This window comes from Pleurodeles waltl, chromosome 2_1, assembly GCF_031143425.1.
Source record: "Pleurodeles waltl isolate 20211129_DDA chromosome 2_1, aPleWal1.hap1.20221129, whole genome shotgun sequence".
Lineage (NCBI taxonomy): Eukaryota > Metazoa > Chordata > Amphibia > Caudata > Salamandridae > Pleurodeles > Pleurodeles waltl.
This window is the reverse complement of record NC_090438.1, coordinates 783,961,740-784,033,828: the sequence shown is the minus strand read 5'-3', so window position 1 is coordinate 784,033,828 and position 72,089 is coordinate 783,961,740.

The window sequence follows — 72,089 nt, the reverse complement described above, 5'->3', positions numbered from 1 at the left end:
TGGAAATCTTTACCCTGGAAACTCTTTTGGGTTCCTTTTAAGAACTCAGAAGTTTTATCTTTGTCTCCCCTAGTTTCTTCCGGTGGAAGCCCTCTCCACCCTTGCGGTGATCCCCCCCCCCATGTGCCTTTTTGGACACTTTAGTGCTGACCCAGAGGTCGCCTCTTTTACAAATTGTCGTGGTGAAGTAAGGTTGCTATCAATCAGCTGCTGGCACAGCTCTGTGAAGCAAGTATTAAACCTGTGCTCTATCAAATTCAGATCATACAGCCATTAATAATCACTCAATTTACTGCCCTTCACCCAACAATTCAGTGTGTTTTGGAGTAGTCAATGAAATGTACCCAAGACTCTTTGAACAGCTTGTGGCTGTCCCTAAACCTCATGCAGTATTTTTCTGGGGTGATGTCAAACTTGGTGACAAGAATAGCTTTAATGGAGTTATACTTCATCTGGCCATCTTCTGCTAGTGTCAGCAGGGTATGTCTCCCCACTGTGGGCATGTGTTTCCAGAGACTCACCTCCCCCCAGTCCTCTTTGGAGACCCTATGCATCCATATGGCTACCTCATAAGGTGAAACCCATTTGTCAATGTCAACCCCATTACATAACTAGGCACTGGGTCTTTAAGAATGTGGACTAACTTGTCCCCATTAGACACTGCAGTTTCATTGCCACCATGATTGCTGGATCTTATGCTTTGCTTAGCTTTGAAATGCCACTCCCAAAGACTCACTTCATGAGCCAACAACATATCTCCTTCTTGTGAGGCTCTCTCAGTTTTCATTTCCTCTGCAGCCCTTTGGACAACTTCCTGCCCATTGGTAGTCTCCTTATTTTCCTCCTCCAGCTTGAGTTTGGCCATCTGCAGCCTAAACTATTTCTGCTTCCCTGTCTGCCATTTGTTTATGGGGACAGGTTGGGAGTAAAGATGCTGCAGCCAATTTGGATCTGGCAGGGACCCTCTCTCCTCTGGGGTTTGTCATCCCCTGTTCCATCTCCTCCTCCTCCTCCAGCTAATCCTCACTATCTACCTACACCTTTCACAACAGGCCCTGAGGGCTTTCTGGATCTCCTGCTTCTTGGAACGTCTGATTGCTAAAGAACCCTCTGAGCTTAGCCACAGTGTAGCTCTCCATGCTGTTGAGCTCAAACGCCATGCTAGTAGTTATGGCCATGAGTGCACAAAGTCAGGTAGAATGGAAGTGAACTTGAAAAATGTAAACCAGACCAAGGAGAATTAAAAAAGGTTGAATCTGGTATCAAATATTTATATTGTGATTTTTGTGTTACACAAATCACCGTATTGCACTGCATGAATACAAGTACTAAATCCCATCAAAGGAGATGACTTGAGGGGTTCAATCTTCCTCTCTCCACCCTCAACTATAATCAATTTGTCCATGTTTACTAAAGTCACAATAGATGATCTGTGCTCAACAGAACAGTCTGCATTCCATACCGCTAGATGGTCATATAGGTTATATATAAAGGTGTTAAACAATAAGAGGATTGGGATGGATCCCGGTCTGACCCACTACCCACAGGAAAACTTTCTGTTCATTCTATCTGGGGCCCATAACACATCAACACCTTCTCATTTGTGTGTAACAAAAAAATGATATTGGTGCATGAAGCACCAGGATTGGTAGCAACACATTTGTCCCACCCATTCTATCTATGATATCAAACACTGCCCTGAGGCTGAGTAAGGTCAAAAGGAATCTCTTTCTCCTCATGTTGACATAAATAATAATGAACTATACCCAGCAAAACCCCATGCTCTATTTTTCCCCAGGAGTACCTAAAGGTGATCTATCAATGCCTAATGATATTATTGGTTGTCTTTTAAGATGGAAACCTTACTACCAACACTATGCCAATTTACCCAGACCTTCCAGGCATATAGCCACGCTGTTGACCAGCCTCAGTGCCTTGAAACAGCTGTCTATTGTCATAAGGCGACAAATGTGTAAACAACAGATGATAGAAAGAATGCAGAACAAATCAAACATTAACCCCTAGTCACAGATCTGGGTTTAATCCATCAGTTTTTTTCCTCACCATGCCATTACAGTTTGGACCCAGTCATGGGAACTGTCCAGCCCAAACTGCAAGACCACGTCCTCCCAGGGCCAGAAACAAGCAACCTGAGACTAGTTTTGGGGTATCACCGCTCATCAGCAAGGCTAGTTTGAATCTGGTGGCATAGCGAACATGCAAAAACAACAGATAATGGGTGGAAAGCGGAACAAACCAAACATTCACCCCCAGTCACAGATCGGGGTTTAATTCATCAGTTTTTTTCCTTACCATGCCATTCCAGTTTGGACCCAGTCACATGCAAATCAGTCTTGACCCTATTCCCCATGGGAACAGTCCAGCCCAAACTGCCAGACTACCTCCTTCCTGGACCAGAAACAAGCATCCTGGGACCATTTTGGGGGTATCACCCCCTCATCAGCCAGGCTAGTTTGAATCTGGTGGCAGAGTGAACACGGGACCCACGTCTGGGCATACGCTTCCCACTTAGGTCGACAAATGTTTACAATGCAATGGGTCTCATGTTTGCTTGAGTTAGAGCTGTTAATGTTGTAAATTCCTAACTTGACTTTTCTTGTCAATTAAATTGAAAATGAAAAGTAAAAGAGTTGACATAAGCAAGCCGATTCAAAGTGACATGGCTGTCATGAGCATGAGCGTGAAGGAGAGACACAAAAGGAAAAAGACGTTCACTCGCAGTCAAACGTATTGGTAAACATGCATCCATGTAACAGAGTTGATGTCCAAGGCAATAACTAAACTGCCCTAAGGAGGGACAAACGTGAAGCATTTACAATGATAATAAAGGATTTTTGAAAGGCAAGCCCATGAACAAGTGATACTGACGAGTATGCGGAGAACGTGGTTGAAAGCCCACAGAGAGATTACAATAAGTCAGAGCGTTTGCACGCTCAACCTAACAACAGATGATGAACAGAATGCAGAACAAATCAAATATTCACCACTGTCACATATCTGGGTTTATATCATCAGTTTTTTTCCTTACCAGGCCATTACAGTTTGGACCCAGTCATATACAAATCAGTCTTGACCCTGCTGCCCATGGGAACAGTGCAGCCCAAACTGCCAGGCCACATTCTCCCTGGACCAGAAACAAGCATTCTGGGAACAGTTTCGGGGTATCGCCCCTCATCAGCCAAGCTAATTTGAATCTGGTGGCATAGTGAACACAGGACCCATGCCTGGGCATACCCTTCCCACTTAGAGCGACAAATACAAAAACAACATATGATGGCAGAATGCAGAACAAATCAAATATTCACCCCCAGTCACAGACCTGGATTTAATTAATCAGTTTTTTTCCTCACCATGCCATTCTAGTTTGGATCCAGTCATATACAAATCAGGCTTGACCCTGCTCCCCATGGGAACAGTCATTCCTGAACAGCTAGACCGCATTCTTCCTGTACCAGAAACAAGCATCCTGGGGTCAGTTTTGGGGTATCACCGCCACATCAGCCAGGCTAGTTTGAATCTGGTGGCGCAGCAAGCAAGGGACTTATGCAAATCAGTCTTGACCCTGTTCCCCATGGGAACAGTCCAGCCCGAACTGCCAGGCCAGGTCCTCCATGGACAGGAAACAAGCATCCTAGGACCGGTTTCAGGGTATCACCCTTCATCAGCTTGGCTAGCTTGAATCCAGTGGCGCAGCAAGCAAGGGACACATGTCTGGATGTACCCAAGCCACTTCTGGCACACAAGGCAACATCACAAAACAAGATTGAATGATGGACGTAGTGTTGAAACTTTTCAAACACTCATCCCAGTCACAGATTTGGGTTTAATTGATCATTATTTTGCTTGAAATGTCACCTCAGTTTGGACCCAGCCATATGCAAATCAGTCTTGACCCTGTTCCCTATGGGAACAGTCCAGCCCGAACTGCCAGTCCAGGTCCTCCCTGGACAGGAAACAAGCATCCTAGGACCAGTTAGAAGGTATCACTCTTCATCATCTAGGTTAGCTTAAATCCAGTGGTACAGCGAACAAGGGACTCACATCTGGGCATACCCTAGCCACTTAGGAAGCACAAGGCAACATCACAAATCAGAATAAATGATGGACAGAGTGTTGAAACTTTTCAAACATTCACCCCTGTCACAGATCTGGATTTAATTGATCATTATTTTGCTCGCTATATCACTCCAGTTTGGACCCAGCCATATGCAAATCAGTCTTGACCCTGTTCCCCATGGGAACAGTGCAGCCCGAACTGCCAGGCCAGGGCCTCCCTGGACAGGAAACAAGCAGCCTAGCACCGGTTTCACGGTATCACCCTTTATCAGCCAGGCTAACTTGAATCCAGTGGCACAGCGAGCAATGTACCCTCGTCTGGGCATACCCAAACCACTTCAGGCGCACAAGGCAACATCACAACACAAAATAAAATGATGGAATGTGTTGAAACTTTTCAAACACTCACCCCCTGTCACAGATCTGGGTTTAATCCATCATTTATTTGCTTGCCACGTAAACGCCAGTTTAGACCCAGCCATATGCAAATCAGTCTTGACCCTGTTCCCCTTGGGAACAGTCCAGCCCGAACTGCCAGGCCATGTCCTCCCTGGACAGGAAACAAGCATCCTAGGGCTGGTTTCAGGGTATCACCATCATCTGCCAGGCTAGCTTGAATCCAGTGGCTCAGCAAGCAAGGGACCCAAGTATGGGCTCTTAGTAGACTTTGGTATCACCACAGCACATGTTCACAACTGCTATCATACACCCACACACGAAGCATCACATCTTTGACATTCCTAGTTGCATTATCAAGTTTTTTTACTGCTATAACCTTTTCATGTTCTACAAAATAGAGAATAACGGATTTACAGATATGCTCCCACATGTGGACCTCAGTTTGATTCCATAAATCCTGCAAGAAAATCTGGGGTGTTTTTGTGTTTTCTATAGGGACGAAAGTGACACTTTGGGATCCTCTTCCCTGGTCTTGTCTGCCATTAAATGATACTCACCCAGCCCCATAAGACCCTCTCTGTCACTTCTTTTAGGATGCAGTATTGAGTTTCTATTTCTAATTTATTTTCCTTAGATGTTTCGACGATTCAGATTCACATACCAAAAGAATTACAAACTCCTTGGGTGATTAACTCTTCGAAGCTCACTGCCATTTTTAACAGAGATATCAGAAACATTGCCGAAGAGATGTACAGCACACTAAGCAAATACCCTCTTAGATTCAAGTTCTAGTTTCATTCCAAAGTAGGTGTAATTATATGCAGTGATTTTTGCTGCAGTAAAGAACAAGATTGCCTATGATAGTTAAAATGGAACACACACTTTTTTACCACTTAATTTCTCCTTCCTGGATGGATGTGACTGAAAAGTGAGATATTCAAATATGGTCACTTTCACTACTTGAGTGGAAAATTTACGTAGGACGATGAAATGGTGCCACATTTACTAATAAAAAATGCCTTTTCAATGGAAATTGATCATAATCTATAAGTACAAGCTACAGTTTTTGACTCTGCAACATATAGAAAAATATAGAGGTATATAAGGGGTGACCCTGTTATGTGGCCCTATAACGTATCAAGTAGTTCAGGTGACATCATGCACAGTCATATATTGTGACAACAGCATCATTATTTTTTTACCAGTTACGGTATTTCACACCGTTAACATTGTAAGTTAACTTTTGCCAAGTGAAAAAATGCGTTTCTCTGTACCTGCTTTGCTTTTAGGCTTTCTTTATTTTTAATTTGTCATTTATTGCCAATTAAAAAATAGATGACCATCTGGTAGATATCAAATAAGGGAAACTAGTCACCTGTAATTCTGGTCACTTTATGAAAACCTCAAAATGTGTTCAGATTCCAATTTCCATTAGTTAAAGATGATATTTTAAAATATAAATGTTTCATTTGATTTTTTGTGCAAAGTCTTTTGATATTATGAAGTTCATTTTCATATAAATTAGGCACCTGATATTACAAAGCTTAGCTTCAAGGCTTCAGTTTGATATGAACGTGCTTAGTCCAATCTAAGCAATTTTTCGAGCCTTCGGTTTCTCGCTAGAAGGTCAACGCACTTGTATACATTTTTAAAGCACTGAAAGAGAAGCCCTCCTTCAAGGCACTGTCTTAACCTTTGTTCTCTCTTTAACCTCTTCATATCCTTTAGTTGCAGCTATCAGGAAACATTTCTCTTGAACCGATCAATCTTGATCTCATAGCATAACATTTTTTTGTTTTTAGGTGATGCGGTGTTTAGGTATTTTATATGCTTCTGTTCTGATTTTCCTTTAGCAGTCTCTTCTTCCCATGTTAAGTGTATATGGAACCATTGTCAATAGGTTTAGCAGACATAAAATCGAAATGTTTTTTTTTTGTGGAGTTCCTATAGGAAATGCAATTGTAATTGAAATTATTTTTATTAACAGCTATTCCTTCTACTTTCTATTTATTTTTCATATTATGTGTGTAATTGTATTCTACCTTACAAAAATATATCAATTTTTTTTATACTGCTATAGTTTTGTTCAGCTGTAAGCAAATGTAAAAATGATGACATTATAAGTGTGCGAACACAACACTATCTGCCTGTATGTTCAGTGGCGGCAGGTGGATTTTAAGTATGGCGGGATGGAAAGTGTGGACCTGATGAAAAAGTCTGAGCGCTGCAAACGAGCCACACACTCAAAATGAGATGTGTAAGTGTATTCGACCCCCACAGGAAAGTTTTGAAACAAAACAGATTGAAATGGTGGATTTTACAGCACAGTGCCCCTCATGGAAAACTTTGCCTTTCATTGTAATGCGTAGAGCAGTAGCACAGTGCACAATATTTTCACCTAGACATAACTGCACACAAATAGAAGTACGCACTGCCTTAAGAACAATTAAGACCTCATTAGAAAACTATTTGTGTACAAGGCTTTCGGCCAGCAGTCGCTTTCTTCACTCCTCTTGTCTATTTCACCCTTTTGGCAAATCAAAAGAGATCAAGGCTAAGGCAAGACAAGCAAGCTTCCCTCATACTAAGCTCACACTCCTGTAATAGAGATCCCTTACTGCTGGCAGTAGTATAAAGGGATACCTCCCAACAAGCTTTTGACAGGTACCACTCCCTGTAGGCAATGATGTAGGCAATGACTTGTGTGCCCCACCCGTGCTGACGTAGGCACTGACGTAGGTGTAGGTGTGTCACGTGGGTTGTGACATCATGGGGTCACGTGTTAGTCTGGGTCTTAGCCCCTGTGTCTAGGTCTATGGGCTGTGTAAAATGAGGGCCCTGCTCTGGTGTGCAACCTGTTTCAGAGCCTAAGAGGGCAGGTCTGGACATGTCAGACATTAAGGACCAAGTGGCTGCTTGTGGGCCTCCTCCCAGGGTGGGGCATTGGGAGTGTAGGGCCAAATCTCCACACTATTGGCTAATCCAAAAAGAGGGGCTGGGCAAATGCAGCAGAGGTCGTGACATATCGTCAGCCTTACGTGTAACCCCTCAACATATCAGAGCCATCAAGACGAGTATGTGACCGCCATGTGTTGCAGAGGGGTACGCTCTTTCCATTGAATACATATAAGGAGCCGGCTAGAGCAGCATGCCAAATCGTGAACCATTGCTGAAATAGGTTGTCAAGGCAATATGAAGAGATACAATCCACTCACCAGAAAAGCCGCCTCCTTAGGGGCCCAGAACACTATCAATAGATATTATCGGACCCTAACACCGCTGGTGTTGGATGAGCATGCACAGCAGGCTGCCCCTAAAGTAGGGGGTTTCGATGTTACCGGTTTTCAAGAGGAACTTTGTCAGCCTCAAGGATTTGCTGCAACTGATATCCCCAATTAAGGTTGACAGCAGCGGCAGCAAAGCCTCAAAAGACAAATTAAATGATGCAATCAACTCCAGCGACACTGAAGATGATATAGAAGGCATAGCACCACCGAATTTGCCAGTCTATGAAGACATGGGCTTTCAGGAGGACCCTGATCCAGAGGCAGTGGTTGTACAACTGCCAAGTGTAAACTCCGTAGCCGCTCATACACCAATGGACCTATGCGACTCACAAGTTTTCAGAGCAGCTGCTGAGTGTAGCAAAAATGCTTAGGTTAGTAAAAAACTCTATAGACAATTATTGTGTATATGCTGATATCATACTATTAATTAATAGTGTGTCTTTTGCTTTCTGCTTGAACCATAGAAAACAACTGCAAAACAAAATGCTCTAGAGGGGTCTACGCCAAAGGTTAACAATGTCAATTTTTTCTGCTTCTGCTGTTCCAGACAGCCTGAAAGTATTACAAGCCAGAACAAAGAGCTGCGTAAGAAATGTGTTTGCACCTACAATAGCATTGATTTTTAAAAGGAAACTCCAGGCGTACTCTATGACACCATATGGCCTTTTTAAAGGTTTTGCGGCGACCGTTGTGAACACATGTGTTAAACGTGACTATTATAACCTGTGTTACGGGCATAAAATTAATGAGCCACAGCAGGTGGCTCACGACTGTCTATACGAGTCGTACACTGTAAGAACAATTCAACGCATTTGTAGCCGGTTAGGCCCACACAGGGTATATAAGTTGTTATGGGTGGTGTACAGATTGTCAGCTGTGAAGAAAGGTGTCCACGCTGATATGATTAAGGTCTTGGCCGCCGCGGTCAATGAGATCCGATACACTGTTGAGCCCTGCTCAAAACTGGAACGTATGCAGGGGCTGTGTACCTATTATGAAAAAAAATGATAGAAAGGGTCATAGAAAGATGAATGTGTGATATTTATTATAAAAATAGAAGAATGAAGTCTTTAGCACCACGAAAGTTGTTTAAAAAAAAAATACAGAGGGCGTTGATAGCAGACCATAACAGTGTTATTTAATGCTACATACTTACTCACTTTTAGGACGAGAATCAGAGTGTCACGGTGCAAGATGTCTATCAGTTACACCCAGGATACATCTGTATCGGAAGGTTGATATATGTGCTGGTTAAAGAAAGAATAGCTGAAATACACCTTGTGACTCTGCGTTATCTGAACATTTCGGAACCTCCGGCTACGTTGCAGTGTGACAGCTCTGTGTGTATCACCAACTGGTGTATCAATGCCTGGTTACCAGCGGAGGATAAATACTGGAGCGCGTACAAAGACTGTGCGTGTGAGTTAAGACTTTCACCACTGACCGGGCTACACCGTGCGTTGGAACTTATGACTGAAGATTATTTCACAAATAAAGGGTCTGTATTGTCCAAGCTAGAACTGTATGAACTGTTGAATGCTGTCAGTATCTTGAGCATCCAGAGTTATAGGCGGGGGGAGTGGGAAGTCATGTCTAGAGCTATTGAGTGTAGAGCTATAAAAATATCAAAGCTTGTGACGCTGAGACCTAGTAAAAGGAACAGCTCTGCGTAATATGTGTAGGAGGTGTTGTACTATGTATACGTAGTCATAAGGCGTCACAGTGTCCAGCAGCGATGCCAGCTATAAGCTATGTATCTCAAAGTGTCAAGTACAAAGTGTTTATGTTATGCTGACACACTTTTATTTTTTTTATGTTTACAAAAAAAAAAAAAAAACGTCTTTCATTTTATGGTTGCGGTGTGTAACAGCATGCTGAGGGCTGGTTTAAGGAAGCTTTATTACAATACACTAGGGGTTGGAAGCTTCAGAGGCGCCAAAGCTCAGTTTAGAAGGGCTCGAGTTGAAAATGAATCTGTAAACCAATTAGGGGTGAAGACTTGGTTAGTGGGGGATGAGGCGTTTTCACTCCACAAACCAGCCAGGAGATGTTTTAAGAGGAGGGCCATGGTTGTTAGCGGGCAGCTAGATTATCAGTGGCAGGCTGACATAGTCAGTCTTCAAGATCTAGCAAAGCATAATAATGGCACAATGTATATATTTACAGTCATAGACGAATTGTCCAACTAAGCCTATACAGAAGCGTTAAATGAGAAAAGTGGTACCAGCGTCAGTGCCACCTTGAAAGTCATCTTCGCAAGAGGTCGTGTACCACAAAACTAAAAACAGGCGCTGGAAACAAATTTTTAAACAAACCTTTTCAGAAATTATTAAAGCAGCACGGTTTTCAGCATCTTGTAATGCACACCGAGGTAAAAGCGGCGGTTATAGAGCGTTTTAACAGAACTTTAAAATCAAAGATGTGACAATATTTCACAGCCAACAATACCTACAAATATGTGGATGTTCTACAAGCTTTTATAGATGTTTATAACATCAGTTACCATAGGCACATCAAAATGTCTCCCGTGGAGGTAATTGCAGATAATTTGTTAATGGTGTGGAGAACTGTGTACGGGAGTCGTCTCTCGGCGAAGGTCAAGAAACCTATTTTAAAAGAAAGGGATCATGTCAGGGTTTCAAAGTTGAAGGGTGTCTTCATCAAAGGCTACCAACAGACATTTAGTGATGAGATATTTATAGTGGAAAGTGCAGATGTTAAAGAAGGGGTATATATTTACAAGTAGAAGGACTACGAAGGGGAAAAGGTAATGGGTGTCTTTTACACCGAAGAGTTACAAAAGGTGCCCTACAATCCAAACGGGGTGTATAGGGTTGGAAAGGTTCGGAAAAGGAAAGGCAGCGGAGCTATGAGACAGGCACTGGTCAAATGGTGGGGCTGGCACAAGAAATATGTCAGTTGGGTTTTGTACAGCTCGCTGCATGGAGCGTGAAGTCGTGCTGTAAGCACCGAGATGGAGACCTCACCTTTTTATATTACACTATTGTCCAACGCTTTGAAGGACATGTTCCCCGACAATCAGATTTCTAATTATATAGTGAAACTGGCTAAGCCGGTGGACCTGACGGTGTCCTGGGAGGTGGCCCAAATGGAGACACAGTGCACTAGAACGTGGAATGCATTTACAAAGCACAAGGCTAAATTTATCATAAAGTGCTCTTGGGACTTCTTGAGCTTCCCCATGACTATCCCATACGAGTATTACACCACCGTCGGGGCGGTGGTCAAAGCCATCAACAGAGCCATAGCCGGCGTTGAAGAGTATGCAAATATACATCTGGTATCGCCCCAAAGCTCAATACCAGGTTTACCTGTACCAGTAAATTACAAAGGGTTTTAGGCACCATACAACATGTGAAAAGACAGGTGGATCCAGACCCTACATCTCCCAATATTAACAGGGGATTTTGTACACTCTACTTGTATAGCGACATTGTAGAACCTCAGAAGATAAGGGATAGTTATTTGCCGTTGTTGAGATGGGTCCTGGTGAAGGGAAAAAATAACACGATGGTTAATATACAACATCACAAACCCGACTACGTGCCAATTTCCCAAAAACATTTTAACACTATAACAATCTTGGTCTACAACGATCAGCCAGAGCCGGTGGTTTGTTTAGAAGAGCCATGCCTTTTTTGAGAAGAGAGTACGAAATTGCAAAACCTCACAGTAAAGCGGCTGCTACGAACATAGCCCATGACATCGTGGGCTCTTTAACATCGGCTGTCACCAAGCGCATGAACAAATAGCCCCAAGAAGGAGGTGGGTTGTTGTACAAGGCGGGTGCAGGTTTTAAAAGGAAGCAGAGGCCTTTGAGGCGTATAGGCCCGCCAATGTCTTATAAAAAACTGAGGACTTCTTCAAAAGGCCCACACAAAAGAAGAGTGTGAATATTTTTTAAATCTGTTATCATGGCCTTCGTACACTGTGCCTCGGGTGAATACGCCAAATCTGGCCTAGATTAGTTTTTTCTTAAACCCACACAGACCAGCATCGAGAATAGTTTTTTCATAGAAGTATCGGCTCTTGTCGCCCTGACACCTCTGGCGCCAATAGAGTTTTATGTGTTGTGGTTCACGGATATGTATTTAGATCTCAACAACACTCTGCTACACCTCGTTTGAAAAATAACCAGAGAACGGCACCAACATTGAGGCTGATGCTAAAGTGCTACCAATCGCCTACCCTGTAGCAACCATGTTTAATCAAGTGGACATTAGCCTGGAGGATTAACTCGTCACTCAAAGAGATAACATGTACGCCTACAGGGCCTACATAGAGAGTATTCTAAATTACAGTCGCGAAGCCCTGAACACACAGCTTTCAGCAGGGTTCTTCTTCAAAGATACTCAAGTGCATTTTAAGGACAAAGCATTGGATGGGGGCAACAATGGTTTTAAAAAGAGAGCCAGCTTCACCACCGGCAGTAGACAGTTTGACCTCCTGGGGCACATACATTCAGACTTCTTCTTCCAAGATAAGCTTCTTGTCAACGGGATAGATCTTAAGATCAAACTGAACCACAACAAGGATGCATTCTGTCTCATCAGTAGGAGGAGGAGGTGTCGCCATCATCTTCAAAGACTCCATCAGCGTCACCACCTCCACCGAAGACCCCCCCCTCGCCGCTGAACACCTGCATTTTCAGATTCGCACCGACCCAAGGACCACCCTCAGAGGATCCCTCGTCTACCGTCCTCCCGGACCTCGCGCCTCTTTCAGCGACGCCATCGCCGACTTCATCTCCCCGCACGCCCTCGCCTCACCGGACTACATCCTCCTAGGCGACCTCAACTTCCATCTGGAACAAAACAACGACCCCAACACCACCACCCTGCTCGACAACCTCGCCAACCTCGGCCTCAAACAACTGGTGAACACCGCCACCCACATCGCCGGACACACGCTCGACCCTATCTTCTCCGCCAGCAAACACGTCTTCTTCAGCCACACCTCTGCCCTACACTGGACCGACCACAGCTGCGTCCACTTCACATTCCGACGCGAGACCTCCCACCTCCGCACTCAACCCACCCCTCGTCGACAGTGGAACAAGATCCCTGAAGAGCAACTCTTCTCCGCTCTCGCCGCCAACCAACCCACCCTCACCACCGACCCCAACGACGCAGCTCTCAACCTCACAAACTGGATCTCCAACTGCGCTGACAACCTTGCTCCCCTCAAACGCACGCATCGACAGACCAACACCAAAAAACCTCTCTGGTTCTCTGACACCCTCAAAGAATCAAAGAAAACTTGTCGTGCCCTTGAGAAGGCCTGGCGCAAGGACCACACCGCGGACAACATGACTGCCCTCAAGAACGCTACACGCGAACACCACCACCTGATCCGCACTGCCAAAAGGAACTTTTTCACCGACAGACTAGACAAAAACAGCCACAACAGCAGAGAACTCTTCAGCATCGTCAAAGAGTTCTCCAACCCCAGCGCCAGCGCCAACGCCGTCACGCCCTCACAGGATTTGTGCGAATCCCTCGCCACTTTCTTCCATCGCAAGATCAGCGACCTCCACGACAGCTTCGGACACCAGACCCAACCATACACCACTGAACCCGCTTCCCCGGACATCACCCTCAACAACTGGACCCACATCAACACGGAAGAAACCAAATCCATCATGAACTCTATCCACTCCGGCGCCCCCTTCGGACCCCTGCCCGCACTTCATCTTTAACAAAGCCGACGACATCATCGCCCCGCACCTCCAGACCGTCATCAACTCTTCTTTTTCTTCTGCTACCTTCCCCGAATGCTGGAAGCACGCTGAAGTCAACGCCCTACTAAAGAAACCTACGGCTGACCCAAGCGACCTGAAAAACTTCCGCCCCATCTCTCTTCTACCTTTCCCAGCCAAGGTAATAGAAAAGACCGTCAACAAACAGCTGACCACCTTCCTGGAAGACAACAACCTGCTCGACCCTTCACAAACCGGATTCCGAACCAACCACAGCACGGAAACCGCCCTCATCTCAGTCACAGACGACATCAGAACCCTGATGGACAACGGTGAAACAGTCGCCCTCATTCTCCTCGACCTCTCGGCTGCCTTTGACACCGTCTGTCACCGCACCCTAATCACCCGCCTACGCTACACCGGGATCCAAGGCCAGGCCCTGGACTGGATCGCCTCCTTCCTCGCTAACCGCTCCCAAAGAGTTTACCTCCCTCCGTTTCGCTCAGAACCCACCAAGATCATCTGCGGCGTACCTCAAGGCTCATCGCTCAGCCCGACACTCTTCAATGTCTACATGAGCCCCCTCGCCGACATCGTACGCAAGCACGACATCATCATCACCTCCTACGCCGACGACACCCAACTTGTACTCTCCCTCACCAAGGACCCCGCCAGCGCCAAGACCAACCTACAAGAGGGTATGAAGGACGTCGCAGATTGGATGAGGCTCAGCCGCCTAAAGCTGAACTCTGAAAAAACGGAAGTCCTCATCCTCGGCAACACCCCGTCCGCCTGGGACGACTCCTGGTGGCCCACGGCCCTCGGCACCGCACCGACCCCCGCAGACCACGCCCGCAACCTCGGCTTCATCTTGGACCCTCTTCTCACCATGACCAAGCAAGTCAACGCCGTGTCCTCCGCCTGCTTCCTCACTCTCCGCATGCTCCGCAAGATCTTCCGCTGGATCCCCGCCGACACCAGAAAAACCGTGACCCACGCCCTTGTCACGAGTCGCCTGGACTACGGCAACACCCTCTACGCCGGGACCACCGCCAAACTCCAAAACCGCCTGCAAAGCATCCAAAACGCCACGGCCCGCCTCATCCTCGACGTACCCCGCAACAGCCACATCTCCGCACACCTGAGACACCTGCATTGGCTCCCAGTCAGCAAAAGGATCACCTTCCGTCTTCTCACCCACGCACACAAAGCCCTCCACAACAAGGGACCGGAATACCTCAACAGACGCCTCAGCTTCTACGTCCCCACCCGCCCCCTCCGCTCCGCTGGCCTCGCACTTGCTGCCGTCCCTCGCACCCGCCGCTCCACGGCGGGTGGGAGATCTTTCTCCTTCCTGGCGGCCAAGACCTGGAACTCCCTCCCCACCAGTCTCAGGACCACCCAGGACCACTCCGCTTTCCGGAGACTCCTAAAGACTTGGCTGTTCGAGCAGCGATAACCCCCCCTTTCCCCCCTAGCGCCTTGAGACCCGCACGGGTGAGTAGCGCGCTTTATAAATGTTAATGATTTGATTTGATTTGATCAGTGGCGATTCAGAGCAGTATAAACTGGTTATATTGTCTACGAGCCTGTTTGTAAAGAAAGTGAAAGTGTCACAGAGCGTCAGACTGTCCCACGCTGAAGCTTTACAACTATTGAACGCCAAGTACGCCATTAAAAGAATGGCTCTGAAGATATTCAGGATTTAGCCGGTACTAAATCAACGCAGCAGCAAAATCGATTTCTTGGGCAACTCCCGAAACTCATCATCATAGGGTTGGTGGACAATATAGCTTTTAGCGGGCTCTATACCTCTAACCCTTTCAACTTCAAACACTATGACATCAAGTACGCCGCTTTGGTCCACGAGGGAGCTGTTATCTCCAAAAACTGTTCACTCTGAGTTTTGAAACACCCAATTTTGTCAGGGAATATCTCAGTCTGGTCTCAATAACACGGAAACATCTGAGGGACTCAGGAGTTGTTGATTCAAGATAGGGATATGGGGCCAGCTACACGCTGTTTGCGTTCGACCTGACTCATGACATGGAAGATGGTGACCACTACAACTTGATCAAAAAAGAAAATCTAAAAGCTGAAATTCACTTTACACAGGCGCTGGCTACCGACATGAACATGGTTGTATTCTCTGTGTTTGACAGCGTCATTCAAGTCAATCACGTCCAACAGATTAGTTTGACTATCATTAAAAGATTGTAAAATGAACGCTGTGCAGATATGTGACTTCTTAAGCAGGCATAAATACGCAAAAAAAACCTTTTTAAGTGTATTTCCTAGCGACGGGCTACCGGGGGAGGTAGGCCCAGAAAGGCCCTGTACCCTAGTCTTTAACACCGACCTGCCGTACAAGGGTGGTACACGCTGGGCGGCCCTGTTTTTGGATGTAGACAAGGTCATAGTGTTTGACAGTTTAGTGGAGTTCCCCGATCATAACAGTTAAACAAAGCCGATATTCAAATATGTAAAAAAAAGCATCCCCCACTGTTGAGTATGACTAGCTGCATGGATAGGATTCCCTAGCCTTCCCATGCAGGGAACATTGTATATATTTTATTAGTAAACTATCAGAGGGTATGATGTGAAGAAATGTTTTTAATCTGTATTCCGCTGATCTAGTGAACAACAATGATATTGTTATGAAATATGTGAATGAAAACACAAGGATTATGTTGAGTGTTGTTAAAACAGAATACGTTGTTTGTCAAAAGTGTAAGGCCTTGTAACGCCTCTGTACTGATGGTTGTCCACAATAAAAACATTTTAAACATGAATTCAGACTATGCATTTTTATTCACCCACCACACATTTTAAACCATTTTTTTTAAATGACTGCCGACTGTTGAAAAATTAAAAGTGTTTATTACAAACAGTTTTCAGCACAAACATGTACACGGGTAAAGAAATAAATGAAACATAAATCTTTCGAGACACGAACCTTTTAACAAAACTGTACAACGGTTCAAATGTCAGGATTACATTAGAGCGATAACCATGTGTTCATTTTGAACAGAAACTTTTTAGGCCTCATATTTAGAGCATTGCTGCTTCTAGACGGTGTTAGCTGAGGAAAGAAAGGTGATGTTGGACTGGTGGGACTCATGGTAAAAACACCAGGTGTTGGATCTTTCAAACTTTCAAGCCTTCGCCGGTGGTCGGCTTACCTACGATCGTGGAGGGAATGTTGAGTTCCGCAATGGCGCTTAGGAACTGCTCCCATCCTCTAGGAACGTTTTGTGTCGATAGTGTTTTACTGTACGTGAGACCTCTGACCAGATCGTACATGTGTGATCCCGCAACTGGTTGTCCCTTGTAAACAAATTCACCCGGGTCATTCAAAGAGGTCAGATCTTTAGTAGCAGTCATTATACCGAGCAGCATTTGTGCCGCCCCTCTATACCTCTGACTTATATTTTTTAAAAGGTCTTCGACAAAGGTGTCTGTGGGGGCGGGGGTCTTAGGTCTTGAGACGCTACCGGGTCTGCTGGCGGCTGTTTAGTGTCGGGGGTATACAGAGTCAATTTGTGTTTTTTCAGTGGTTAATTGTTTGTAATACTGTAAAATGTTTTGATAGGCTCCTGAGTAAAGCCCACGTTTTGTCGTGTGGTTTTAAATCGGTTCGGTTCAAAATGGCTTTGATCTCAGCATTGAGATGCTGCATCTCATTTTTGCTTATGTCCCAGACGTCAGTGGTAGAGGGTCCCAACTGTTCCAGCTGCTGGTGAGGCACAAGGTACATTTTATAAGCGTACTCCATCAGGTCCTCGAAAGGAGACCTGTAACTAGGGGTATAGCTATATCCAGCAGTGCCCCTATAAAACCTCCAGACTGTTTGACCAGTTTCTTTTAAGAAAGGAGTGACACCCTTTTATTGCTGAGCTTCTTAATAATGTGGTGCTTTTTCTTCAGCATGCGGAACTGGCTAGTTGATATCGGGACATTACCTTTTAGGGTGTTTAGGGCTATTTCTGAAAATATATCTATATCATATCATCCTAAGCAGCACACAGGATAGCCTTTCATTACAGGGGGCTGACTGTGACCAGCATTTTTAGGAGGTCTAAATGATGTCGTAGCCGCGCCAACATGGTAGTGACCGTATATTACAAGGTTTAGAGTGTAAATGTTATAAACGTCCTTTCAATGTTTTTTTTTATTGGCTTTGGGGGTTGTTTTAGGTGTGTAAGCGATGGGGAAGTCAGGTGGGAAAATACCAGAGCATAGTCTGTAGTCTTCTAGAGTACTGGGTCTTAAATCTACCAGTAAGTAGCTGTGGGGTTTTGGGGTAGTCTCGTTAAACCCTTCCATGAAAAACTGTGTGTTTCCGAGTACATCTGTTTAGCTATAATTGATATCTGAAGTTTGTTGTGGGGTGTTTAAATAAGACCAGGTATGAGGCATTGAGAGTTGTAGAAAAACTGCTCTTACCCCTGTAAAACAAGTTCTGCACAATGTAGCATATGCTCAGATTACGATGATGTGAATATTGAGTAAAAGCCCTCTCGATCTCGGGGTGGACCCTGCCTTCATGCATGAGATCATCCACAACAACCATGTTTACAAGGTGTTTAGGTAACACGTCATCGTCATTAAGATTACTGGGGTTACCTTCTATAAATCAGATGTGTGGGAACTTTAGAGATAGTTCTGTGTAAAGATCTTGCCAGCAGGAATAAAGCCATACGATGTTGTTAGGGGTTTGAGATAAAACACTGGGAGCGTTTTCTAACAGTTTCTTTTTAAAATAACTTTTACTACTATTTGAGGGACCTGCTAAAATGCAGGAGAATGGGTGTTTCAGCGTGGTGTCCATAGTGGTTGGGGTTCGCCCCTCTAATGTCTTTTAAAAACCGTGCAGCAGTGTTTTGTAGTCCACGGTCAGGACCCATTTATCAAACACCACTTGCAGGGTTTTATTCAAAAGTTGTGTTGTAATTTCCCACCTTTTTTTTAACCTGACTATGCTAAGGTGATTCACGACTATTGCTTTGTTATTTTTTTGTAATTTTTTCATTAATCTCCTAGATAATCACCTAGTGGAGGGTCTTCATCACCCTTTTTACTCACAAAAATAACTGAGTCGTGTTGTGGTACAAACAACAATCTTGAAGCTTATCCAACAACCTGTAAAGCCCTAGACAAGCGTGAGCCATTGTGAAGCACGCTTATATTGTTGCACGTTGTGGGGTTCTCTTTGGCATATTTTCAGCATAGAATGGTCGTCTCATCATTGATAAATTAGCAACCGGACATGTCGTACGCCAGTGCAAATAGATACTTAAAAAGATTGTCTGGATCTGCGATGATGGATGTGTTTCATAAATTGGTACACTGTATGAATTTTCCCCATAAGGAATTGAGACAGAGCTTAGCAAACTTGAGTCTGGTGGGGTAAACCTTAATTAACTCCGGTCTCAGCATAATACCCTCATGATCATGGTAATAAGCGATGTACTTTTGCTCTGAGGGCTCATCGATGCACCACTCAGGATACCCCGATGCCTCCTGTTTGTCTCTGAGAAACAAGTTGATGTACTCAGAACAGAGTTGGGTTGTAGTGTATGGAAAGTGCCAAATATCCAGTATTTTACAAAGGAGGTACCCTTTCTCGAGGGCCATTTGTACCTCAATGGTATACCATGTCCCCTCCAGCAGCCTTTGCCCATCACTATGTCTACAATCGCTAGTCTGTTTACTTTCAGCGCATGATCGACATTAGCTTGCCATCAGTTGTGTACGGAAGCTCCGGGAAGTAAAGCTTCTGCAGAGGGTGGATTTGACACTTAACGTGACCAAAGTACTTGTATAAGCCAAAGGCTTAAAGTTCCTATATAAGATCCTAGGATGCCCCACCGGGTTCAACTTCACCTTGTTCACAAACGGATAGAGACTGGTGAAGTCGTAGTAGTGTATTTTCTCACCAGTGACCCGGTACAGCTGTATGTCGTTTGTATGACCGCTGAATAATGCGTCGCGGGGTTCCAACTGTGCTGGTAACTGCCAAGTTCTGCATCTTTTTTTAGCTCGTCTAACCACTCGTGCTCCCAGAGCGTTCTCAGAACAAAGCTGCTGTTTTCAATATACTGCACCTTTGCCAGAGTATGACGATGCAGATGTTCAAACGTGGTGCCATGCAGTCTATTGAACTCGAAGGCGGTTGGTACCCCGTTACTTAATGCATACCCGTCTAGGTAGTAGCGGCCCAAGTGGTATTCTCTGCCCTGCAGCGTGTGGTGAATGAAGATGTTCTCTTTCTCTGAAACGTACACGAGCCACTGAATAGACGGGGTGGAATAACGTTTCTGTTTACTGTTATAGAGGTCAGGCGGTACTAGAGCTATGGTTTCAGGTTTTAAAAACATTTGTTGAGAAATAGACATGCACATAGAAGCCAGAGTAATGTTCTTAAATGGGTCTAGGTATTCCACGATTTCTTTCCTCTTACGGGATTTGGTTTTGATAATCCTAGCCCGTTTTGTCATCTCCACCACAACATCTCTGAAAAGGTTGCACGCTTTTCACAAGATCATTACATACACCTGACAATAAGCTTTCAACTCAGTTTGAAAATGAAACCAATTTTCACGGTTTTCAGCGTACCACTGTATAAAGCGCTCTTTTTCAGATGACATCATGTACTTGACGCTGTAACTGTCAGGCGGAGGAATAGGACCGATGTAATTCTGATTAGCCCATGTGTTAAAAAAGTGAGGGAAATAACCTTTACAGCCTTCAAAACCAAAGGCTTTTGGCAACTTGCTCAACTTAATGGGCAGAAAATGTAAGGTGTCTATGAACCTAATTTCAAAAGGCACAACCTTTAACAGCATCAGTTTGGAATCCTGGATGATGACCTCAATGTTCAGCTTTTCACAAACCAGGTCCCGGAGAATAAAGAACGAGTCGTACGCTTTTGAGTTGTGAGTCAGCATTGCATACGCGGAGGAATTTCGGCTGCATGAACGTGTTGAGGAAATCGTTCATGCACGACTGGCCTTCAAACTCCCAGTTTTCAGCGGCTGTTAGATGATGGGCATAAATGTAGTTAGACTGGTGCCCCCCTCTACTGCATACATGCCATATCGAATATGTTATAGTCTTTTCTGGGGGAAGCCTTTGAGCATGTTACACTTGTGTGCTGTTCTGGCTATAAAATACGCTTTACACCTGGGACATTGCATACCTTTACAATCATGGTTGGGGGCCTTGTAGCACCCGCAGGCCTGACAGTCTGATTTATGGACGCACTGTGCGAGGTTGATGTGTACTTTCAAGCAGTCTTGCGACCGTCAAAACATCTTACAAGTCAAGCAGTTCACCATCTGAGCTTTGTCGTCGACACACAAGTCCCTCTGACACATTTTACAATGCATTTCACACTGGTGCCTGTTCTGGTTGTTGTATGTGTGATCACAATGTTCGCACACGTACCTGGCTCCTAGAAAACTCTTCAGGTTCAAGATACCATAAAAGTGTTTTTCGTGATGTAGCACAAAAACCGTCTTGGTTTTCACACGCTCATCGTTATTAAAGTACTTTCAAGAACTGCTGTGGTACAGAACTTTTGCCATAACAGCAAAATGTTTCTCAAAGAGGCCCAGTCCCCAAAACCAACCAGTCTGTCGGGTGGTGTTTGAAGCGCCTTATGGGCTGCCGCTGCCTTAGACATAATGACGTTGTCTGGGGTAGCTTGGTCCACCAACAATCCCGCGATGCTCACCGCAAGACACATATTGGTAGCTTCGGTGTTAAATTTGAGCAACCATCGATATTTCTTGCCGATGATTTCACTGTACATGACGCTCTTTAAGGTTCTGGAAGCACTGCCCTCAGGACCCCACATGGTGTAACAATCATTCTATGAGCCTTTGTACGGCCTGGTGTATATCTATAACACCCTGATTAGAGGAGTTTAGACAGTCTAGGTTAATGAAACTAAACTCCTCATAGGGCTCTGTAGCGTTAAACCTCTCTACAGTATGACTGTACCTTCTGACACTTTCTAAAAACACCGGTTCTGAATCCTCAGCTTGAGGATCGTCGCAGGATGCAGGGCTCCTCGGGCTATCATTCGGTGGTAGTTGACTACGGATCGTTGTTGGGGTATTTTTATGCCTCCTTGTAATGCTTGGGCTGGCTTTCTTTAATTTTCTTATTAAAAGCTTACGGTTTCTAGCACTACTAGCCCACTTCTGTTTCCTACAATCCCAGCTGTTTTTAGGCAACCTTCCACAGCCTATTTGAACAATAGTTGGTGTATTAACAGGAGATGTCCTTGCCATTTCAACTAATACGGGCGGGGGTCCTTCAGGATGTTTGGGGTTAAGCTGGTTCTGAACTTTACCCTTTGAGGCCCTAAAAATGCCTATATTCTCTCCTAACTTTATATTTTGAGGCTTTGTGGGGAGTGTTTTTGGTGCTGAGAGTGCTGCTTTTAGGAGTTTTAAACAGTTGGAGGCTGGCTCTTGTGGCTTTTTGGTTTTGAACGCTCGTAAAACACATAGAGCTTTGCTGAATACATCTTGGGTCTTCTTTTTATATTTAGACCTAAGGACAACAATATTAATAAATGGGGCTCTTATATTCCTTAGGTGGGCCTGCATGCCTAGTCACAAGGGTATATTACTGATGTCTACAACTGCTGAATCGCAAGATTGGACCACCTCACTTCTACACTGTGCCAGCCTCTGCATTGAAGCCATCACAGTGGCTCTGGAGGACGCAGTATTGCATCCTCTCTTATTCAGTTTTAAAGTCCTAAGCCGTAGTCTGAATTTTAGCTATCTAACAGATAGGTGTATTTCTTTTATATATGTGTCCAGGACTCTTGTACGGTTCAAAGCTTCATGTTCTGGGTCATTACTTGAGGCATTAGATGGGTGGTTTACATTTTTTCGGAGACACCCCAGCTACAGGTCCTGGTCATAATAACTCAAGGCCTCGGATGCATAGGAAGCGTTGTGGATGGGTGTTGGTGATTGAGACCCTGGTGATTGCAACCCTGTGGTGAGACGCGATAGAAGGGTCACAGGGCATTGCTGTGGCTTCAGAACTCTCTACCAAACCCGCTAACGCCTTGAGAAGTCCTATACACCCAGAATAAGGAGCCTCTATGGGATGATCATTTTCCAATTGTGTGTCACAAAGACTATGAGGGATAGTTATTCAAGTTGTTGGTGCTAGGTTGCCGACAGACCCGACTATATTAGACTCCGCAAGGGTTGAACATTTAGAACGTTGGGGGCTAGGTGGAACAGTCTGAGCCTTCACAACATTTTTAAAAGACAGGCCTAAAGGCAAGACTTGTAGCTCAGGGATCTGCAGCTTCTTCTTACGGTTCGTTAAGGACAACCAATTTATTTTAGGCTTGTTGCACTGCTTAGGGTCTCAAACAGAGGTTCTACACAGTATAGGATGGTGTGTGTCTGTCAGAGTGTCCAAACCCCTGCACATAGGAAGTTGCTGTAGAAGTGTTTGCGGTACTGGGCATAGCCTTTATTACTGTAGGTGTGGTGTAGTTAAGGGTTGCACCTGGTCCATGACATCTGTCTATAGAGCCGATGCACGGTTTGTCCTGGTACCCCGCGTTGTTCATGGATGCTGATGGTGCCAAAGGGTTTTGAAGGTTGTTGTCCTTTAAAGATGACGCAGTCCGCTTAGCCTGATGGCCGACTCCTAATACATATTAGGTGTTGTTATACCAGCGATATCCTAGAGGTGAAAGAGGTTTGAGACACACTAAGGATTGAATTCATCTGACTCTACAGTTTCTAAAAACTCACCTGACGTGTTCTGATGTGAGGGCCTTTCTTAAAAGGTGGACCTTCCTTAGACGCTGGGGACTTCCTTTTGCGGACCGTCTTTTTAATGCCCCCTACCACATTCTGGGTCATTACCTTGTACCCCAGGGGGGCCTAGAGAAAAAAAAAGAAAACAATGTTACATTTACAATATAATACACTGCCTATACAGACTCTCTGAGTGTTCTTCAATGTTTTTTTATGGGTCTTTTTTAGGTTTTCACAGCGTTTACACAAGGAATCCTTTTATTTTACCTGCAAAAGCTGCATCCTGAGACATTGTGCTTGGACCATCTTGAGCCTGAAGGATTTGTGGGACAGCCCCAACCACCAGCTGTAGTTCCGCATCATAACCTGTAAAAGCACACAAACACATAGGAAGCCATTAATGGTCAAATAATAAAAATTACAATTAACAAAGCTTTGTTTAGGGTGGATGATGACACAGATCTCTGATCTATAAAACTCTAGATACTTGTTCCTTGTTGCAATGCCTCCATTTCCTCTGGTGACAGTGTTGGCTCTTGGGGATCCTACGTACAGAAGAGACAAAGAGGACTTTTAGCCCCTAATGCTTTTTTTATGCTACATTCATAATTGCAAGGTAGCCACTCAAATAAATATTAGTTGAAGCTTTACCAATCCTCACCACTGTAAACCTTATCAATTATCAGGGTATACACACACTTTTAAAGGTATATACTAATTTATATGTTACATTCAAGATTTTTTACATATACAATGAAAAAATAAAATTCACACATAGATCCTGCAAGTACAAAACAGAAAACGGTCTATTGCACACATTTCTCAAGCACCCTAGCTGTTTATCCAAAAAAGACCACATGGTGGCACTGATGTATATTAGCTCTAAGGAACGGGTTCCAGAACGTTCACAGCATTATTTACATGCAATACTATATCATTCACAGTCCTTGTAATACCACCTGATTACAGTAATTATAAATATATATATATATATATATATATATATATACACAGATATATATATATATATATATATATATATATATATATATATATCAGCTACCATATAACATTTTGAAAAACAAAATAAATCTAATTTATATAAATATATATATATATATTTATATTTATATATATATAAATATATATATATATATATACATATATACATATGTATATATATATATATATGTATATATATATATATATATAAAAAACAGAGGAAATGCCACTCTTCACAGGCATTCAAAAAGACCGCACTTTACAGTTTTCAGTTGAAAAACAGAGTTTAATGGCAACACATTTCGATCAGAAGAACTTCTGATCGCCACCTCTAGCAGTGAGCAATATCCTATCTATTTAATTATCAGTGGTACAGACAGGTTACTGGGACTGCAATGGGCAGTTGCTTTGCTCCAAGTTTTGCAGGTATCTTTGTGGTGTGGTGGGAGGAGCAACATGTGTGGACAGAAGAGAACATCAGATGGACTAAGCATATAATACTTTGGACCAGGTACATCGATGATTTGTTTGTAATATGGGATTGTTCAAAGAGTCAGTTGCTAGAAGTTTTGTAACATATTTCACATAATGAGTTAAATCTGGCATTTACAAATCAGATACATAGCACAGAGATTGACTTTTTGGATGTACATGTTGAGGTAAAAGGTGATAAAGTATGTACTTCTCTTTTTTGAAAAAAGACAGCAGGTAATGCCTTATGACATGCAAACAGTCACCACATCACTCATCTCAAATGGAGTATCCCCTAAGTGGAACTCCTTAGAGCTAAACGTAACTGCAGTACTGTAGGGGCATTTCTGAAAGAAGAGGAAATCATGTTAGACAAATTCAAGGTTAAAGGATTTCCAGGGTATGTATTAAAGGCTGCAAAAGAGCGGATTAAAACTCAAAGTAGATCAGAACTTTTTACCCAGAGAGCTCATACTAAAAAGGATGAACAGGCAGTTAGGTTAATCACTACCTATAACTCGGAGTCAGATAAGATTAAGAGAATGCTTACGAAATACTGGTATCTGGTCAAGTCTGATCCTGTCATTGGTAAAAAGATTTCACAATATTCGTTGATCACTTATCGTAAATCTAAGCCTTTGAGAGATATGCTGGTGCAGAGTAATTTTAGCATGAAAACCAAACAGGAAGGCTGGTTAACGGAACAGAAAGGGTTCCCAAAAGTGTAAAGCATGGAGAGGTAGCAAAAATGTGAGAACCTATGTATTACCGAATGGACAGAATAGGAAAATTGATAAATTCATCACATGTAATAGTGATTTTTGTGTTTGTTCTCATCTGTCTATGTGGTTTAATATATGTGGGAAGCACAATTTTTCCTTTTAAAAAGCGAGTCCTGGAACATCTGAGGGCAATAAGAAATTATGATCAGAATTATACTGTAGCAAGGCATTGGAAAGAAAAGCATTCTCAAAATCCTAACATGCTTTCATTCTTTGGCATTGATAGGATATTGCTCACTGCTAGAGGTGGCGACAGGGAGAAAAGGTTACATATCATGGAATCTGAATACATTGTTCGTCTCAATAGTAAGACCGCAAAATGGTTTAATGTGGATGAAGAGCTTTTTGTACATGTGGGTTGAGTCCTTAAATTCAAGTAAGTAATTAATTTTCTTTTATCAAAAACTCATTTTTGTATTGGTTTTCCTAAAGTTGGGATAAGAATATTTTGTGGGATCCTAAATGTTCCATAAGAAATTTCAAAAATAGATGCGTCATCACCTTCACAGTCTGGTTTGATTTTCTCAATGGAAATTATTATGGCCACTTGGCCAAGAGGTTATGAGTAAAGATTAGGACCTGATTATAACTTTGGAGGAGGGTGTTAATCCGTCCCAAATGTGACAGATATCCTGCCCACCATATTACGAGTTCCATAGGATATAATGGACTCGTAACACAGCGGGTGGTATATCCGTCACATTTGGGACGGATTAACACCCTTCTCCAAAGTTGTAATCAGGCCCTTTATGTTTTATTATGTTTGATTTTCTCCATGAAAGTTATTATGGCCAGTGTGCCAAGAGTTTATGAGTAGAGGTTTTATGTTTTATTAAGTAATTTTTTCTTGAATATAAGATAAAAAAACGTCTAGATCTAAAATAAAAAAAGAAATGTGAAGAAATCGAAGAAGAGAGATAATTAATTTTACCTTTGAGATAGAATGTTATATTTTGTTTTATTTGTGATTTTTTTAGGATTTTTGGCGGAATAAGACATCAATGTTTTTTATCTTCAAAATTAAGGCTAATGAAGGTTGAATATAAGTAATTCATTTTTAGGTGTTAGTATCATGATGTATATAGTTTTTTCTGGGATATTAATGGCGAACACGAGATTAGTTTTGGATACATACAGTATTTTTTCCATGTTTCTGTGAGGGTGTATTCTGTTTCTTTAAATGGGTGGGAACACTATGAGCATTACTGGCCATGAGGAAGTTCTTTTGATTTAAACGCGTTGCCATTAAACTCTGTTTTTCAACTGAAAACTGTGGAGTGCGGTCTTGTTGAATGCCTGTGAAGAGTGGCATTTCCTCTGTTATTTAATAACGACTGCTGTGAACTGCACCGACAAGCTGGGCAAACATCGGGAACCTTTACGGCCATATATATATATATACAAACGATAATATTGTTTATATTACTAACCGGAGTCTTCTGCCGGCTTGTCTCGCATTATTCATCTCGGGCATTCAGGAGCCCAGCTGCGAGTATCAGTGCAATTAATGGATTGTTTGAGGCTCCTTTTGGACGGCCGTTAACCCGGTTTGGATCACAGTATTTTTCGCAATACTGAAGAGCTGCTTTCTGCGTTTTGGAACGAACACGGTGCAACTACAAGTCTTACTGGTGATTTTTTGATTTTCCTACTGCTCTTGAAATCGACTAACAATACATGTACTTGGATTAAATATTCACTACGATGTTAGAGCAGTATAGCGGCTTTACAAAAGGTACTTCGTTTGTTGACTGCACAGCCTAATTAAGTTGGTGTACGAACGCTGAGATTCTGTTTGTACATTCTGAATTGTTTCAGCTGCTTTTGACACAGGACCGGGTAGCGAATTGAGAGTTTCTAGTTCTTTGATGACGTGGAGATATTCAAAACATTGCAATTACAAACGGCGTACTTTGCAAACAATGTTTCTTTAAACAATTGGTCATCGATAAAGGAAAAACTTCATTATCAATTTTCTTATTATCTCATCTATTTTATTTATCTCCTGATCGTATTTCTCCTCCCTTACAACGGAGCTTTTTTTCTCATGGCCGGGGAACTATTGAACTGTGTAATCAGCTGTATGACAGTTACGGAGAAACGTGGGATTATTGTGCAGCTGCAGGAGTACCATATTGTTTTCACAACATTCCTATTTCTACATTGGGAGTTCAAATTCGAAATTATATCTTAATCGAATTGAAATGTGAAGTGTTATGAAGCCGTATATAGTGGCATTGGAATATATTATCTAAAATGAACATATTTTGAGTCTCTCCAGGAATTGCGGTACTGTTTAATGTACTCCATTAACGTGATACAGAAAATTGATATTTTTGGTCCTTTTTTCTTGTGCATGATATTTTTTATGTTTGTAAGGTTCCGGCAAGAGGAACTGGTATTTTTCCAGGGGTCTTCTCAGTCTCAATAGAGTATTTATATCTTAGCAATAGTAGTGTTCTTTTGTATATATTTGGATTCGTATACTTTAGTCAACGAGATGGATGATGACATTGATAGTGAAAGGAAAATGGCTGCTCAGGTATTATTTTCTAAAACTGCTATAAGAAATAAATTGTCTGTGATTGATCAGGGTGGCAATAATGATCTGAATACATCCCTACATAAGTTGGAAAAACTGTGTAAACAGGAAATTTCGAAATGGTGGGAAGCCACTTCCTTACAAAATTATATTGATCAGGATATGGTCCCAAGAGGACTAAGAATTTTTATTACACCAGTCTATGAGTCTCCAAATCCTGAAATGTTAAAAGAATGGGCGGATAATTCTGCAATTAGTTCTAAACATATGTTGGAAATTTTGGTTAAATATGCTTGGCGTGATCGTGAGATCCGGTTATTGGATATTAAAAAAATAAAAGATGATTTGACCAGTAGATCTGAAACAGACAAAGAAAGTATTTCTCGCTTTTTTGAAATTATGAAGGTTAAATTGAAGAAATATGAAGACGATATAAAAATTAAGAAACAACAAAAACTCCATAGAGATATTGGAGATTATGAAAGCGGAAGAATTCTAACTTTTAGTAGAAAATACGATCATCTGTACAAATCAGGTATTAATTCCCCAATATCTATGACCCAGCCCTCAACCTCTGAAAGTGAACTGGAAAGTGTACAAGAGATTGACTCTTTAAGTTCAACGGAAAGTGAACCGTCTAGTGTCGAAGTTACCAACAAACCGGCTACTTTTTTAGACGAGTATCGCCTGCTGCATCGTGGCAGGCAAGTACCTTACAAACAGAAGGGAGAGGGACAAAATCACACGGGCAGACCAACAGGACGACGAGGAAGACGAGCAGGAGTCAGAAGAGGAGACAGAGAATTAGAGACCGGACTAAGAAGAGACCCAAATTAAGAGTAATTGAGAAAAATAACAAGTGGCTCCAATATGGTGATCTAATGGATATGGAAACGGTGAATACAACTATTGGTAATCTATCAGATCACATTTTAACTGAAGATGATAAAAGAACATTGAGTTTGGTTCTCTCTTTTTGTCCAACTACACGTTTTAATTATGCTGAAACCCGAATTGACTTGTTTAAATTTGTTAGAAAATTAAAATTAAAAAAATGGTTTAAACTGAAAGGGAACATTTGCAATGGTTTGGAACCCGATGTGAATAAGGATAGTGACAAACATGTTCTATCTATTAGCGATGTGGATACATTGTTAATTCTGCATGAGTTAGAACAGGACTGTATAACACCAATTAATGAAAAGAATCTATATCAAAATTTGGAAGAGCTGGGTGTTGTTTATGACCGAGTAGTTCCTTCCGGTTTTAAACCCAAATCGACATTTTTGCCAAATATGATGCATGACAACATAGATACTTTTTATGACATGACAGTGCGTGGTCTGACACATTTCCGGCATCGAACATGGTTCAGACCAAGAAATAATAACAATATGACAGTTAATCAGAGTGTGACCATTAGATCATTAGTGGAAGACAGTGATACTATTATTTGCCCAGCAGATAAAGGAGGCAATATAGTACTCTGGAAAAGGCAGAAATACATTGACGAGGTTATGCGTCAATTGAGTAATACACACTTTTATAAAGTTGTAACTAAAGAAGTATATTCTAATAGTATCACTAATATATGGCGCCTCCTAACAGAGTGGAAGGATAAGGGTCTATTAGTGTGGGAGGAGTACTGTTTCCTGAAAAAGGATTTTCCCAAGTTACCTGTATTGTATATTCTCCCGAAAATTCATAAGGATAGACTCAACCCTCCGGGAAGACCTATAGTATCATCTTGTGGTAATGCTCTGGAAAATATATCCAAATATGTGGATTTTTTTCTAAGAGATTTCGTCATGAATTTACCCTCTTATATCCAGGATACAAAGGACTTTTTAGGCAAATTGGAGGGTATTATTTGGGAAGAGGATTTTTTACTTATATCTCTTGATGTAAATTCCCTTTATACCATTATCGATCATGAGAAAGGCATACAGGCATGCAGACATTTTTTACATACTAGATCGTTAAGATACCTGGCACATACGGATATGATCATTGAAATGATTACGTATTGTTTGACTAATAATATTTTTTTATTCAATGGTCAACTATACAAACAAATTTTGGGGACTGCTATGGGAACTTGTTTTGCCCCCAGTTTTGCTTGTTTATTCTTGGGCCTTTGGGAAGGACATGTTTTCAAAGATGAAGAGAAGTATCCTGAAATACATCAGGCTATACAGTGGCTCAGATATATTGATGATTTATTTATAATCTGGAAAGGTTCTGAGAAAGAGGCTATTAAGTTTATTACCAAACTTAATGATAATAATCTCAATATTAGTTTAACTTACAACATTAGTAAGGTGTATATTGAATTTCTAGATACAAAGATTGAGATTAAGAATGGGATGATACATACTGAACTCTTTCGTAAGGCTACAGCAGGAAACAGTTTATTGCATGCTGCTAGTGGACATCCAGATAAACTTAAATGGAGTATTCCGTATGGAGAACTACTGAGGGCTAAAAGAATAAGTAACACAGATGAGGCATTTGAACGAGAACAGGTAGAGATGATTAGAAGATTCAAACAAAGAGGTTACCCGGGGTGGGTAATTAAAAAGGCCACAGAAAAAATCAAGAAAGTTGAGAGAATTCAGACTCTCTTTGATAATACGGCCGTAACTGAAAAACAGGAGAAGGATGATACTCGATTAATTTTAACTTTTAATGAGGACACCACAAAGATTAAAAAGATTATCTCCAAACAATGGAACATTTTGAAAAGTGATCCTGTTATTGGTAAGGAGATTCGGAGATGGCCTTCGACTACATACAGAAGAGGCCGTAATCTTCATGATATGTTGAGATCTAACGATATTTCTCCGTTATCTCATGTTAAGGAGCATAATTTACAGGGATTTTTTCCCTGTGGTCATTGCAAAGCCTGTCATAATAGTGTGGCAAGAAAAGAGTACCCCATAAAAACACCAGGGACAAATAGACTCATTAAGCAGTTTTTGACTTGCAGTACTCCTTTCACGATTTATGTATTGGAATGCCCGTGTCATTTGTGGTATGTGGGAAGTACAAAACATGTAGTGAAGAAGCGTATTCTTGAACATATGCGGGCTATTACATCAAAAAATCCCCATTATCCGGTAGCAAGACATTTTGAGGAGTATCATAATTCTGATGCTACTGTGTTGGCCTACTTTGGCATTGAACATATACCCGCGTACCATAGAGGAGGTAATAGAGAGTTGACTTTACGTGTAAAAGAATCCAAATATATTCTTGATTTAGAAACTGAGACACCTCATGGATTGAATATGAGTGAAGAGCTTACCACTCATCTTTTTTGATGATTATTTTTAGGATTATTATACGGGATGGGAGTTTTTAGTTATTTGGATTAGCGTTTGTACATTTGAGTGGTGGCTTTTCATTGAAAGTATGTATTTTTAATACTTTTAATATTTAACTAATTTTCTATTTTTCAATTCTATTTTATTCTTTCAGAATGGAGGAGTCCGGACGGATTCCCGATTTTGGAATACAAAGTGCATGTATTCAGTCACGAGGTGTCTGGGATATCGGATATTTAGAAATTGTGTAGAACATGAGGTTATGTAGATTTGGAGGTAATATGGTTAGAATCATCTTAGGGAGCAATTTAAGGAATGTTAAATAAATAACTTTAGATGTTAGTGCATTGAAGAAGTACATTTGGAAGTGCGGAATAGATGTAATTTGAAATTTACAACTTAAAAATTGACTGGCTCCTATTTATATTTATATTTATATTTATATATTTATATGTAACTGTGAAGACATTTACATGCAATTGAGTATGCCGATATAATTGATCGTGTACATTTTTAGACATCTACAACTATTAAGAATATTAAATTCATTAAAATAAAATATTGTAAGATGTATTAAAAAATATCTATGCAGTTAATTTGTTAAAACGGATACATATAATAATTTAGATTTATATATATTTATCTATTTATGTTATTTATTGAGTACTAATTGGGTGCCAGTTAGGAAATGTTAATGCACTTAGTTGAAAGCCGTAGGTTTTCTTATTATTATCATTCCTTTATTTATTACTTATGAAATTTTGCAGTTATTCTAATATATGAAAAAGTATTGCTTTAACAATATATTTATTCCTGCAATGGTTTTAATGTATAAATTATTTACTCCTTTTTTATCTCCATTGTCTGTAAAACTTTTGTAATATGTAGCCCTATTTCTATGTTTATATCCGAGGGGTATTTAACTAAATGTACACTGGTGGAATTTTACACGTGATCAAGGCTGCTAGACAGCCGAAACGCGTAGTGTGAAATAAATTACTCTATTTGAGTTCTGGGATCTCCCGAGTGTGCGTCCTTCCTTGGAAGTTGCTCTTCATTGTTTATATATATATATATATATATATATATGTATATATATATATATATATAGATAGATAGATAGATAGATAGATAGATAGATAGATAGATAGATAGATAGATAGATAGATAGATAGATAGATAGATAGATAGATATTAAGCATTGGTTGCCTGATCCTGAAATGCGTTCCAGGTTTTTACCCTCACTCTCCAAGCTCTCAACTATGTGCATTGGGGTGGGACTTGATCGGAAGAAGGGTGGAGCCATCTGACACACAGCCATTCTTCTTCCCAAGCACATGGAATTCCTGATGAGCTCCCTCAGCCCATTGGAAAATGCTAGGGCTCACATGTTTGGAGGCTTTGTTTTTGAACCCCTTTAACAAAGGTATGTAAACGGGCCCCCCTTTTGATAGGGGCCGCCAACTAGGGCTAATTGTTTTTTTTCTTGATCATTATTATTATTATTATTATTATCTTTAATTTCATTTATTTTTTAAACCCCCACTTGTGAGGTGCGCTGTGCAGGACCCTCATGGGGGTTGAACAGCGCCTGAAGCGCTGTTAAAGCCCCTCCTTGGGGCTCCAGGGGTTTATGTTGTTGGTTGTGGGGCCCCCTGTTCATGTATGGCCTAGGGGGCCCGTGTGTTTCACACACAAGCTGTTTTTTAGTTTTTTTTAAAATAAAGAAACGGACTAGGACCAGTGCCAAGCGCGACCCAGACCCCGGCCGCCATTGTAAACACATTTGTTAGAACCATGCGGTCCTAAGAAGCATGTCTATAATGGCAGCTGGGCCGCACGCGGCCATGGTTCCCGTCTGCTATTACACATATGGTTGTCCCAACAACTTTATGGTTAATGGAGGTCGGGGGACGGTCCGAGTCCCCCGACCTCCATTACAGATAACTTTGTTAGGACCGCGCGGTCCTAACAAAATTATGGGTATTGGAGGCTGGGGGACTCTGGCCGCGCGGAGTTCCCCGACCTCCATTACAGATGACAGTGTTAGGACTGCGCAGACCTAACAAAGTTATGGGTAAAGGAGGTCGGGGATCTGAGTCCCCTGGACCTCCATTAAAAGATAACAGTGTTAGGACCGCGTGGTCCTATCAAAGTTATGGGTATTGGAAGTCGGGAGACTCAGACCGCGCATGGTCTGAGTCCACCCTGACCTCCATTAAAAGATAACATTGTTAGGACTCATATGGCCCTAACACTTACATGTGTAATGTAGGTTGGGGACACGCTCCAAGCGCAGTGCGTGTCCCTGATCGGCATTACAGTCATAAATGTTACGGAGTAGGAGTCTCTACCCGGTCCTCCAGCAGCAACATTGGGAGGGCCGGGTTGAGACCCCAGGCCCCTAACAACTCTCGCATAAAGGCGGTTGGGGCCCAGGGACTTAGTACGGTCCCTGGGCCCCGACTGCCATTGCTAGTGTACTGTTAATGGGTCCGGGGCCCCGGCCCCCCTCCCCAGCGTCAACACAACAGCTGCAACATTGGGGGCAGCGTAGAAACCCCAGGCCCCTAACAACACTTGCGTAATGGAGGCAGGGGAACCGAGACCGCATGGGCTCCCCTGGCCCCTGCCTCCATTACCATTGTACTGTTAGGTGGGGCTGGGGCCCCCAGCCCCCATTACAGATGGCCTGTTAGGAGCTCTGCCAGGTCCACACAATGCGGTGTTTACTAATCAGCACTACTCTCCATATAACAAATATACTTCTGCTCTTAGCAGCATACATATTAAACTCTGCCCTACTTTATGGGGAGTCAAAGCAACCTCTATGCACATCTCATGTAAGAATGTTAATTACAGGCTGTATCTTAACATTATAACTGTATCCTAAAGACAATTTACAGTATGTGGATTTACATTGTTAGTTTAATAAGTTATTGCGAAACATAGCTGCCCCTTGAGACCATCGCCACCCAAGCCACATCACCACCAGCCGTAAAGCAGACACTACTAATAAAATTTTAAAAACATACATGGTCAGATAAACCTATTTTATAAAGACATCAGAGTAATAAAATTGTGTGGGCCTAAACTACATAGCTAAGGATTGCAATGTTAAAAAACATTTAATCATCATGTATATTGTCCTATAAAATTAGACACTTCTATTTTTACCACAACCATTGTTTTTGCGCCTTCAAACATACTGTAACCCTCCACAAATTAAACAGCGGTTTCAACACAATATAAATGTATGTCTAAAAATAGCCTGTACAAAAACACATGCATTTTGCACTGCTAGGTATAGCTAAAAAGGTTGGGTATAATGTCTATGTTAAACGACAATAGAACATATACAGGCAACACGTAGTTACAGATCTTAAGTAGAAGAGGGGTAACATCACCAGTCTGCACTCTGCCCTTCACATTTTTCTCCTTGAGGGGTTCTGTAAGCCCAGGCTCTCCGCAAACTTCAAAGATGTAGTTCAGAAAAGGAGGCCTGTGAATGTTGGGGTGTTTTTTATATGGCCCTCATTGTGCTAATTATGCATCGGTTTTGTGGACGGTTGGGCTTAGAAATAGACATCTGTTTTGGGGGGTGCATTGCTTGTCTTCTGTTTATTTCAAAACTTTTTTTAATTGACTGGTCACTTTATACTTTGACATATGCTGAGCACCTTTGAACCCATGTCTGGGATCTCTTAGGGCTACATCTGTTTTAGGCTTGCATTGGTTGTCTTCTGTTTATTTCAAAACTTCTTTTAAATTGACTGGTCACTTTATACTTTGATATATGCTGAGCACCTTTGGGCCCATGCCCGGGAACTCTTAGGGCTACATCTGTGTTAGGCTTTCATTTCTAAATTGATTGGCTAGCTTTTACACAAGCAATATTTGCTCAGCCCCTCTTTTTGGATTAGCCAGCAGTGTGGAGGTTTGGCCTTACACACCCAATGCTCCGCCCTGTGAGGAGGCCCCCAAGAAACCACTTGGTCCTGAATGTCTGACATGTTCTCATAGCCTCTGAAACAGGTTGCTGGGCCCTCATTTTCCACAGCCCATAGACCTAGACACAGGGGCTAAGACCCTGCCATGTGACTAACACGTGACCCCATGATGTCACAACCCACTTGACACACCTACACCTACATCAGTGCCTATGTTAGCATGGGGCGAGGCACCCAGGTCATTGCCTGCATCATTGCCTGCGTCACCATGGGTTGTGGTACCTGTCAAAAGCTTGATGGAAGGTATCCCCTTATACTGCTGCTGGCAATACCCTTCCATTACACTCTTGATGAATGGAGGCATGAGTGAGCAAGGTCAGTCTTACCATACAAAGAGGATTTTCAGCATAATCTGTTACTGCTCTCAGTGCGGACCCCTCCTGAGTCCCTTCTGTGCAGTCTACTGTGCGGCCTTTGTGCAGCCCAGTGACAGTCCGAGTCTCTGTAAGATGGCCATTGTAACGGTTTATTGCTGCTGGTCCACTCTGTGCACAGTCTTAGCTCAAAATAGACTGACTCCTCCGGAAGGGTGAGCTCTGCCGTTGAGTCCACCATGCCACTCTACCAAAACAAGACTCTCGGAAGCACTTTATTCTGGGTCTGACACAGTAATGAGGGGCTACCAGTGACTCAGACAGGTGGCATTTAAAGGTAGACTACCAGGGTAGGCAGCACAATTATTTCCTTTTACTGCACATCACTGCCTGGGCCCGTCCCTCCTGACAACACACACTACCCAAGCTCAGCAGCTGCCTAATTCATATTGGTGCTGCATGTTCAAAATAGGGCACTGGGGTCCTTGGCAAAAAGAAATGCAGCCACAGGACATTTCCATTTTTACAGGACTGGATTGTGATGTCCACCTGCTGCACTAGTAAAATGAGCAGTGGTTGCAAAAAATAAGTGCCTCACCAGCAACCAACAGCGTAAGTTAAGTACCAGTGCTATTGTCATGTCCAAAATCCAACTCCCTTCTCCCCTATGAGACAGACAAAGATTCGGTCCACTTTATCACCGAGCAGCAAGTAGTCATTTGTTTCTTCCTGCTCGCTGTATTTTCTCACCTTGCCTCTCCCTCAGGGTACTAGGGCAATACCACTGGCACTCATTAACACCACCCACCTTGGCCAGCAGTATGGGACGGGAGGGGTGGGCTGGGCCACGGGAGGTGGGAGGAGGAGAAAGTGCACCTAAAAGTGCCTGAGTGATCCGTCGGCCATCGAAACACAACTGGGCTGGAGAAACTGCACAGATCCCAGGGTTGTGTCTGAGGGGCAGTCCAAAAATAAAAGAATGATACAAAGGAATAAACTGAAGAGAAATCCCATGAGAGTAACCCTAGAACCTACTCAGATATTAATATTTCTGCTGAACTTACTAGAACCTTCAACCAAGAATTTTCACTACTAGAGATCTCTCCAAAACCAGTATCTCTGCAACCGTCCAAAGCATCTAACAATGACTTGCTAGTTCCCCAGAAGATTACAGGATGAATAATAGGGGCTTAACAATCTAATGGGGCTTTGGTGTCTGGAGGGAGTAGGGCCTTCATGAGTTATTCAATGAGGTCAGAAATGTTTGTAGTAGTACCTGTACCACCTACTATGGGGCTTGGGCTCTTGAAGGTAATGGGCTCATTGTGAAGAGTTGTGCACAGGGGGAAGAATGTTCATAATAGGTGTTTGACCATGTAAAATAGCTTGCATCTATAGAGGGATTGTGAACAGGGTGAAGGCTGTGTGTAGTCATGTTTGTTCATGTAGGGGTTTTTGGATGTGGGTAGGGGGTTGGATACAGTATAATTATTTTATATATGCCTATGTCCTCATAATGTAAACGTTGTACGGCTATGCTCCATTTAGTACTTATTTACATATTTGAATGATCTACTTGTTTGCGGAGAAAATTAAGCAGCAGTGCATTAGATGATGTCATCAGTAATTTCATTAATAATTTCTCTGAATATGGCATGAGTGATGTAGTATGTTAGGTCAGAAGCAGGGTATGGCAACAGACCAAATTATAATTAGTTCACTGAATTATAACTGGCAAATGTCAGTGTTTTCTTGGTTTAAAAAGTTACGTTATCCTACACACACACACACACATATATATATATTGGCAGTGTACACTGTATATTTATAAGTGAGTAAGAGTCTCTATTGGAAGAGCATTTTTAGTTTTGCTAATAACCACTAATTAGAAAACTGGAGTGATCTGATTGCGTGCAAGTACTTTTTTGCCATCGGCCAACTCTTGGGTCTCACAGTCCCACTGGAGCAAACAACCTGATTGACTGGCTTTCACATGAAACAGAATGTTGCATCTGTTACTTACAGGACACATGAATTCAGGTAGGGGAAAACTGAACCCACTTAGAAATTCACTGCAAAAGCTCTAGTGTTTATAAAACAAAGAAAAAACTTAATTTGTCAGTTATGTGTAACTGATATAGCTTGCACCGCCATAGATTTCAGATTGTCATCAGTGATGTTATTCATGAGCTCATAAGCAGTTGGTGCAAGTTATACCTATGTCAGTTACATCACTATAACGTCAAATTAACCTTTGTTTTTTCACTGAATTTCTTAGTTTTTCAAAATGTAAAGTAAGATGTTATTACCATACATATCACCATGCACAGTGTAGTTATCAGTGGTGTAATTTCAGATGTCATGAGGGATGTTATAAATGCAGTCATTGAACACGTCATGAGTGATGTAAAATGCGTGGGTACAAGCAGTGCCTGGCAAGAGCGCAAGATATAGTTAATTTAGCTCTCAAGTTTTAGTTACATGAGATAAATATTAACTTGTGAATATTACTGATTTTTGTAGTGTAAAATATCTATTTTAGCCATCATTTTCACCTAACTATAATGGCCCAGTGACATTTGGTTTGATCAGTATGCATCTAAGGTTTTCTTTCTAAATGTAAAGTAAAATGTTATTCCTGTATTTACTCCTGACATACTTTAACCTATATTTTTTCAGTTAATTTCTGAGTTCCTTTTAAAATAAAGTAACAATATAAAGGCTGTCATTTTATGTAGGGCCGGCCTACTGCCTTCGTGAGAGGGTGAGAATTCCAAAAAAGAAAGGGCAGGCATATTGGCTTTGTCAGAGGTTTAGCACATCAATATATACACAGCAGACTTTTATGCTGTGGCATAACTACAATTTTATCAATAACTATAATTCAATATCTCTCATGTAAATATGGTAATGATTAATAATAATTACTGTCATAAATATTTAAATCAAGTGACTTAATGCAAAAGATTCATTAACATGTGTTGAGTCTTTTTTCTACATTCCTCAGGCCACAGAATGCAGCTGTAGTACCAAGACAACAAATCCTTGCACTCCAGCTAAAGAGAATACAACTCCAGCTTGGAATACTTTAAACAAAATTTAATAAGTTCTCCTAGTGTCATGTATTCAGTGACCCAGGAGACTTACTGCAACTTTTTAAAAAGTTGCTAGGGGGCTACTACACTTACTAAAGCCCTCACTAGACATAGAAAAATGCTTTGTTGTGCTGCTACACTTTCTAGGGACACCACAAGGATGTCTTAACATATGTAACTGGCACTAGAATTGCTTTATGGTGTGCTCGCTGCCAGGAACAGTGAATATGAAATGAGTGACTGTTCTGCTCATTTCAAATTCATTTCCGATTTATTTTATTTTTTAATTTTTTGATGCCCAAGTGCCCACACCTTTCCCTTGCATTTTTTAACAAAAATGTAAAATACTTTTACTAGGTGCTCTGGTCCCATCTGGGGCACCCACACCATGCAATATTGTTTGGGGCTAATGACTTGGTTTGCATACTGTTTGTGCTACATGCATTCATTGTTGAATATTACCTCACTTCAGGTAGAAAAGAAGAAGCCCACTCTTGTGATGCCCATGCCTTTCATCTGCATTTTTTATTGAAAATGTAAAATACTTTTACTGGGTGCCCCGGTCCTATCTGGGGCACGCACACATGCAATATTGTTTGAGGCTAATGACTCGGCTTGCATATTGTTTGTGTGTATTCATAGTTGAATATTACCTTACTTCAGTTAGGGAAGTATCTAATCAAAGATGTAGGGGGAGGGAATTCTGAGGAATACTTAAAAATGTCACTCTACAGTGTGTTTTATTTTATGTCTTTTTTAGAGGTGGTGAAGAAGCAAAACAAAGCACTGTGAACTAAATATATCTGGTTATATTTTGTCAATCCCAAAGAGGGTACACAAATTGAGTCAAATAAAATCCCACTGTGAGAAAGAGCACATAGCATCATGAGAGAAATAAGGGAACTATGAAACAAATTGAAACAAAATGCTCAAGCAGTCAATATAACGTACAGGGTGTGTATAATTATCAATCTACCAGAGAACAAACAAAAGAATTTTGATAATGATAGTAGGTCATGACCAGCCCTGATCAGCCCAAAAACACATAAGCATCCCCTTCACTCGGTCCTAATTTCTCCTCAACCTAGTTATTCGCTCATCCTTGTCAGTCAGTGAGATTTTAAAAAAGCTGGTTTTCAGGAATTCATGCCACCAGAGCATAGGATTTGAGGCCTCTTTGAGAAGCCAGTGACAGGCCAGCACTTATCTTGCCAAAGATATTGCAAATAAATATGTACCTGTCAAATGCAATTGGATTGCAGAGGAATGTCCTAATACTAGTTGCTTGGGGACCAAACCATTTTAGCCTGAAAAGTCTTTTTAAGCTTCCCCATAATTGAATTCACTAGAGTTTGATAGAAGGGCAAGCAACAAAGATATGCACAACATCCACCTGCTTGGCCATACATCGGAAGCATTTTGCATCTTGTCTGGCCTTCACAATGTAGAGATAATAGGGCATAAAATAAAGATTATTGATGAATTTAAAATGATGACCTTTGACCATTGAGACATTCAAAACGCTATTGGCAGTGAGTTAATATTTTTAATATCCTCTGATGTTGTCCCCACTCTGAGGTACCAGCTCCAGTTATCTGGCCTAGATTGAAAAAGATCAGCCCTCTGCCCTGACTCAGCTGAACAATTCATTATGTAGGCAAGGCTAATACTCCCCTTAAGAGGATTTTTCATTTGATAGTCCAGAAAATTATTTGTTGCAGAACAAATGTCTTCTGATTTTATACTACCTAAGAGAAGCCAGAGGTAAAGTTACCGAAAGAATCACAGGGAGGGAACACCATTGCTGCAAGATCTCATTAAGGAGGAGAGTGCCACACTTGAGTAATTGCCCCAAGGTAAGGAGTTTGGAGCCTTCCCAATATTGCAAAAACGTATAAACCTGCTGAGGCAATTTGAGTTTATAGCATAAATATACATAGATGTGATACAGAGTAATATCAGGTACCATCTTTTTGATTAAGACAAGATAAAATGATATACCTGCAGGTTCTTAATGCTAGTTCTTCTAAAGTAGATTTTATGGATGATAACAACATAAGGAGCAATGAATTCACCCCAAGGTAAATACTCTGAAAACAAGTGCCCCAGGAACTACACTCCCTACCAAGAACTCTGACTAATCGGGACATTAATGCAGCCAGATAGTAAAACCGAAGGTCAAGTATGGAGAAGCCATCTCTCCCCCATGGCAACTGAAGATTCAGGCACCTGTCCAAGAGTTTCAAATATAGGAGAGGTGTAAGAATATGTTAAAAGGGTGTGTACAATTCAAGGAGGGTTTGATGTGGACCGAATGGTTCCCCCCTGGAGAGCTGAATAACTGCACTCTCAATTTCAAGCAAAATAATTGGATTCTCCAAACCAGAACTGCTGCATCCCTGTCAGCTCATGGTGATGGTACATACTAATAAATTGATTGAAGGCATCTTTTGAGGCAACCCCATCCTCCAGATACAGCCTCTGATAAAACCTACGGAATTCTTCCTGAATAAGAATTTAGTCATTAACCTGCTTTCCCTTATCATTAAGAATTTTCTGAATAATATTTGCACTAGCTCTATCATTAACTCTTTTCATTATTTTCAAAATTAATTAATTGTTTAGCTTGAATCTTCTTGACTGGCCAGTCCCAACGCCTTTCCCTAAGAGCGGCCTGAGCTATTGTGAGTTGATCTAAGATTGATAAGACAAGTTCCCTATCCTGATTAATTACACTCTCTGCCAAGCAATATTCCATATGGCAAGGGAAGATCCTGTATTAGCCTCTACCTTCTGCTCAGAGTGCAGAAGCTCTCTTAGTGCAGGACAAGAGCTGGAACGTGGCAGGGCATAATTTGGATCCTAATGGCCAATGGCTTATCACTACTATTACCCAGGCCAACATTAAATTAACACTGTGTATCATGTACGGTCCTAATGAGGATGGCAGTTTGCTGGTTGAGCTACATCATTGGACTGTCCCGTTGACACTCTGTTGTGATTTTAATGTTACCCTTCATCCTAGTTTTGACTCTTCATGTTGTGAGGAGCCAAGTGTGGCTGAAGCAGCATTTTAGGGATGTGTTGAGACAACTAATGGCTTCCTACGCACTTATAAATGTCTGGCTAAAGCTGTGGACCTAAGGAGCCTGTGCTTAATTTTTACTCTGTCCCTAATAACTCATGTTTGCGGATTCATATGTTTCTTGTCAGCCACTCTCTTTTATCCCTTGTTAATTTCCAGCTGAACCTGAAAGTGATCTCTAATCATAATTGGTTGTCTTTTTTTCACTTAGTGAAACAACCTTTTCAGCCTTATTGGCCTGCCACCTGGAGCTTTGATTGAAGGATTCTACTTGACAATGAACATAATATCCATTCTATTAATAATGTACTAAGGATTATCTGGAGCCTAATGTTGGTTCTGCCTCCACTTTTGTGGCATGGGATATGCATAAAGCTTGTTGCAGAGGATATACTATAAATGATTCATCTTATCAAAGTAAGGAATGTATTTATTTAGTTTAGATAAAGATAGGATATCATTACTCTAGAATTATGTCTCTATCTACAATAAATTGTCGTATTTAAAATACATATCACAACATTCCAGAAATTATCTGGGAATCTGTGAGATTGATAGTTTACAAGTAGTACGTCTTTAAAGCATTTAAGAAATCAATGTTTGTGGCAAATTATATTTCTTCATAATCAAACCTTTTCTCCTACTCTTCTGCTGGCCTTGGGGCCACAACCTGTACTTTCGCACCAAGTGTAATTATTAACTTTTTTCTATGGCTGGAAAAAAATGGGCTATATGCTCTCTTGGAATGTAGTATGCCTTGTAACATATTTTTAAATACCGACACCCCCAGTATTTTCTGGTGATCATCTACTTTTAAAGGTATTTGGATTCCGGAATGATCAGTTTACTATGAGGGATCAACAACTTTGGCACAATCTATGTTGACAATGAGGACAATAGGAAATGGCTTATGGGTCAATGTAACACTCAAGGACAAATAGACAGGGCCTTGTTATAAGATTTGCTTTTGCCCGTAAAGTCACGGGAGCCATACTACAGCTAGCTCATTGGATTCCCAAATATCTGTTTTTCAAGCTGTGGCTTTAAAGTGGTAGCAAGGTCCTTTAAAGTTGTAGCGAGGCTATACAGCCATTATTTATTCTTGAAGGGTAGTTGTGGGGCAGAAGAATATTTTCAGCTAGCAATTGTACCTCTCGCATAAAACTCAGATGATCAGGGGGAGTTATAGCATTTGTAAAACGAATAAAACTTTATTTGCGTTAAGCATAACTGCTTACCGAGGATGGTAAAATAGTTCACAAAATGGTATTAACCAGGAAGAGAGCCTGAGGATGTACGTTTTACGTTTTGTTTGTAAGTATATCTCTGTGTACAAGTGGAAGAACTTTTAAGCAGACTTTTCAAGAAATAACCAGCCAAAGTGCAATGTAAGAAATATGAGCGTTTGCAGGTTTTAGTCTTACTTAGTCTGTTTGGTGAACACGATTGAAAGAAGAATCTTTCCTGTAGTGTTAATGGGAAAAGTGGGTGAAACAGAGGTTTCCACCCATCAAGCACCTCACATCATTAGGCTCAGTCACAGAAAGGTGAAGAGACCGGTGCAACTCTTTTCTTAAGATGCCCAATCCACAAACATGGAAACATGAATTCTATGTCAGGACCCGAGGCTCCGATTATGCTTTCTCTTTCTTTACTGACTTAAACAGCAGCCAATGAAATACAAGTAACAGAAAAAACTACAATACCCAGGACACCAAATATCCTGTCACATGGTCCAATCACCATCCATGTCCTTTACTATAAGTCCTTTGACCAATGAAGTCACTTTCTCTTTCTTTGCTGCTTTGCAGCAGATAAGTACACGATTATTTCTCTCCCGTATTTAATTGTATTTACAAATGTTTTCTGGTGTATAATTTGTGTAAATAAGCGTCGCGATTCAGCGCGCTTTCTTTAATTGGTGTAAGCGACCTTGCGCTTAATATTTGTGACATTTTGCCAAAATTTTGCCCGTTTTTTGGTGGAGTGGGAGCGGGAGCTCGACTGCCCTCGGGCAGTCTTTTTTCTATTTTTAACGCGCTTACGCGCGTGCACGGGTTATCAAGCCGATCTCTTTCCAGTTTGGAAATCGATCGGCTCGTGTATGCTGCGTGTGTGTCTGTGATCCTCGTTAGCCAAATATTGCTCCCTGACGCCCAGCAGTTAGTAAAAACTATCTGGGTTGTAAAATAAAGAATAGGCTTCTGCCTAGAGTGCTCTTCAGGTCACTCCCTCCACACTTTAATTAAGGGCTCCTTTTCTGACCTGAACTTGGGGTTTTTGCGCTCCCCTAATTGAACTCTTGAGTGTTAATAGTTTTTCCTCCTCAATATTTGACTATCCTTGAACCATGGCTCAATGGGATGAGCAAGAAACCGAGTACTACACTGAGGAGTTGAGTAATCAACTTGAGGTTGATCTGGTGGAAGCCCTTGATACCAGGGTCCAACAATCAGTTAATGATGCTCTCCTGAAAGCTCTGAGCCCTTTCTCTGGGCAAATATTTGACCTCGCCCGCTCCCAGGGTTGGTCGCAGGGACAACAAGAGCCCAAAAAGGTTAAATATAAAGCAAAGAACCTGGAGCCAGGAGCAGAGGTCAGTGCTATTCATGCTGACGTTTTTGAGAAACTGCGGAAAAAACGCAGTGGCGAACACCATTACAGTTCGAAAAAAGGAACTCCCCTTTCTTTCTCTTCCTCTGATAAGTCTTCTTCCTCGGATGATTCAGATGGTTCTGACGATCCTGTACCGAGCAAGAAGAGTAAGAAAACGCCCCTTCCCCTTCAAGTCCTAGACTTTGATCCTACTGAAATTATTCATCCCAGATCCTCCAATTGGGTTCCCCCTACCGAAGTAGCGCAATATGTGCAAGCCAATTTACGAAAAAGCTTTGATAAGGAAGTTAGATCACGCTTGAAGGCGGAATGTCCCAGACCTGATCTGGAAGGCAAAGTATCTGAAACTCCAGAGATAGACCCCACCATGGTCACTTTTATGAAGAAGTTCGCTAAAGATCCCAAAAAAGGCCTAGACCGCTCATGGCGCAGCTGCCAAGACAAACTATTGGACCTTTCAGGACCCTTGACTAAGATCCTAGAACTGGCATATGTAGCCAAAGAATCTGGTTCTCCGGTGGACACCAATGTTCTTATCGGGTGGGCACAAAGAGCTGTGTGTCTTCTAGGTAACTCTAACTGTGCCATTTCTGCTGAGCGAAGGAAATCTGTACTTATGAGAATCGACCCTAAATTATCAGATCTTGCGTCTTCAGAAGCGGGACCTTCGGCCAAAGGACTGCTCTTTGGATCTTCATTCATTAAAGATCTAGCCAAGTTTTGCTCCACTTTTTCCTCCCTTGACAAAGCACAGATGTCACTTAAAAAGGTGTTCAAACGAGGCCTTTTTGGCAGGGCCGGTCGTTACGGGGGACGTATGTCCGGCCGCAGCTCCTTTTCCAGTCCCCAAAACTACTACCCAAGAGGCAGAGGTGGTTGGTATGGAGATCAATACTCCACCTTCTACCCCACGCGACCCAGAGGGGGTCGACCCCGCTTCCGTAGGGGTTATCGCAGGGGACAACAAGGAGCCATTCAAGACTCAAGTTTCACAGGTGAGCATCATTCACTTTTCTCAGGTCACACTTGGGGGCAGAATTGCATCTTGCTTAGCAAATTGGAAACGAATCTCAGGGGATCCATGGGTTCTACAAACAGTAGAGGGATTTTGACTGGAGTTTGTCAGTACTCCCCCCTGTACTAATGTGTTTTTCCCAAGCAAATCAAGATTTCATAGACAAAGAAGTGCAAGCTCTCTTAGACAAAGGAGCCGTGCAATTTGCTTCCCCGCACCCCCTCGGTTTCCTCAGCCCTATTTTTGTAGTAGACAAGAAGGGAGGAGGTCACCGCTTAGTCTTAAACCTAAAAGATTTCAACCAATGGATTCTGTACAGGCATTTCAAGATGGAAGGTATCCACATGTTAAGAGACATTCTGCTAGAAGGAGATTGGATGGTGCATCTGGATCTAAAAGATGCCTATCTGTCGATTCCAATTTTCCCTCCCACTGAAGATTTCTTCAATTTCAGTGGAAGGATCAATGCCTGGAGTTCCTGGCACTCCCATTCGGTCTATCGTCAGCGCCTTGGTTCTTCACGAAGCTATTGAGACCAGTGATGGAATGTCTCAGAATCAAGGGTGTCAGATTGATTATATATCTGGATGATATTCTGGTGATGGCTCAGTCCCCTCAAGTCCTAGTCTCGCACTTGGATTGGACCATCAGTCTCCTACAAGATTTAGGTTTCCTGATCAATGTACAGAAATCATTGTTGAAACCCTCACAGATAATAGAGTTTCTGGGCTTCCAGATAAATTCCACGTTATGTCAACCTCTCCTTCCATCTCAGAAGATACACAACATCAAGAGAGAATTGAGATCGGTTTTAACCTGTCAGACAGTATGTTTGAGGAATATAGCCAGAATAGTGGGCTTATTAGCCTCATCTATTCAGGCGATATGCCCTGCTCCCCTACATTACCGGGCACTTCAAAGGCTCAAGATCAGACACTTACAACAGGGTCTGAGCTATTCAGAACAAATCCCATTGACGGCAGAAGTAAGATCGGAGATTCAATGGTGGCTTCATCATATGGAAGCTTGGAATGGCAGAGCGATTTTCAGATCTCGCCCGGAGGTAGTGATAGAATCAGATGCCAGCAGATTGGGATGGGGAGTTTGTTGCAACTCCCTAGTGACGGGGGGCAGATGGTCAGAATGGGAACAATCCCTTCACATCAATTGTCTAGAACATCTAGTGGGTTCCTTTGCCATAAAGAGTCTCTCCCCGCAGAAAACAGATTGTTGCATACTATTACGGATGGACAATATATCGGCTGTGAGGTATGTCAACAAACTGGGATGCACGAAGTCCAGAATCCTGGCGGAGATTGCCAAGGACTTTTGGCATTATTGCCTGTCTCAGCGTCTAGTAGTCATAGCGGAATACCTGCCTGGGGACCAGAATATCATAGCAGACTGGAACTCCAGGTACCTATCAGACTCCAGCGATTGGAAGTTAGATCCTTGGATTTTTGCTCAGATAGTCAAGGAATGGGGCAATTGCGAAGTGGACCTGTTTGCATCACGTCTCAATTGCCAAATTCAAAGATTTTACAGTTGGCGTCCAGACCCTTACGCATTAAAGACAGATGCCTTTCTTCAGGACTGGTCCCAGTTTCGAGGCTATGCGTTTCCTCCTTTTCTTATGCTTGCCAGAGTTCTGGCTCAAGTGCGGAGACAGAAAACAGAGATTGTTCTGGTGACTCCGTTTTGGAGAGCACAGCCTTGGTTCCCCAGTGCTCTTCATTTAGCCTGTGCCTCTCCTCTTCTGATTCTTCCTCGTCCGAATCTTCTCTTGAGTCCAGAGGGCCCTCAACATCCTCTGATGTTGTCAGGGAAGTTAACACTTCTAGTTTGTTTAATTTCAGGTCGAGATGGCATACCCCAGATGTTTCGCAACAAGCTGCGGACTTCATTAAACAGGCCTGGGCCAGTAGTACCCATAAGAGATATGATTCAGCCTGGCGCAGATGGTCTAGTTGGTGTGATGGAAGGGGTGCCAATCCAGTGGAAGCACATATTTGCTTGATTGTTAATTTTGTAGCAGAACTAGCCAGCTCGGGTTTGGCCTATCGGACGGTCAATAATTTTAGATCTGCCATTTCAGCAGGACATTCACAGTTAGAAGGCAAGCCCATTGGTGAACATCCATTAATTTGCAAGCTTTTGAGGGATATACGTCTTTCTAAACCACCTCAGGCAAAATATACTGTTTTATGGGATGTTAATATTATATTAAAATTCCTTGATTCTTGGCCTGCCAATAGATATTTATCTCGCAAACAGCTTTCAGCTAAGTTAACCATGCTTTTATGCCTTGTCTCTTGTAAAAGAGTATCGGACGTCAGAGCTTTAGATTTAGCAGGTAGAACTTTTTCACCAGAAGGAGTCTCCTTTTCGGTGACAAGAAGAACCAAAACGAATTGCAGGTCAGTATCATATCCGGTTTATACGGAAAATTCAAAACTATGTGTGGTTCAATGTTTGAAGGATTATGAAATTGTCACAGAAGAATTTCGACAGGATTCTAAAGGTCAATTATTAATTGCTTTGCAAAAACCTTTTCAACCAATTTCCTCAGCTACTTTAGCTAGATGGATGAGATGGTTGATGAGTGAAGCAGGTATTGATACCTCTGTTTTTGGGGCCCATTCTGCTAGAGGGGCTATGGCTTCAAAATCATTTGCCTTAGGTTCTCGGTTGGAGGACATAATGAAAGCTGCAGATTGGTCTTCAGAAAATACTTTTTGTAAGTTTTATCATAAACCTGTATTGGATGTAGCCAGTGTGGTGATGGAACAGCTTTAAACTAGCATAATCGGAGCCTCCGGTTCTGACATAGGATAAAAAAAATTCTAGCTATCGCGTCAAGAATTTTCAATTCTATTAAGGACACTGAGGTGAGGATTATCCCTCCCTTGTTATATTTTACAATATTTATTATTATTTAATCTCTATATCTGATGTGATATTGTCATTTAACCCTCCCATTATTTGCAATTAAAGTTTGAGATAACGTATATTTTATGAGATATTACCTACATGTTTATTGTTACAGCTTCTGATCAGAAGAACACCTGAAAGTCGTAACTTCAAGGGAAGTTTGAGTTATATGTTCTACCGGTTGTTTCTCCGGCATGGAGCCTCCAAGTTGCGGTTCTTCAGTATGGAGAAGAAGTTTATGACTCCGGATTCGGGATGGCATAAGAAGTTTGCGTTTTCAAGTTGACATTATCTGTTTAAACAAAGAAAGAGGAAGTTACTTCATAGGTCAAAGGACTTATAGTAAAGGACATGGATGGTGATTGGACCATGTGACAGGATATTTGGTGTCCTGGGTATTGTAGTTTTTTCTGTTACTTGTATTTCATTGGCTGCTGTTTAAGTCAGTAAAGAAAGAGAAAGCATAATCCTCGCCTCCGTGTCCTTAATAGAATTGAAAATTCTTGACGCGATAGCTAGAAATTGTTTTATTCAGCAGCTGGTGCAGAATTTAGTGAACCAAAGAAAGTTGCAGCTTTTGGGTAGCCAAATCAGAAATGGGAAAAAGCTACAATTGTTGGTTGCCTCGTGGGTAAATCTCAGTCTCACAGGCTTTTTCAGGTTTTCTCATTGAAGGGGAAGCAGTGTGGGTGGCATTCATGTCAGGCAAGACACATATTAGGTAGGACTTCACAGTTAGTGGGAAGCAGATTGTGCGGGAATGGGGCAGGCTACTGGGTGCAGATGGGAGTGGAAAGAGGTTTTGGGAAAACTTTATTGTGTTCAGGAGTCTGCCCCAATGGTTCCTGTCTCTGTACTCAATGAGAATCATGCTGTTACCCTCTGGGCTCATGCTTGGCAGCAGTCATATGTCTCTGTTATCAGAGGTAGATCAAAATGCCTTCTGGTACCAGTTGGAATATCTGGAGTGGTCTTTGGCATTAATGAAGGCAGGTCCTCTAAAATCAAGGAATATTACCTCCTTCACCTTCCAGATTTAATTTGCAGCAGGTGCTTTCTTCGGACCTGAAGTATAACCCCTATTTCTTCCATTGAGATAGCCAAGGTATCCTGCCTCCACTACAGACCTTTCACGGGGGGGAGTTAGGGGGTGGGGGGTGTACAAAGCTTATTTGAAGAAAAAGTGAATTCTGGGTAACGTGAAATGCCTGGCTTCATTGGCTGGGGTAGGACTTTATCTCATAGCCTGCACAAAGGCCTTTGAAGCTTGCGGGGGCCACCCACACCTGCAATACAGTGCTGAAAGTGCGCAGAAGGTGCGCTGCAACATTCGCTGCACCAAACGCTTAACTTCACCGACTGGCATGGGACTTCATCCCCCAGCCTCCATCAGTGCCTGTGATGCCTGGAGGGATACCCACACCTGAACTATAGAGGTAAATGCACGCTGCAACACCTGCTGCATGGGACGCGTGCAGGACATGCCCTGGCACATGCTTAGGCAAAGAGTGGACCCAGAGTGGGCCAGTCTTTTCCCACCATTGGCCGGAAGAGGCTGTGCCAGGCAATCCTTCTTGGCCTGTCTGCTTTGGAAACAGCTACCCCAGACGTTTTGAACTTCCTTTATCCTGGTTTTCAGGTAGGCCAGTGTTTGTGGGTAAAATATGGGGAAAAGGAAAGCTGCCCACTCCATCTATCAGGGCAGCGGTCACCCTCCACAAAAATGATCTATTGCAAACTACTTGTCCACCGTAATGGGGGTAGTTACCTCAGAACTTGAACAAGTGGAGAAAAGGTTTGATGAGGTACAGAAACAGACATATAAACCTCCTCTGGAGCTAGTGGTGATTATTATTAATAAGAGCTCAATTCCTTCAGTTCTTCTTCCGGATAGTCATGGAGTTATGCAGCCTACGGGAGCATGGATTCTTCCATCTGGGGAACTGCACCCCTCGCCCCCACACAGATTAATGATGAAAAATTAGCGGAGGTGTAGGCCTCATTTCTAGTGAGTTGTCCCACTAAAAAAGAAGGTATGTAAGGAATAGACGCCCAGTTAAGTAGGATCAAGGTAGGTGCAGAGTGTGTCAATTGGGGGCTCCTAAAACATTACCCGAGGGCACAGTTCCAGTAAAACATAATATACTCTTGTAAACGAGTTGCTAGAGCAGTTTTCATTCAAAACTGAGGTTCTATTAATTGACCTTTGTAAGAAATGTGAATCGAAGTTAAATAATTAATCAAAAAGGAGCCAGAACATCTGATTAAACAATCTCCTTCCTCTAACCACGTTACACAGAATATTTGTAAGTACAGAGATAGTAGAATTAGAGGGACACTCTACTATAAGTCCTCCATCCTCGCTTGGCCATGGCATAACTGGAGCAGGTCCTCAGGACATAATTGCTAGCGAGCAAATTAGAGGCAAGGCATGCCAAAAGCGCAAGCCTATGGCTATAGGTTCCTGCCATAAGTTCCCAAGACAGACTGACAAGCCTGGCCTAAGGTGTTTGCTCTTGGCATGCAACTGCACCCACTATGTAATTGTTTTAGAAAATGATTCGCTTTTAGGTCCAGTGGTACTCAAAGATTACGTAACTCTAAAACGGAAGGCTGCACACTGATTGCAGGATCGAATGACTTTCCTTGTGGATCTGAGCAATAACATTGTTTATAGTGAAAAAGTGGGTTGGATTGGCTGTTTCCCCAAACCTTGAAAGGGGGTTCTGTAGTAATTAATGTTAGAGACCCAGAGCCTGTTTGCAACTGATAGCGCGTCAGAACCTTGGTAAATAAACTTAGGCCTAGGCCGATGAACCTTTTGACCACGTTTGGGAACTTCCCGATACGAGATATCTTTCTGGCATCAAAAATCAATATATCAATAACTCAGTCAATATGTGTAATACCTAATCAACAAGTTAGTCAGTAACATTTAATAAGGACCAATAACAGGAATACACCAGGACCTTCCAGTCATAAATAACCACATCAAGGGCCAGATGTAGGAAATTCCGAGTTTGCGACTTGCAAATTGCGAGTCTGAGTGACTTGCAGTTTGCAGGTCGCAAACCCGGATGCAGGATGGTGTCCCTGACCACAATCAGCGAATCGCAAGGGGGTCGCAAAGACCCACCTCATTAATATTAATGAGGTGGGTCGCAATTTGCGACCCCCTTCCTATTCACAGCACACCAGGGATTGTGGCCTGCTGGAGACAGCAGACCACCATGTCTGTGACTGCTTTTCAATAAAGCCGTTTTTTTTGGGATTGCAGCCCGTTTTCCTTAAAGGAAAACGAGTTGCAACACAAATGAAAAAATGAAATGTTTGTGTTTCATTTTTTCAGAGCAGGCAGTGGTCCTACGGACCACTGCCTGCTCTGAAAAAATGTTTTCAGGGCCATTCACAAAGGAGAAGGGGTCCCATCGGGACCCCTTCCCTTTTGCGAATGGGTTAGCACCCATTTGAAATGGGTGCTAACTGCGAATTGCTTTGCGACTGCGTTCGCGGTCACAGAGCAATTCTACATTGCGATGCGAATCGCAAATAGGAAGGGAAACACTACTTCCTATTTGTGAGTCGCATTCCCAGTTTGCGAGTCGGTAACCAGGTTACCGACTCGCAGAATGGGAATGAGCATTGTGATGTGCTTTTTGCATGGCGCAAGCAGCGAATTTCGCTGTTTACGCCATGCAAAAAAGCTTCGTACATCTGGCCCCAATTTATTTAAAGTTAGAATATTTATTCCCTATTAATTACAATCTAAAGTCATTTCTGTTAATTTCATTAGCAATCAATCTCATTAGTAACTCTTCAAGCCTTGTAATTAAAACACAATTAATCAATGCACAGAGAATATTCATTAAGCATTAACACATCACTACTAAGAAGCAGTTTAGTAGAAGTCTCAGAATACAAGGTTCAACAAAGCAAAAATTCAGTCATTTGTCTATTTGTGTCAGATATTAGTGAACTCCTTAACTAACCTCGAATTAGCATCAGCATGTTGGGCTTCATGCAAAACAAATTAGCAAACACAAATTTGGAAAACATCTAACTATGGCCTCTATCAAAAGAGCAGTTGGAAGGCATTAACTTAGCAGAGGTCCTGGCCTAGTTGCCTGGCCTCGTGCCAAGCTGCATTTCTTAAACGTTTAATAAAATGGCTGTTCAGAGAAATAAGCTGTGATTTTCCTATGTATTGCCCATGTCCTTGTGGCTAAAAGTCTTTTTTCATGAGAACCGATTGCCAGAAGATGCTGTTTTTGCTAAATGTAACAATATGAGAGTAATGTGTGTAAGACTGACTTTCTCAGGAGGAGAACAATGAAGACACTGATTGGAGTTTAAGCTGCAACAATATTGTTACCTGATGAGCCGGATGATCAGGACATTTCAAGAGAAGCCAATCAACGACATGTGATCCGAGTACTAGTAGAAAGTATAGATTTGATGTTTTAGTTTTATTGGACAAAGTGTGAACATGCGATCCCTTGACCAATAGGGACTTGGGAAATAGTTTTAGGAAATGTAACTTAACCAGACTACACTGAGAAGAAGCTGCCATTGTGCATTTGTCTTTTGCCTGGCGCATTTGCCCATTTTTTTTCTGGACGAAAGTGTGTTACTTTCTTGAGCATCTTGACAAGAGATGTGCTTAACTTTACTGCTTAAAGACTTTGCGTTTTCTGAAATTTGATGCTGAATCGTGATGCCTTGCTGACCGAACTGATGTCCTGATGACGAAGACTATCTTAGCTTGCCGATCCACTCAAGGAGAGGTATATTATTTCTGATGTGTTTTTTAAGACTATTTACTTTTTCCTTCCTAGATACCAACCATACTATTTTGATAGGGCCATAGTAAGATGTTTTCCAAATTTGTGTTTACTAAATTGCTTTGCATGAAGCCCAAAATGCTGATGCTAATCTGGAGTTAGGTAAGGATCCTCATTAATGAAAGTCTGCTATAGGGATTAACGTTTCATGTATTTTCTTTGCTGAATTTAGATGTATATGATATAGTTTGCGCAATTGTTCTTTTATTAATTTGCACTTTAACTTATAGAATGTGTAATTGTTCAAGCTTTGATTAGATTACACTTCTTTCACCGCTTTGGCCAGCCAGTGATGTTTCTGTATGTTTATCATTTGATTTTGAGATTATTTTAAGTGACATTAGCATTGTTAATATAGGGAAATAAATATTCTAACTTTTACTAATGGTGTGGTCATTTGTGACTGAATAGTCATGGTGTGTGACAATTACTGACTCCATTGATTACTAATGCTATTGATTGTCATTGATCATTGGTGTTATTGATTAATTATTTATTATTGACCTGCATGTACTGGAGTTATGGTGGGAACATCTTGATTGCGAGTCAAAAGGTTCATCAACCTATTCGCGTCCCCTTGTAAGTTTACTTATTAAGGTCTGAGGCACTAACACCTGCACGATGAGAAGACCCCACAGATTAGCTCCTTATGGGGTGTGAGACAGGGGTACATTTTAGCCCCCTCCCTTTTTCTTCTCTACATAAACTGGATCAGCAAGCACTTATTAGGGGCAGAAAAAGATAGGAAAGCAATATATAACCATCCTGTTGTACGCAGATGGTGCAGTTTTAATTTCCTGCACTGCAATCGGTTTACAGGTGTTATTGGACTCCTTTCTGTCTTATATGGAAACTTTAGATCTAAAGGTAAATTTCATCAAAACATACATTATGGCATGCAGGAAATCAAATGTGAAAATAAAGCTTTGTTCAATGGGGGTACCTGTTTGGAGAAGACTACGAAGGCCATCTTTCGATATGCTTGGAAGTTAAATTTGTATAAAAGCAAGAGCCTTTCAGCTGAGTGATATGGTGCGCATTTATGGGGCTACTGCAATGAGGGGTCCCTTCACTGGATAGAAAATGCTTTCGTCTGCAGGTTCCTGGCAGTATGCAAAAAAATCACCAATTTTATTTCCCAACAGGAATTAGGATTACCATACATTGAGGTCCAAATTAGGTTGGTGCCATTATTGTTGTGGATTACGTGTTAGGAAAACCGGAGGTAGCCCTAGCTAGATCCTGTAAGGCTGACTGTTTAGCCCTAGGTGGTGCCAATAGAATTCCCTGGCTTGCCTCCCTGAAGAGCACTTTAGATAAACTTGGTGTCATATATATACTTTTTGGTGCAAAACTGCACTAACGCAGTTTTGCACAAAAATGTTTAGCCCCTGGCTTGCGCCATCCTGAGCACCAGTCGGGCACCATATTTATGGATTGGCGCAAGCCGGTGCAAAGGGTGGGCTAGCGTAAAAAAAAAGATGACACTAGCCAGGTGTGGCTGGCTGTATGGGAGAAGGGGGTTTAGCACCAAAAAATGACGTTAGGCTGGTTAGAGTAAAAAAAAGATGGCTCTAATTAGCCTAGCATCATTTTCTGATGGAAAACCATCCATACCACATGACTGAGTCATGCCCACCACCCCAATGGTCAGCACATGGGACCAGTGTCTGCTGGGCATGACCACTGCATCCTGTGCCATGCAGGGGGCTCCAAATTGGCCCTCCGATGGCACTTTAATTTAAAATTACTTACCTATACTTACCCTACTTATCTGTGATGGGGTCCCCCAACCTCCCGTGTCCCTCTGATGTGGGGGGGTGTTCCTGGGGCTTGAAGAGGGCACCTGTGGACCCATTCCATGGTGTTTAACCATGGAAATGGGTCCACAGGTCCCTTAACGCCTGGTCTGACCCAAGTGTTAAATAATGGGTCAAAGCAAGCATTACACCATTATTTAGCCCTTCCTCCCACCCTGGTGTCATTTTAACATGGGGGGATAAATATGGAGCTATGGGGTTAGCACCATTTTTTAGATGGGAACGCCTACCTTGCATCTCATTGACGCAAGGTAGGTTCATGCATCTAACAAATGGTGCAAACTCCAATATTTTCACGTTAGACTGGTCTAATGTCAAAATATAAATTTGGAGTTCGTTTTTTGCTGAAACTGCGTAAAAAGAATGACACAAATTCGGCGCAAATGAGGTATTTGGGGGCATGTTTATGGAAAGTGGCAAGCACTTTCCCTGCGCCCCTTAGCATCCCCTTACCATCACCATGTGTGCGCCGTATTTAATATACTGCGCACCATGGCGCAGGGTAGGGGGCAATAGTCATTTTTAATGACTATATTGATGTACTCTGCAGAAGTAGCACCAAACTGTTGCGCTACTTCTGCATAGTACATAGGGGCCCATTCTAAAGAATGGAAGCCCCCTTTTAACGCCTGCTTTTGAGCAGGCTTTAAAAGTGCCGTAATAAATGGCGCAAGGAAATCCCACAGATTTCCTTTCACCATTTTACCGGCTCCCCTAACGCGGGAACACCCCCTTTGCATACATTATGCCTGGTGCAGGGATTTTGGCCTTGTTGGGCAACATTAACATCAAAATAAATGACGTTAATATGGCGCAAGGCGGCGCTAGGGGCATGTAAATATGCCCCTTGGTCTGGCAGAAGTTTTTGCTAATCCGCAAAAGTTTCATTCAAACTGTAAAGAGAATGTTAAAAACCATTATCTTCAGTTCTGTATGGATGTGAGAATGCGGAGGGTGTTGGATTTACAAACAGTTACAAGGTATACGCCAGTGTCAACTACTAAGTTTCTTGACTCATACTTATCAAGGGTAGTTTATCCAACCCATCGCTCTTACCTGACTCTGTGTAGGTTGAACACTGTGCATGTCAGGTGGCCTTCCCATAGTAAAAAACTTGGCAATACGACCTACCCTCATGCCGATGTAACAGCACCTCAAAACAAAGTACTAACCATTTTAATTTGTTTTGACCATTGTATTCGGCACCACGCTTCTCCTTGTTGGTTCCTGTGTTGCCAGCTCAAAGATGGGAGTTCTTTCCGAGACTTCCCACAGTAGAGATTAGTTATTCTGTTTTAAATTTTATTAAAATGGCGTTAGCAATCAGGAAACGTTATGAAGAGACACACATTTTAATACGGTATTTTTTAATAGTGTTTAATTTATGTAAATGACTGAAAGCATGAATCACCTTGTACCGCTGTTTTAGTGTTTTTGAAACAAAGCATTAGACACATTGTACAGTTTGTGGGCTATGATCTGTTATAATATTTCAAAAACAAATATTAACCCACTTTAGAAAGTCTATGCTGACTCTATTTGGAATCTCCTTTTGGGGGTTGTGCTGCTTAGGCCAAAAACAAAATGTATTAGTTCGGACGGAAACTCTTCACAGATATTCCCCATTTCAGAGCTTAAAACTGATTCTAAGATGGTTTCAATGTCCTTGATTTGTTATGACGAGACATATATGAGATCTAGTTGCTAATGAATTCTGGTTTATCTGTAATTGATTTTTATGTGACCTTTGATATGTGTAAAAAATGTTATGTACATAACAGTTTTTTCTTATGATTTGAATTAAGTTTACTTGACTTGACTTGAATTCTGAGCTGAGCTCCAGCACCATTAAGATTCAGACAGTTGCAATTGTACCAAGTCACCTGGTCCCTCCCATTAATCATTGTCCTCAAGCGTTTGGAGATAATCAATCATTCAAAAATACAAATATCTTGTAGGTATTGTGAAGGTACTTGGTAAAGAGTTACCAATGGGGCACTGTCATTGCTGTTTCCTTGGGGTGTATAGCATGCCATCATTTTCACTTGTTTGGGATTTTGGAACCAGACAACAACATAGTTAATCAGCAGCTATTGCTGGGCTGTTGCTTCTTGGGCAGATGAGGGTACAAAATGTGTTGGGCTATCAAGTAGTCCATATCCTTCGTGTAGTTGTGTTACAGTGGCTCTGCCTTTGGCCACACTCTTTTTTTTCAAGGTAAATCAGCTTTATTAAAATCAAAATACATATGGGTCACATAATAACAATACAAGAAATCTGGTACAATGATAATGATATCATTTTGAAAGGAATTGTAAAAGCTGTTTAACATTTTAAAGTATGAAATGGGGGAAAAACAATAAAAACGGAACAAGGCCGGTTAAAATAAGAAAGATACATTGGGTATTGAAAAGCTAAAAAAAGTGATATTCAATAAAGCATAAACTTAAGCTAAATTTACATTCACTCAAGAACAGAGAAAATAAAGAATTAATGGTGGCTTAAAATTCTCAGATAATGTACAATTAGTAGAATTGCAAGCAACAACATTAAGATAATCAGACAAAGCTAACCAATACAAATCTCTATTTATGGAGGGACAGCATAAAGAGGTAAAAGCAATATCTAGTCTATGGTAGTGACAAACAGTATACCACCATGCCTTATAGGAAATGCTGGATGAATTTTTCCAATAAAGAGTAATTTGCTGAAAGGCTAAATCTAACATGAGATCCAACATCTTTAAATTATCATCATCTGAAACAATATCAGCAGAGAGGCTACCTAGAAAAAGCACTGAGGGGGAGAATTGGGATCGCAAATGAAAAATGGAGGTCAGCTGACACCAAACTTTTCTCAAAAAAGAGACAATGGGGGCACATTCAAAATGGATATGCATAAGGTCTCCTTTTGGGCTATCGCAGGACCAACAGTTTGAAGTGGAGGATACAGAACATTTTGCTATAGTAGAAGGAGTCAAATAAAGTCTGTGGTAAAGAAAGAAAAGTGACTGTGTGGTAGAAGCTGATCTAGATATTTTTTAAGATCGATGCCATACCTAATTCCAGAAGCAAACAGTCCAAGGACATCCCAAATCCAATTCCCATTGAGACTCAATTTTAGATTTAGGACGTGTCAAAACAGGAGAATGAAGAAGTTTACAAATATTTAATGCCTTAGGATATGAGGTAAGAAAGGAGAACAAAGAAAAGGGTAATTCCGAAGAAGAAGGAGGGGAAGGCAAGGAAAAAAGTACATCAAGAATAATATTAATAAGAGGAAGATATTTAGGCATAAATTAATTTGGACAATGAAATAGAAGTTGGAATTGTGAAAAAGAAAGTGGAGTATCATTGGAAAATAAATCTTTGAACCACGCTATATTTCTTTGTCTTCAGGATTTCCAAAATAAGGGTTTTTTATTAATAGTGATGAGACGATTATGCCAAATAGGGGTATTCAGAAAAGTGGAATAAGTGACGGATGGAGGTAAATAGTGAGAACGCAGAAGAGAACAAGTATGTTTAAGAAGCGGGAGGAGATAAGCAAAATATTATAAGAAAAGGATGCCACCTCACTAGGAGAAAAAGGTAGAAGAAAAGAACATTCAATATCCAACCATAAGGGAGCAGACATAGAGTCTGACAGGGAAATCCATCTAGAAGCTTGACGCAAACAAAAGGATTTGTGATATGGTCTGAAATCAGGAAAATTCGCTCCCCCCCACCTGTTTAGAATGCTGAAGGTGACTAAGGGAAATTCTAGATTTCTTATTGTTCCAGAGGAATTTAGACAATCTGGAGTCCAGTTGTTTAAAAAAGTAACAGGTAGAGGAATCATGCATAGGATATATAAAATGTTAGGAGAAATCATCATTTTGATAGAGTCAAGACGACCCCACCAAGAAAAAAATAAGGGATTCAATGACAAAATGGATCTATCAACCTTCTCTAAAGCATCTGAGATATTTACTTCAATGGACTTTTTAATGGATGAGGTGAACCAAATACTTAAATATTTAATCTTGGAAGGATTCCAGTGAAAGCCAGTAATATCAAAGGATGACCTAAAACAAAAGTTTGTTAGCGGAAGGATTTCAGTTTTATCCAAATTTATCTTATAACCTGAAATCAAAGAAAAGTCTTCAATCTCCCGAAGTAGAAACGGAATCGAGAGTTCAGGGTTTGAGATATATAAAAGTATATCATCTGCATATGCCGTTAATTTTAAGTGTTTCTCACCATGTTGGAAACCCTCAATTTTAACGTTATTTCTAATACAGGATAGAAAGGGCTCTAGAGCTAGAATAAATAGGAGTGGAGAGAGCGGACACCCTTGACGTACACCTTGATGTAATACAAAGTATCTGGACAATCTCCTATTCACTGATATCGATGCCATTGGAGATTGATAAAGCAAAGAGATAAATGAAATTAAATAAGGCCCTAAACCATGCCAGGCTAAAGCTTTTAATAGAAAAGACCAGTCTAACCAATCAAGCGCTTTCTAAGCATCTATGGAAATTGCTGCTAAGGAGTACGAAAGAGCAGTAGCTTTGCTGAGTACATTGAACAATGTTCTAGAGTTGTCAGAAGCAAGTCTACCTTTGACAAAACCCCGCAGGTAAAAGGGTATCAAGACGTAAGGCTAATAATTTAGCAAAGATTTTATAATCTGTATTGAGAAGAGAGATTGGTCTATAATTTTTACAGAAAGTATGATCCTTACCTTCTTTTGGAATTAAACAAATCAAAGCTTCTTGAAATGTTCCCCCTGTACAACCAGAACTCATGAAGAATTGAAAAAGCTGTAAAAGTTTGGGAAGTAAAATGTCAGAAAAGTGTAGAAAAAATTCCACTGTAAATCCATCGGGACCAGGAGTTTTACCTTTTTTTAGAGATTGAAGGGCTTTAAAAATTTCTAACTAAGAAATATCTACTTCAAGTGAAGAAACATCAACAAGCGTCTTATTAGGGTTTGGAATTTTCTTTAAATAATCATCAATCTGTATGGAGGTCGGGACTGATTCAGTAGTATAAAGTGTCTGGTAATAATTAACAAATTCAGCTAAAATATCTTCATCTTTAAAAAGTGACTCACCAGTATCTATAACAGTGTGGCGTTGCTTTCGTACTTTTAAATAATTAGCCAGAAGTTTCCCCGATCTATTTCGACCTCCATAATAGTGGGCGCTACTACATAGAAGAAAAGAGGAGGCATTATCCATTGAGATTTTGTTAAATTGCTATTTTGCTTGAATAAGTTCATGTAGATTAAAATTAGAAGAGGAAGAATAATATTGATGTTCTAACCATTTAATTTTGAGAAGCAGAGATTGATGATGTGCATTAAATGTTTTCTTTTCATTAGAGACAAAATTTATTACATGACCACGAGCCGCAGCCTTAAACGAATCCCATAACAATTGTGGGGAAACATGAAAATGATCATTAAATCGGAAAAATTCCTCCGCAAAGGCAACAAAGGAAGTGGAAAATTTAGAATCAAGCAAAAGAGAATTATTAAATCGCCACCTATTGGAATTGGGATGCACCGGGAGCAAATCAAAATCTGTGATGACTGTAGCATGATCAGATATTACCATAGGTTCAATGGTGGAATTAATAAGATTTTGGGATAATGATTTTGAAACAAAAATATAGTCAAGTCTAGACAAGGAGCCATGTGGTGGAGAATAAAATGAAAAATCCCTACTATCAGAATTACAGGTTCTCCATGAATCAATTAAATTACATTGTGATAGAAATGCCTTAAATTGTTTATGCATGTTATGGGGAGAAAATGTAATTACAGATTGCCTATCTATAAAAGGATCAATAATTTGGTTGCAATCACCTCCAAGAAGAAAACATTCATCATTATAATGCAAACATTGTTTAGTAACATTAGGCCAGAAAAGATAATCTGAGTTTTTAGGACCATAAATATTACCAATAGTCATTGTAATCCCATCAATACTTCGCTTCACAAAGAGCCATCTACCATCAGAATCTGAGTCTTGTTGATAATTTTTTATTACGGAGCACAATTACACCATTTTTCTTTGTAGATGAAGGAGAAGTGAAAACATTGCCCACCCAACCTTTTTAATTTTCAGAGCCTCAGACTCCGTCAAATGGGTCTCTTGTATAAGAACCAAGTCTGGATTATATTTAGCTAAATGGGAGAAAATTCTGTGCCTGTTAATTGGGTTAATAAATCCTTTGACATTCCAAGAAATAACTCTGAATTTGTACCTCACATAACCATATATATACACGAAAGGTCTTGTACCATAAATAACTGAAAATACATATAGGGGAAAGGAAAACAAGAAAAACAAAGAGAGAGAAAAGTAAAGGGGAAACAGTAAGAAAAAAGTTGGAAAATATTCAAGAAAAAAACAAGAGACAGTACATGTCAAATAAAGACGACTGCAAAAACATACCTGAGATGAATGAACAATAGGAGAGGGGTGAAGACGGCACAGCAAGGGAACGGAACGCATCAATGGACAAAGGTTACGAGCAAAAATAATGATTATAGAACACCAGGAACCTGTGAAAAGAAAACAATATATTAACAAAGAGGACCTATAGTTACATCAATGTAATATAATGTATAAACTGCATTTGAAGAACCATCAACTGTATCGTAATAGTAATGAACAAGGGCATAATAGACTAAGAAACATATATAGTCAACGTGTAGAAGGACCAGCTGTTTCCATAGGGATTGTGGAGTATAGTCTTAGAAAATCACGAACAGCTGCAGGGGAGGTATATGAAGTGGTCTTATTTTGATATGTCACTTTGAACAAACACGGATGGAATAATCCAAAACGAGCTCCCAAGTCACAAAGCTGTGGACGAAGATACAAACATTATTTACTCCTGTTCGCTGTAGCTTTGGACACATCTTGTGAGATGAAGATTTTCCTTCCCTGCCAAGAGATTAGTTTTTTGGCTTTCGCAGCATTAAGAACTCTCAATAGATCAGTAAATTCAAGAAAGAGAATAATCACGCCTCTTGGTTTAAATGTGGAGGAATGCGGAGGACGATGACCGACACGGTGTGCCCTTTGGGTGTTCAATACAGTAGAAGATGGTAGGCCCACTATCTGTGGAAAGAATGAAGCAAAAAATGAAATTGGGTCACTCCCTTCAAGACCCTCCAGTAATCCATAAAGGCGAATATTATTGCGTCTGTTTCTATTTTCCAAGTCCTCCGCAAGTGTCTTCAAAGTTGCCACTTCCTTCTCTAAACTAGTAATTTTATGTGTTTCATCCTGCACGTCACTGACTCTTTGCTCTAAAACAGAGAATCTCACTTCCATTTGAGACAACTTAGTATCAAGATTTTGTGTCCGAGAATTAGTTTCTTCGATAAAAGGACGCAATGCATGTATTTCGTCGAGCACAAGTTCAAGAGAGATAGGTGAGGGAGATTTTACTGGTGAAGGTGGGTCCTGTTTGACCCTCTTATGAGTGGTTGTAGAAGTATTCTGAGAAACTTGAGGTGAAGAAGGAGATAAGGAAGACATCTTTGACGTGGAAGAAGAAGACCATGCAGCAGAAGTATCCAATTATAAAAACTGCGAAAGTTTGTCAGTTGAGGAGAACTGATGCGACAGAGATTTTATTTTCTTTAGTTTGCCCATATAAAACTAAAAGCCTTCAATAAGGAGACGAGTGACACAGGAACTCCAAATATATGTTGATGAGACAGAAAAAATAAATGACGTGGTTTGCGCAAAACACTGCAAGCAAAGCCATCAAATATTCAAAGAAAAAACAGATAAGTACCTTGTATTGGTGAGCAAAAATTATTCAAAATGGCTGCTCTCATGAGGAAAAATGTAAAAGCATAATTTAAAAACCAGGAAATAAGCTAGGCAACAATAGAAACATTAAAAATGCTCACCAAAACATCCCACAGATATTGTGAGCAAAGCGCCATTAGAAAAAGGAAAAAAAACGGCTCAGGCGGTAGAAATGTGTCCGATGATGCACGGAGCTCCGAGATTAGGCGGCCATATTGGCTGGCCGCTCGCGCGCGCTCCTAGTCACACTCTTTTGAACAGGTACCTTATCTCTCAAGTCACAGGTCAACGTGCTGGAGCTGCCTTGATATAGGAAACGTGGCACAAAGAGTTCTTTAAGCCCTATCAGATGGTCTTTAAATCCAATATAGTCAAATACATTTAGCTATACAGTGTGTACAGCAGGGAAGCATCACAGAAAGAAATGCACAGAATGGGAAACTAAAAACTTCTGACTTCCATTAAAGCTGCAAAGCACCCTCCTGACTTCCGGCTACATGCATACTTTTGGAAATGGCCCTTTCTGAAAGGTCATCCCCAGACTTTTGGTATTCTCCTCTTTTTCTGACCCTGTTTTTGTTGACCTTAGGACTGTGGGCACTTTACCACTGCTTTTCAGTGGTAAAGTGCACGCGCTCTGTGTTTCAAACATGGTAATATTGGTGGCTCCATGATTAGCATATTTGATTTACTGGTAAGTCCCTAGTTGAGAGCACTATGTGTGTCTAGGGCCTGTAAGTCAAATGCTAAAAGTGGGCCTACAGCACTGGTTATGCCATTCACTTAAGTAGCCTTTCAAACATGTCTCAGACCTGCCATTGCAGATCCTGTGTGTGCAGTTTTGACAGACCCCTTCAACCTGGCAAGTGTACCCACTTGCAGCCTCAATCTTTCTTTTACTAAGTGTAAGTCAACTCTATGTTGGGCCTTACCGGGCTCCAAGGGCGGAGTGCAGTGTAACTAAGAAGTTAGACATGTACTTTTAGGTTTAACATTTCCAGATAGTTCTCTCTCCCATAGGCTAACATTGGAGTTGCCTTAATACATCTTTTAAGTGTAATTTCCAATTGAGAAAATATAGAAATGTGGAGTTCAGTGTCTCTGGACTCACAATTTCAAAATATATCTTTTGATAATGTTTTTGTTTCAAATTGCATGGTTGAAAATGCCACTTTCAGAAAGTTGGCATTTTCTTACTTTAATCAGTCTGTGCCTTAGCCAGTCTCTGAATACATGTCTGGGTTTAGGTGATAGCTACATTTGTGCATTCTCTCCAGACAGCCACAAGCAGGAAGGGCTGGGTGAGGCAGGAGATACATCTGCATTCATCTGCCCACTGATGGTCGTCCTGGACAGAGGGAAGGAGAGGTAGTTCACACAAACATTTGAATAAGATGTGTCCTATCCTCCCACAAAGGGCTGATTACCTCCTACTGAAAGTCTGGAGCTGGGGCTGGATTGAAAAGGATCCTTGCGCACTTCAGAGAATTCTTTTTAGGATATCCTTACTTCAAAGGCCTATTGGGGTATAAGTACTGGGCCTCTGACACCATATACTCCAAACACCTTGGACGGAGGACATTTTACCATGAAGAAGGACTGCTGTGCTGTCAGGAGGGACTTCCAATTTGCTGTTTGCTCTGCTGTGCTGGCCTGATCCCTGCTGCTTCTCGTCTGGAAATGAGAGGACTGGTTCTAACTCTCTACATCCTGCAATCTAAAGTTCCAACAAGGGCTTGACTTAGCTTGCCTCCTGTTTCTGAAGCCTGCATCTTGCTACCAGCACATGGGCTCCTCTGCTGTTAGTCCTGCTCTGTTAAGTGGTGTCAAATTCAGTTCCGGGCCCTTGGAGTTGAGCATGGTGCTGCAACACCATAACTGATGCATCAACACTCCAACTCCAAAAACAAAGCTTTGGCACTATCTTCACTAAAGCTGCGAACACCGCTCACTCACTGTTTGTCACAATTACCCTGATTTTCAACGCAGCCCCAACTTGGCTGATGCAGCTTCAACACATTGGAACCAGTACTCATCGGTTCTGGACATCAACACACCAGCAAAGATGCATGATATGAGAAAGTAGCCTCTTCCTAGCATGGTTACCCCCACTTTTGGCCTGTTTGTGAGTGTGTGTCAGTGTGTTTTTACTGTCTCACTGGGCTCCTGCTAGCCAGGACCCCAGTGTTCATAGTTAAAACCCTATTTGTCAGTGGTTTTTGCCTGTCTCACTAGGATCCTGCTAGCCAGGATCCTAGTGCTCATAGTTTGTGGCCTATGTGTGTGTTGTCAGTGGTACTTAACTGTGTCACTGAAGTTCTGCTAACAAGAACTTCAGTGCTTATGCTCTCTGCTTCCAAATTAGTCACTATAGGCTAGTGACTTTATTTTCCAATTCCAATTGGCACACTGGACCTCCCCTTATAAGTCCTTAATATATGGTACCTAGGTACCCAGGGCATCGGGGTTCCAGGAGATCCTTATGGGCTGCAGCATTTCTTTTGCCACCCATAAGGAGCTCAGACAAACCCTTCCACAGGACAGCCACTGCAGCCTGCGTGAAATAGTGCCCACACTATTTCACAGCCATTTTCACTGCACTTAAGTAACTTATAAGTCACCTATATGTCTAACCTTCATATACTGAAGGCTATGCACAAAGTTACTAAGTGTGAGGGCACCCTTGCACTAGCAAAGGTGCCCCTATGCTGTCCAGGGCCAATTCGCCAGACTTCATGAGTGCAGGGACGCCATTACAAATGTGCCCTACATATAGGTCAATATCTATATGTAGCTTCACAATGCTAACTAGAAATATATGGCCATGTAAGGTGTCAAAGATCATGAAATTGTCCCCCCACTCAAAACTGGTATTGGGGAGCCAATTCCATGCATCCTGGGGGCTCCACCATGGACCTTCCAATACTGCAGAATCAGCTCTGAGGCTTGCACTGCAGCTACAGCTGCTGCCACCTCACAGACAGGGTTCTTCCCTCCTGGGGTCTGAGCAGCTCAATCCCAGGAAGGCAGAACAAAGCATTTCATTTGGGAGGAGGGTGTAACACCTTCTCCCTTTGGAAATAGGTGTTACAGCCTTGGGAGGGGTAGCCTCCCAGAGCCTCTGGAAATGCTTTGAAGGGCACAGATGGTGCCCTTCTTGCATAAGCCAGTCCACACCAGTTCAGGGACCCCCAGTCCCTGCTCTGGTGTAAAACTGGACAAAGGAAAGGGGAGTGACCACTCCCCTGTCCATCACTACCTCAGGGGTGGTGCCCAGAGCTCCTCCAGTGTGTCCCAGACTTCAGCCATCTTGTTTTCCAAGGTGTGGGGACACTCTGGAGGCCTCTGAACGGCCAGTGCCAGCAGGTGACATAAGAGTCCCCTCCTGATAGGTGCATACCTGGTTAGGTAGCCAATCCCCCTCTCAGGGCTATTTAGGGTCCCTCCTGTGGGTTCCTCTTCAGATTCTGCTTGCAAGTTTCCATCAAGAATCCTCTGCGACTACTGCTTCATCCTCTGACCTCGGATCAACTGCAGACTGCTCCAGGAACTGCTGTAACTGCAACAAAGCATCCAGAAGGGCTACCTCAATTCTACAAATTCAGCTCCAGCCATCAACTGCAACAGTTTCCATGGTGTGCACCCCCTGGGGACTCCCTGTCTTCACCCTGCACCAGAAAGACCGAAGAAATCTCCTGTGGAGTGACGGAGTCACTTCCCCGCTTCAGGCGCCTTCTACGATGACGACCGTTTCTCTTTGACTCCTCTCTTGGCAACGAGCATGCTCCTTGGAACGCATGTGGTAGACCCCTTCGACACAGACTGTCCTAAAGTCCTGCTGTCCAAATTTGGAGGAGGTAAGAGCTTGCCTTGCCTGTTTGCGACAGTATCCCTGTGCACCACGTCGTCTTCACCTACCAAGGCCTCTGCGCACTATTTCCAAGAATCCTTTGTGCACAGCCTGGTCCAGGTCCCCAGCACTTTATCCTGTCACGCTCAACTCGCTGAGTTGTTCTGCAGGCGGCCTGGGACCTTCTTTTGTAGTGCTGCAGCAACCGTAATTTGCACCTGGTCATCTGTGGGTTCTCTCCAGTGTTGGGAGCCCCCCTCCCTCCTCAGTCCGAGTTGAGGCCCACAGGTCCCTCCTGGGTCTAGGCAGCGCCATTTTGACACAATCAGCGACATTGCTTGAACCAAGGCTTGTTTGACGAATCCAGTGCTGCAACTCGCCTGCATCCAACATCTCTATTTGGGACATCCATTGCATCATGCAGGGACATGCAGTCATCTTCTTTGGTGCTCTTCTGCAGACTTCTTCCAACCAGAGAATCCTCTTTTGCACCATCTTCTAGGTTGGCAGGGGCTCCTGTCCTTCCTGAAATCTTCTGTGACTTCTGGACTTGGTCTCCTCTCTTTACAGGTCTTCAGGTCCAGGAATCCACCAGTTGTTGCTTGCAGTCTTGCTTGGTTCTTGCCATAACTCTAATCACGACTTGTAGTATGTCCTAAAGAAACTTGCATTACTTTACTCCTACTTTCCTGGGCTCTGGGGTGGGGTATTTTAGTCACCTTTGTACTTTTCTTACTCTACCAGCGATTCTCTACACACTACACTTGTCTAGGGGGGAAATTGTGATTCGCATCCCACTTTCTTAGTTTATGGTTTGTGTTGCCCCAAGACCTATTTCTTCCTATTGCATTCTATGGTATTTTCTATTGTTTGCACTATCCTATGACTACTTACCTGATTTTGGTGTCTAGTGTATATATTGTGTATAATACTTACCTCCCGAAGGAGTATTGTCTCTAAGATATGTTTGGCCTTGTGTCACTAAAATAAAGTACCTTTATTTTTGGTACAGCTGAGTATTGTCTTTTAATATGTATAAGTACTGTGTAACTATAGTGGTATTGCAGGAGCTTTGCATGTCTTCTAGTTCAGCCTAAGCTGCTCTGTTACAGCTACCTCTATCATCCTAAGCTGCTAGAACACTGCTACATTTAACTAATAAGGGATAACTGTACCTGGTATAAGGTGTAAGTACCTTAGGTACCCACTACAATCCAGGTCAGCCTCCTGCACCCAATCAGGAAACAATGCAAGCCTGCAAGCACGATGCATCCCTGCCTTTCGATCAATGCATTGTCACAGAGCATCAACTCAACAAAGGTTCTGTTGGTGAGTCTACATGACCCCCTGCACCTTGCCTATGCTCCATTGTGGTCGGTCCAAATTTTCCATTTGCTCTGGGACAGCGTGACCAGATAGCCCCTGTTGGAGCTATCGTCTTCTAAACAATGCATTTTGATGTAATTTTTGAAAATGTATAACTTTACTTATGTAAGTTGGATTTTTGTTGTTTTGGTCTTGTTCGACTCCAGATAAATATTGTCTATTTTTCTAAACTGGTATGGAGTCCTTTTGTGGTGTTTTCACTGTGTTACTGTGTGTGTGCACATATACTTTACATAGTGCCTCTTTAGTTTAGCCTGACTGCTCTGTGCCGAGCTACCTGATGGTGAGCACAGGTAAACGTTTAATGTGTTTCTTACTTAACCTGACCAGAATTGTGCTCTCTACTTGGCCAAAGGTCAAACTTCTTCTAACTAGCGAGCCAATTTTTAACACATACATACAGTGGAATGCCAACTGGGCTGCCTCACCCTTATTCATACATGTACTTCTTCACTCAGAGGGAATTCGAAGGTCGGTTCGGGACTGTCTATATAGATCACACAGGGAGATCTAGTAGGCAGGGTCCCCACTCGGGTAAAGGTAAAAATCCATGTATTCCATCAATAGTGATCAGCTGTTACCAGTCAATTTCATAACCTTATTGTGTGGACTATAATCATCCTTGGTAAAATAGAGTTCCACTTTTCGAATACCTCCATAGCCCTGAAGAAAACAAGAAAAGTCATAGGTCAGTCACTGGCAACAATTCTGGGCAACATTCCAGTCCATTGTTTTGTTTCCCATCATGCCACCTCAGACAAGAACCAGTTGTATGCAAATCAGACCTGGTCTTGCTCCAATCGGAACAATTCAGCCCGAACTGTCAAGCCACACCACTATAGCCGAAAGGACTCCATAACTGTTAATGAGTAACATCCAAACCATTGTAGGTCGCCTTTTGGAGGACCTGTAGCTTTAGGCTCCTACATTAAAAAACATAATTATCACCAGGACGAAAAAAAAAACAGGAGCTGGTTTGCGCATAGCAAATATGCCAGAGCTATTTGACTTCGTGGGCCTGCTTCAACGGAATATTTCCTTAAGAATGGCATTTTACCTCGCAGCACTTGCATGCTTGATACCTGTATTTTTCAGTTATTTTTTTATGTGTGGACTAACGAGTCCTGACATACAAAAATGCAAGGTCCTTTGTGGATAGTTTTAGATTGTACTTGAGGTGTGTCTCTTGCATGCATGTTTTTGGAGTTTTGTGTAGCTCACACATGCCCAAAGTTGTTAAAGTGCTTTATAATATAAAGAAAAAAATTCCCAGAGTGAAAAGTTAAGATCGTGGTAAATGTGTAATGATACCAAAACTGAGTAATGCAAGCAAAGAAAACATATTTTATGAAATTAAGACAAATTAATCATGCATATACCTTTCAGGGTAGCGGGTGAATGAACCGTCATAAAATTCCACATTATGTCCAAACATTACAGCAGTGCTTAATTTGAGCAGGTGTTTGCTGGTGATTGGCACCAGCACTTATTCCTAAATACCGGTGTTTATTTAAGAATGATGCAGTCTATTTATGTTTAAGCGCTGCTCCTCACTAAACTGCTTAACGTACTTCAAAAAAATAATAAAACCAGCCGGACCAGCTCAATCTTTTGTGTGATGCTCCGTATTTGGCAGTGCTGGCAGTGACAGCAGGTAGTGCCAACCACGGTGTCCTCCTTAGAAATACTTCGGCCCCGGCGCATATATTTCTACAAATAAAGCACTGCACTACAATGCTGGCAAATAAGTAGGAATCGTCCCAATAAGTAAAAAACAGTACAAAAGTATGTTTCGAAAGGTCAGCATAGGACATAAAAGACAGGAAAGAAGGAATAGCAAGGGGAAGTCCACTGACAGGGGCGACGTTTGTGAGCATAGTGTGGAGGGGTGAGAGAATCGTCAGTGTCAGTGTCAGAAATTAAAAGGAATGATCAATGTGTCATTGGATTAGTGAAACTGAATTAAATCTCAATGGTAAAGTGAATAACCCATATGTTGTGCCTGCTCTGTGTTTAGACAGAGCTGGATTTCCCTAGTGAATTCTATTTTAGTGCAATACAATTTACGCGACTAATGATTTTTATGTCCAGCACGCTGATATATGGCGTTTTGTCAAACTAAATGTTATAGTATTTTAAGTAAACTGATGGACAATTAAGGTGTTTATCCACGTGATCTAGCTTGCTGTCCATGAATGTATAAACTGCTTGCCAAAATGCAGACATATGCAGTTTTGTTTGTGAGTGACTCCATTCTCCGTGGAGCAGGAGACTGCTGAGTCATCACTTTGGTGGGGACATCTCAATCCGATTTTCTTCAACAAGTCTCAGCGTCTGACACAGCAAATGGGGGTGCGATGTGGACTGATAAATCAGTATTCTTTATGGACGTTACACCTGCTTCATTTGAACCCTCAAGAAAATTCGAGGACACATAAAGTTAAAATCTTCGAATCCTCAAGTAAACTAAAATTGTCAGCATACCAACGTTAGAAGGTGGTCGCCATGTGTGAGAAGATTGCAAGTGTAAAGAAAAGACAAGGCAAGATAAATATGTGGCAAAAAAAGTAAAATAAATTTAAAGAAGTGGAAAAGCAAAACTAGCCAAGACGAGAATATGCGTGTACTTTTATCTCTGTTTCCCTTGCTGTTTTGTGCCTCTTATTAACCCTTCGTTTTTAAGTTTTATGGCTCCCACACCAATTGAGTTCACAGCTTCCTCAACATGTCGATTTCAGACTCTGATTTACTTCTTTAACAATGTAGACAGAAATGTGCAGGGTATAGCTTTGAGTAACATTAGTAGTGCATTATTCTTCCATGTAAGCGCGTCTTTGTGCACCTTGCTTTTAGTTTGATATATGACAGACCAGTGCTTAATTTGTAAAGAAAAAGGTACCGGTGCGCAAAGTCCTCCTCTTAAACACTGCTGCAATTAAATGTGTGAACACGGAATACTGAGGCGGCGTAATCCTGAAGCCATCTCGGGCCTCTTCAATCCAAATAAAGCCACTCTCTGCCCCTTCAGCTCAGTCTTGCAGCTTTCTACGTTCTACCTTTAGGATGCTTTTTCGTTTTACCCTTCCTCCGTCTTTTCCATATGTGTCTTTTGCTCGCAGCAAATGCTTGAGGCAGAAGAATAAGCCCAGGCCCTAAAAAATAAGTGCCGGTGCTCAGCACCGGAAACAACAAGCACAAATTAAGCACTGTGCCAGACGTGTTTAGTCAAATGTAAGACTGGATTTACTACTTCACAGCTTGGCTGTTTGTAGAATAAGGGAACTCGATGTTCAAGTCTCTGCCCGGATATGGTTCTATATGATGGCCCACATAGCTTTCACAATTAAGTAGCAGACCAGTGCACTTGTGGGGTTAGTTGATGTGCCTGCCAGTATGATGACATACGGGGGTTTCATATACCTTCTGTGGTTGTTGCAACATGTAGTTTGAAACTCTTTAGCCTTGAACAAGCTCATCGGCTTATGCAAATTTCTAGATTCGGTCAATCTATTTTAAAATAAGCCCTGCCAATTTTAGGAGTATCATTCCGAATACACAGGTATATATAAGACTTGTAGTTATCTTGACAGCTTGTACTCAGTCCTAGATGAAAACTGTAGCTTGGACAACATCAAAAAGTCAGAGTAAGTTATTTCTATGGGTGAGAGTAGCTTGTCTCGTACCATGTGAGCCAGGCCATGGTATACCAGTATTTCTAAATACTTAGGACCAGATTTAAGAAGGCCTGTTGTCCTAACTAGTGCCATGGTGTGCCGTATGTTAAATACAACACAACCATGGTGTCAGTAGGTGCTGGTAGAGGGCGCTGAAAAAGTTGTACAGCTGAGCTGATGCTCCACTTTTTCATAAATCTGGGCCTTAAAGTTTTTTAG